Below are 72,089 nucleotides of genomic sequence, written 5' to 3' on the forward strand. Positions count from 1 at the left end.
ATCGACCATAGAATACAACGGATTGGCAAAGACAAACATGTTGACGCATCATAGTCTCTAACCTAATTTCCAGACCCTAAATCGAAAACAACTTCCACATAGGACTAAGATGGTCGCCTAATTCTTTCAAAGTGAGGATATTCTTCAGATGGAGTGGCTAGCCTAATTTACAGACTTAAATCCAAATGAGCCTGTCTCGGATGCTTTAAAGAGACGAAGTGGGACAGCACTGCAATTTTTTTTTTTTCACATTGTGATAATGGCGTGTTGTTTGCCGTTCTACCTGTTTTTTTCTAGAAAAAAAACACCATTTTTCCTTCGGGCGAGATTAACTCAGTCATGGTATAAAAAAAACCATAAAAGTTCCTCTCAGGAGTTCGCATCTTCATGGGCAGGATTCCAACTCAAACGTTTTTCACACAGTGCCGAAGGATACTGTTCATTAGCCATGAGGGTCCCTTTGGGATCACGGGATGAGTAAAATTCTTTCATTGACGTACGGTATAGCACGGGTTTGGCTTTACCTGATTATTCCTTATGGGGATGTCTAATGTGAGGAGTGTACTTAAAGATTTGGAAACACTGCAGTAAAAGGCTTCAAGTCATTGCTAGCAGTACTCGCACATTTTTGCATCATGTTTATGAAAACATGCACGGATATTGCAGGAAGGCAATGGGCACTTTCAACACTCTATGACACCCTTATTTATGGACACAGGTGTAATTATCATTAAGATTAAAATCTTCATTGCACTGCAATAGTACGACCCTTCATGACTAATAGCGAGGACTTTACATCAAAAGCTTAGTTAAGGCTAGAGCGCTCAATCGAAATCTTGAGTCTCTAGGCTTCTAGAGACTCAAGATTTCTAGGCTTCAACGTTTCGCTTAATTTGTCAAAATATTACATAAATTAGAGATAGACAATTAATAGATGAATTATTACGGTAATTAGACAACTATGTTAGTATTAAGTAAGTTCAAATTATAGAAATTTAGAAACAGGTAACAGAAGATAATGAACACTTACCAACTGGACTCCCGTGATATCACGGTGGTGTAAATCTTCTGTCCTACAATGTTAATCTTGCAATGACATCTTTTTTTATACTTCTCGTTATGTATAAATTGATAGAGATTTGCATCTAGATTTTGGATAATCTGAAGCATGCCGGTGGGAATGAAGCAGTCAGCTAGGTGGAGCCTATTACAGTTGCTGCGAGAGAGGGAGAGACTCTGTGCGTTTGAAGTGGGCTCCTCCAAAAGCAAATGTCCCAAAAATCAGAATAGCTGATGTTGCTAGGCTGTAATCAGTTTTATGGTGGTAGTCCGTCTACTTTCTTCAAATTTTGACTTCATAGTTGTGTCATTGATGGCTGCTGTAATGGGTGGTAGGTGGATATCATTTGTGAGGTTATATTTGCATGTAAGCCACCTTATCATCCAATATTCGTTGGACTGAATGCTGTGAGGGGTATATGCAGACGCTGAAGCCCGAATCTCTGAGCCACACAGACGAGACAGGGGGATGAATCGTCCTATAGACGTATTTAATGGAAGTTGCAGTCTTAATTATGAAGTAGATGAAGAGATCCAAGAATTCTGTAGAATTTAAGAACCATTTAGCATATGTTATAACCGTTTAGCATGTCATTCAGCAAAATGTAGACATTGCAGTGCAATAAACTTACCAAAAGTTTTGGGATGCTAAAGAAATTTCGTTAAGGAATATATTGAAGAGTTAGGGCGGTAGTACACGAGAATAAATGAAACTACAGAAGGTAGAGGGTGTCATTTAAAATTAACGTGCTATGCCGAACTGCACCCAGGGTTATTCAAGAGGTCCGGCAGTTATCAGTGAGCATATTCTATGCAGGGCGTCGCACCATCAGTTACACCGATAAGCTGTCGACGTGTACAATGGTGTTATACTTAGTTATTAATTCCTTGAAATGAAGAATCTCGATAGATGTTGATTTCTTCCGATGGAAGAACTTGGGTCTGGTACTTAAGTTGCTTTACTCACCATCTTTGCGATCATTTTTGTACATAGATGAAACGGATCATTAAAAGTCTAATCGGGATCAAAAATGAACCTCAGATCACTATTAGGGAAAAACTTGTGGAATAGGTGCTGCAGACTTTCTTTGATCAGCTGGTATTTTTGCGCTAGCTTCTGATGTATTATCCTGGTTATCTGGTCGTGTCTGTGAGTGCACTCCGCCTGGGTGATAACCATGCATCCTGCGATGATATGCTGGATTGTTTCTGGGAGCATCGTCGACATGTATCATTTGTCATTCAGGAGATCTTGGCAATGTTTCCTGTAGAGCGTTGAACACCTGGTCTTGGATGGTGAGCATGAATCATCGGTCTCAGGGAAGAGCTTCCTGTTCGTGAGCCATGCGTTGGAAGCCATCTTATATATGTAGCGTTGATGGAGGGCACTGTAGTATCTGCCATGAAATGTCTTCCCCGCCCACCTTTCTGTCTTTGTTTCTTCTGTTTGTGTGAGTGGGGTCTCTTCCTTATTAAGGTTGAATGTTGTGTACCGTTTGTCTATCATTCTTATGACTTGGTATGTTGGCTATTAGTCAGTGTGTTTTCCTGAAAGTAATCCATCAGGTTCTTAATCGCCTTCCTCTCTTGTTCAACGAGGTCAGTCAGTTCCCTTCCTCCTCCTTCTTTCCGGGCTATGGTCAATCTCTCGATGGCCGACTTCGGTTGGTGTTGGCGGCTCTTGGTCATCATTATCCTGATCTCATAATCTCTTCCAGTTCAGTGTTAGTGTAATCTATGATCCGAAGGAGTATGTTAATACTGAGACTACGTAAGTGACTGTGACCATGTTCCCGCCATTCAGCTTTGATTTTAGTAGGCTTCTCAATCCTGATGGTATTTCTCATTCAGGCGCGCCTTGGTCTCCTTGTGTTCTAACTGATGAACCTACATCATTCCTCAGGTATTTGTAGGTCTCTTCCTCTGCCATGGCTTCTTCACCTGTCTTCAATTGGTAGTTTCGGCCGACTGAATGTCTTTGATGCAATCCATGGGTCTTGCATTTGTCTATGACAAATTGCAACCTGACATCGTTGTTGAACTCTTCGGTGATCTGGAGTAGCTGTTAGAGGTGATTCTCGGTTGCGGCACAGAGTGTGATGTCATCCATGTTCATCAGGTGAGAGAGGAAGTAGAGATTCACCTGAAGACGTGAATGGTCGTATTCCGTGAAAGTGAATACGGTCTAAAGACCGTAGTATTTTTCAGAGCTAGGTATCTTCAGCTATGCGCACAGTTTGGGCTTTTAGTCTATCATAGAAAATTGCTAGCGAAAAAAAGGCAAAATAAGAAAAAAATATTTTGAGTATTTATGTTTGCGTTATGCTTTTTAGGGCGCGCGCTATCGCTCTCTCCTAATTTTTTTTCGGATAACAGTAATGCCGAAGAAAATCGAAGTTTTTTAAAGAAATTGATAACATGGTGCACAAACTTTGCACCATGTTACCAATTTTGTGGCACGTAAACAGCTAATCGTTATTTTGTGCCAGAAGTGCTGTGAAGATATCGTTCTGACTCCGTGAGTTTTCCCGTCTGTATGCTTGCTGCCTTCTTGTTGTTGGTAGTGGTTTGAGCTCCGTTCTAACTGGTCTAAACCACCAATTAATATTACGAATTGGTGTTTCATAAGAATTGGAAGAATTTTGACTCTGGGTGTCTGCCTACTCACAGTTCTTTGAGGATGTTGGTTACGTGCCTATTTGTTGAAATTGATAAGCATCTTTGGAGATAACGATTAAAGGAAGTCATTCTAATGATGTTTTTAATTTTCGAGTTAATGTTACATCCGGGTGGGTCTTTGTCCCTTAATAAATAGGCATATGTTGAATAGCTACGCCCTATTCTGAGTCGGCTGGAATGATTTCTTCGCGTATTTTGATGCACACTGAGATATGCTTTTCGTTAGGAACACTTACCTAATACTTGGGTTGTGCCACATTCAGCACACAGCGCGGAAGGGATACGTAGTGGCATAGACTCTACGAGGTACTGGAGGATGTGCACAAGCATAATAATCCGTGCAGTGCACAAGGCATTCCACAGTTGCAGGGCAGTGGAACGATACAAGCGCCGAACGACCCGTTTCACGCCCCACTCATATTCAATTAGGCTGAGATTGGTCTAGTATGGCAACTATGAGAGGACGGAAAACTTGCCGAAATGCTCGTCGAATCAGTACATCTCCGTTACAGCACTGTGACACGGAACATTGTCTTGAAAGATGTCTTAGTGGTCCGGGGTGATGGTAACCATAAATGGGTGCATCTGATTGGAAATAGTGGACAGGCACAAGCCCATAGGTGTCAAGAGCTCAAACCCTGTCATGCAGCGGAGTTCAGTTCTCATGTTGGGTATGATATAGTTGGGAAACTACTGTCCGGTGTGTCTCCTTCCGTAACAAATATAGGCGCATTTGCTTGTGACAGGCCATCAGCAGAGGTAGCTGGGTCGGCCATCCGCTGCGACAGCACCATAATGCTAGTGTCCGATGCATGGTCCACGTTCAAATGGGTGATGCCACATCGGTGTTGCTCTATACTCATATCTATTTCTCTGGAAAAGTACGCTTGTGAGATAAAGCTGTATTGAAACACTGGCCATGAAGGCGGCCATGTCTCCGACCTGTTCTTCGCGTGGAACACCGGTATACTTAGTGTTGTAGTGACAGGCTCTGCCTTTAAATAGAGACAATGCGTTACGTGATGGCAGTAATAGCCGCAGACGCCGTGCATAAGTCAATTGAGGGTGTTGTAATACACAGCTCTCTCAGGGTATATTTGCATGCACTTTGCAATTTTGGGTTTCACTTGATAGAGCTTATTTCTTTCTTGTTCGTGCCACTATGTTTTCCGTAGCGGCAGGGACAAGAGGTTTGTGCTAGTTTGATTGCATAAATTTTAAGTAGTATATTCAGCGGGAATTCGGTCCTGTAATGTGTTTTTTTAGGATCCAGGTGCTTTTTCGGTAAGCTGAGAGTGGAACAGAGAGTTTACTCCAGAACTGCTGGGTAAATTTGCACAATGAAGATTCCAAGGTGTAAATCCTTGTTTCAGCGTCCGATCGATTTTGCAAACTTTATAATTAGTAATTATTTGATTAATAACTCTAATTGGTACTGTAATGTCGGTTGCCGTCGGATGGATAAGCTGGGTACCTATATTGACGACTGCTCCAACAGTACCATAGTTGGGATGATGATGTTATTAGCATAATACACGAAGTATATACCTACGCGCACGAGGATCAATTATGTGGAAAAAAATATAAATACTCGTATATCCTCGTACTTATGTATTAGACAGCATAATCCTGTCTGATACAAAAATTTCAATATTTTATATGAGACAGTGTGAAATATCTTCGATCTTTTTCATTTACACGACCTCAATGGGCTATATATAATTTTAAAGTAATCTAAAGATTACAACACTATTAGGAATCAAATATTATATGAAGGGTGCAACTACAAATGTAAATTAGTTTGTGGTAATATGTATACCAATCACGGCGATCTTCATTTAACGGCAATACTAAATAAATTCGCTCATGACCATGAGCATGCCATGATCAATTACGCATTATAGAAACCATTCATGAATTTGTTTGTTCACGATATTGGCCTTGAGCTTTCCATCTACAAAGGTAAATCGCATATCACTTGAAAAGTCTCAACCAACAATCGAGTGTAGCATATTAGCCAGAATTTAATGAGTTAATCTTAAATGCGAAATTAAGTAATCGATGAGCTTTTGCATTTGACTACTTGACAGTAAATGGAAATTTACTGATTAAATGAACTATCCACTGAACATGTTTGATCTTTATGTTACAAATCTCTTCAATATAATTAAATATATTTGAAAATTTGCTTTACTCAAGGACATTTGAAAATGTGTGCTGGTAAATGTAAGGAGTTAATACTATCGTTAAATTTCAGTATTATTTAAAACAAAATCCATATGCAAGACAGTACTTGAAATCCTACCCATCAGTTAGGTCAACTTGGTTCATATAAACTCGTGTGAAAGATTACAGATTAGTGTGTCTTTGTGGCATAAGGTTTCCAAATAGATCAAATACATTACTAACATAAAAATAAACGAACAATCCAAAGGATTTTTGATAATTTCGCTTTAATCATCAGGGGATAGTATGTACAAAAGAATACAGAGTCCAACCATTCTGGCATATAATTTGTGCACAACATACAATCAGTACAACTCTTCCTTACTCTCATAACACAACGTTTCCATGGTGATATCTTTCATAACAGTACGTAACGAAAACACCGAATAATAGTACAAAGGCACCTACACATTGTGCATACGAGAAATATGGACACAAAAATGAGATTAATTGGGACACCAATTTATATTTTGAAATATATATTTTAATTTCTGTACTTCGTTTTCCAATGATAATATGTGTCCACACTCTCGTTTAAAAAATCAACTAATGGTCACAATGGATCATAACGAACATTTTCTAACTCAATATACATATCCTTGTTTCCATCGTTGTTTACAAACTGGACAAAGTTGGCAATCATCATCTTAGACGACGCACCATCGGATGCAGAATGTATGATCTCTGTTAAAACATAAATGCATAAGTCCAGCATGTTAGGCCAAATCAGGTTCGTTATCATGGCTAGCAATAACTAATGACATTTAGAGCAACTTAATAACAGCCATCCATCCCGTGCACCAGCTGGAAGAGTTGCTGAAATTGCAGACACCAACGAAATAGGACCAACAAAACACAGGCAGTGATAAGCACAATAGTAGCAGGTAAAAATCATAATACACAAAAAACAAACTTATCAAACAAATAAACAGCTTTCAGCAGGTGAAATGCTAATTTTATACATGGGTGCACATCACGTATGAATACCAAGACTAGATAATTAATTATTGTATCATGCATAAAACTACCATCCATCAAAACCTGGATAATTCATATTATTGGAGACAGTATGTGATTTTTTTTAATTATCACGTTCTTTAAAATTTATTCACAGCATTTAAGAAAGCACGAGGCATTTATTCTGCAGTCAGCTAACTTAACTGGTTTTTTACCAAACGCCTTAGAAAAAAAAATTTCTAATTATGTGACTTTTTTCAGTCTCTTGAGACTTCGTGGGAACAGATGAGGCTCTATTATATTTCTCAACAAAATCATGGAAAGCGACGATAAAAGACAGGCAATCAATGTAAAAGCATTTACATCCATGAAAAGCGTCCATATGCATTATAAGCTGCTTGAAGGTACACAATAAATGCTGCGCGATTAGCGCACAGTCTTTTTTTACATCCTTGCGTGGATAAAAAAATAAGCATTTATGACAAGAATAAAAATTGTTCGCAGTTAAACTGACTATTGGCATTTAAAATATGACCAGATTTCACATCCAGTTTCTCTTCAAAGCGCTCGAGTTCGCATCTGCCTATTTTGCTGGCAAGCTCAACGCGTTTGGAGGATCCCCTTTCAGCACCATCTTCTATTAGGAAACCACTCCTGTCGAAACCATTTTTATTCACAAATTCTTGATAACAGCCTAGAAAAATAGATATCGCCACCCATTCATGTCCAAACATTGGGAATAAGCTGATAAGCTCACACGAGTGCGAAACAGCGTTTGAATAGGACACTTGCACCGTTCATACAAATTGCGATTTACCATAACAAATAGGATGCACCAATATGGATAAGCTTCTCTTTAGCCCTCATTAACAAGGAACAAAGGACTTATGAAGTTCCACATCATCCTTTCAATGTAAATTGACCTTGTTTTTGCACTTCCAACACAGATATAATATTTGGATTACTGTAGAGAAGATCGCTGTGACAGTGTGTAGAAATAAGGTCCATCATCAAATGGGATTTTTCCACTGGCACAAACGATAGCACGTCCTTTCAGAAGGTTTTGGGCGTATTCAGCAGCGTCAAGTCGTTCGCGGGCAAGACCGACAGTAATTAACCAGTCAACCAATTCCTGACCACGGAAGACATTCTTGTACAATTTCTGTTTCCATCTGCAAAGGAGAGAGAATAGAAATAAGTTTTGGCATAGATCCAACACACACACGTACGTACACTCATATTCAAAATTTAAGCATCAAATACCAGACGTTTTATCGGCTAAAAATCTATACAAAAAGGACAAGAATTCATCTGTGAGCAATACAAAGTCCAAAACTCAAACTAATTTATTGTAATTTTTGTTCTTCCTTTAAATTTTGAAAACTAGCGTATAATCAGTACTAGAAATATGATTTTGATCACGTAACCTTTTAAAAATTAATAATAAAAAATACACTCAGAGTTTCGCTTGTTAAGATGTGAAATGAAATGTAACTGTCGTGTGCAAGAAACTAATCCAAGGATGTCAACGTATGACCCCATAAAGGTGAACTACGCAAATAATGCAAAATACTGTGCACGAATGGAGAATGCGTAACAATTGAATTTTATCAAGAACAGAATGCGTGCTACGTGCAGAAAAGCGAAAACACTAGAGAACAGACGTGTGGGCAGAGAAATATAAAAGAGGACTCAGCAATTTGAAATGGTCCAATGTGTGTATGCGTGTGTGTGTGAGAGAGAAAGAGAGAAGTATGGCATACTGTACACAGCATTCCTCTATTTATGACAAAACCAAGGAGAAACAGACATTACACGAATCACAAGAGTTGCTAAAGTATCCTCAACCTTCCAGACACAACACGTAATAGCACCACGAATTGCAAAGGACAATTCGTGGTGCTTTTACGTGTTCTTCAGTCAGGTTTCAATATCTGGAATAAACAAGGCACGACAGACAAGAGGCGACTGTAATAATTTAAAAACTGTATTTTTTTTTCGTTAAGGTTTTATAAACAGAAAGGAATGCGCTGCCAAGCACCCCGTTTATCGGGCATGAAGTCAAATGTTCGTTCAAGACACATGGCCGGTTTCTTTCTTTTAACAATTGTCTTCTCTGTGAAAGGTTTTAAAGCATGACTAGCCAACCTCAAACATATCTTTCTTCCTTTTGTCCTTCTGGTAAATTCCTATTTCTATTCAGCAACAACAAATGCGCCTAAAATGATTTATTTTGGGACAAAATTCCTCTTTACCGGTAAGCCGAGCAGCGAGACCTAATTTATTTCATTTCAAAATCAATACAAACGAGTTCAAAAGCATTGATCTTTTTAAGTGACATATCTAGGCGTCACGCATTATCGGAGGAAAAAGTAATTTTTAAAATATTTTTGGACCTACCTTTCAAATGCAAAAATATCACCTTTTTTTTTAAATAACTCATATAAATAATTTAATGTCCTTGCGTAAGCACAGTCATATAGGTTCAGAAAATCTCAAAAATTTCCAGACTAATCCTCAAAAACGTGTTACAATAATAACTGTCACCACAATCAAAGGATGGCGCCACACGAGCAAACCTAGACTGGTACGCATTACGAAAGTTTGTTGATTGGCCCTGATCTTTGAATTCAAATTCCAGGTGAAATAAAACTGTATATGGTAGAATGAATATCAAAGAACTTAAATTTTTATAAGTTAATTTAGGAATTCTTAAAAAACACGTTTAGGCGTCTGTTTTATATTACGCATCTAATAACAAAAACCTACTCAACCCCCCCCCCCTTCTCTCCCTAATTCGTTTCCCTTTAAAATGAATGTGGTGTAGATTTTAAAACAGATTACTTACATTTTGTCTTTCGGAAGCTCTCGGGCACAATTCTCAAAATGGTAAGTATAGAACTGATGACACAAATGTTTCGTTGCTTCGTCCAGTTCTTCGAGAGGAGGAAGATGAGCTGGGTTGGCCCGATTCCACATGCGAAGAATCCTTCAAAACAAAACATTCATCATGAAATAATTTTACTATCAACTAAGAGCAAATTAAATTATATTATATAAATAAATATTAAATTTAATCAGAATAGTTCATATAACAGAATGAAAAATTAAACAAACTGATTTAACTATACGCTGGCAATATTTTAAATATATTTACTGGGCGAAAATGAAATGTATTTCGGCCACTCCATTCTTAATATAAGGAATTCGGAAATTATGTTTAGTGCTGCCATCTAGTATTAAACTAGGAAAGTATAAAAATTTTAATGTAAATTATAACTGTTTTTGCATAACATTAGTAGAAAAAAAAAAAATAATAATAATAATAATATAGATAGATTAATTCACAGTTATTCTATTCTTTGATTGTTGAAATTAAAAGCTTACCATTTTGTTATAGGAATGACGACATATTTGATTTCTCCTCCAAATACAATAAGGGCAAATATTCCCTGAAAAAAATAGCCACGATTATTATTATGAATAATATAATATAATATAATATAATATAATATAATATAATATAATATAATATAGTATTTAGTAAAGGATGCTGCCCTCTTTTGGCAACCTTCATAAATAAAAATGATCATTATAATAAACTGGTAGATTTGTGGTTGGTTTAATACAATGCAAGATTTTTTGTTAATTTTTAATATTTTTTATAGAATTTTTATTTTTTACACATTTTAATTCTTTTGTAAAATACATTAGTTGTTATATTATGGTATATATGTTGGTTATTCGATTAGTATACTTGGTACGTTAAATCCTTGTTTTTTGTTTCTTAAAAAAAGGAAGTTTAAAAAAAGTGTTTTAGCTTTTGTTAGTTAACAATTCCAGAAAATTATTCCTTGTTGATGAAGCAATTTTTGTAAGCTATTATCAAATCACAACTGCAGAACATAGCACTGTATTGAGGATTATTTTTTTTTTATTATTTTGAGGAAGGAGAGGAAGGATCAGAGCGAATGGAGCACCCAGAAATTTTGTTTTGTGGGGGAATGTATGTCTCCACGTTCTACATTGATAGCTTTCACAATCATGAACATGGAGTTTAATTCAAACTGTCATCATCAGTAATTCAATCTTGTGACTGGTGAGTTCCTCCGATGAGCTGTCTCCACCTTTGTCTCTCCTTTGCCGTTTTTTTAGTTTCTAAAAATTTCTAAGTCCTGCTTCATCTAGCAACGTCCGGATGAAGGTATTTTTAAGGCTTCCTGAAGGACATTTTCCCTCCACGGTCCCCTCCATGGCATCCAGAAGCAAACCACCATGTCGAATCACGTGGCTCACCCATTTGAGTCTTGTTGATCTTATTCTACCTAGATCCTCTGTTCTTGGAGTCGTCTTAATATTTCCACATTTGACACTTTTTCAGTCCATTTAATTTTTTTCCGTCCTGCGCCAGCACCACACCTTGAAGGCTTTAAGTCTCTTTTTACCTCTCTTTGTAAGAATCCATGTCTCTGCTGCATATAATAGTGCCACTGACCACATATATGTCATTATTATCTTCTTTCTAATTTCCTGTGACATCATCTCCTGTGTAACCAACGACAGTTTATTCTTGAAAGATTGTCTGGCCACTGCAATTCAAAATACTGACAGTTCAAACAGGAAGGGGGAACAGAAAACGAAATTTTTAAAAAGACGACCAGATAAAGTACTTACAGCTTAAAATAAGTTATAGCATTAGATTGCACTGTACTTGGATATATTACCGACCCATTATATTATTATTATTTCTCCTTGATAGGAGGTTCCACACCGTAACGAGTGCTGCTACCAAGTGCAGAGGGTTGTTATGTCTTGTGTTACTGTTGGTCGAGGAACTCTCTGACTTCAGGTGTTGAGGACTGCGACTTTCTGGAGTTCCTTATAGGTGTTCGCTGGGAGATCTATTGCTGCTAGGCTGTTATGTAGAGTCTTTGGCACCGTACCGGTGGTTGACACGATGATCGGGATGGGAGTTATTTGTTGCATATGCCACATCTCTTTGATCTCCTGTCTTAAAATAAATAAATAAATTTTCTGTTTATACTCCAGGACGACCAAACGGTCAGAGGAGTTTACAAGATACACAGAATACAAGAAACAGCACCGTATTCAGCAGTCACGGTCTTGAACCCCGGTCACTCAAGGCACGTGTACTTATGCACCCGCGCGCCTGACCACTAGGCTACGGCGGTCTTGGTTCGTGTACTTCCTGATTTTTCCCCATGGATTTTCTGGAGGTTGCCGGTGTTGGGTCCCGCTATGTTAATCAGATAGGTAGCCTTTTCCTTCCTGTCGATGAGGGTTATGTCCAATCAGTTGTGCAGGATTGTCTTATTTGTTATTATGGCGCGTTCCCAGTACAGCTTGTGAGTTGGGGTCTCTAGTCAACTGGTATTTCCTCGCTAGCATCTGATGTATTATCTTTCTATACATTAAAATAAATTTTCTCCTGGTGATATTTATTCAGCCAATGGGAGAGGAGAGATGCAGGTTATGGTAATACGTAACAAATACGTAACAGAAACTTGTTTTACTGTGGTAAAACAAGCTTCTGTTTAAGCGTGGTCGCACGCTATGTTTATCTAACATGACCACGCGGTACCAGGCTTGATTTCCATATGTAACGTATTTATGTATTCATAGCTGAAGAAGAAACACACACAGTGTCGATTCTGTAAGTATTTTATTTTACTTTATCAAAAGAAGCGAGCGCAATTTTATAGATTTTAAAAGCTCTGAACTTAAATGCGTCCCGAAAAGAATTAAACAGTTACATAATATGAATTATAAGTATTCTCGATACTGTCCTTGAAAAACCCAAGACAAGTCACCAATACAAGAGGACTCCAGGATATAAACAACACGCAAACGTATCACGGGCATTATTACGGCTTCTCACCCCCCTCCTCCATCAGGGAAACCGCCATTGTGGGATCAACTGGCCTAAGATTCACCATCGCTTTTCAATGAAAATATAATCATCGACTTCAATTCATACACAGGTTCGAACTTTGAGTTTGACAAACCAATTTAATGTTGACCTTTTACTTTTGTTACAAAGCTGGAATATCACAGATAGTTAGGATTGACTTGTTAAGCTAACAACTCACTTCGGGTCATCTGACTTTTCTTAACGTTTTGCTTATTCCTAATCACTTTGCAGATGCCGATTTCCTGTAAATACCGCATCAATGCTGCAAAGTACAGCCTCATTATTTACCAAGAAACCTTAGGGGCTTTAAGAAAACTTTAATGCCTCGGAGAAGCATTTAGGCGTGGTCCGCCTTCGTTCTCATAGGCAGAGAGAGAGAGAGAGAGAGAGAGAGAGAGAGAGAGAGAGAGAGAGAGAGAGAGAGAGAGAGAGAGAGAGAGATAGGTAAGTAATAAAGGTCAGCTGTTTATACATCCAAATATTTATCATGATTCGCAGCTACAATGTGCCTTTCTACAGATTAAGTGGAAAATTTCCTTTGGACTACTGCAATGGATTTATCCACCGTCATGAGTTTGGACCCTTGTATAACAAACAGGCTCATTTTCCTCTTTGGCATCCCTCCTCTAAGGCAGTTAGTCGATCTCAGGTGGAGGGAGTAGAAGTTCCTCCCGTGAGTTATTCTGGGTTTTTCATACTTTACAACGCGCAGATCGACCCGTGAATACGCTTCTACAGACACATTACACACATGATAATATGGGTTACGCCAAAAGGTAGTTAAAATGATAAAAATAATTATTATTATGTCGATATTTTTACCTATTTGACGTTTTCGTTATATAAATAGCCACTTGTTTCAACAACAAGTGGCTATTTAATTGCTCTTGGTGAACTCATGAGAGTACAAGTATCTAAAATAAAACAAATTACTTTTTGGGAGAACTAGACCCCCTTAAGCCCCCTGTGAATGTATCTATGATCAATTTGTTTGCCCTTGGGTACGCCCAAGAGCAGAACTTATGACAAAATTACCCTAAAGAGGTAATTACTACGATCTGGTGAAAAAAAATTGTCTTTAAAAATGTAATGCACTTATTGCAACTGAAACCGAAATACGGAGCCTTATATAGGATTCTGGTGGTAGATATTTCAAACGTACCTGTCCGAAGTTAAGAGCTGCGTCTAGGAATTCCATTGCTACAAACAATCCTGAAGGAACATGAGCAAGTAGTTTCCAGACACACACTGTCAGTCCCTAAAAAAAAAAAAAAAAACAGAATGCATTACAGATAAATATAGATGTACTTTTAAAACTGATGAAATCCAGTTTGTGGCCAAAATAGTTTATAAACTTCTATAGTATACCCTTAAATATTTAAACTGACTTTAAATTTAACTCTGAAATCAGTGAAATTGTTAAATGTTACCGCGTGACACATGACGTCAAAATTAAACGATTTTAGTTCACATCTTTAAGTGCTTCTTTTATATTAGCATTTAAATGACTTCTAAACTGAGTTACATTCATTAAACGTGAGGTGGTTTCTCACGAGATTAACTAAATGCTACAGACTTATTCAACAAACGTACCACACTCATGGAGGTGCAAAGGAGAATCAGAAGGATAATATAACGGAGTTGTTTCCTGTGTTTTCCTTCTTCCAAGTCATCATTACCGCTTTCTCCAGCTTCTGAACACGGTACAGAATCAACATCGAGCGACCTGTTGCTTTGGGAAATATCAGAAACAGAACCTCCCAACAAATTCTTCATAGAAAAAGACGTTTCTGTTCTTTGAAGGTTTGGAAATTTCCAACTTGAATCTTTGGAAGGTTGTCTGAAATAAAAACCAATCGATTAATTAATCGGACATTTAAGTATCAATGTAGAAAATAAATATTTACATTATTGCTATTTACAAAATTTACAGAAAAAAATCAATGTCTGGTCGTGTTCAACTTCGTTATAACATGGGCTGAGAGAGCAACGCCAATGACCGTTTTCGACCAAATTAATAACGCAGATATTCATCTCTGTAATTCATGTAGAACGTAATATTTCAATTTTTTAAATGAGGCATAAAACATTATAAATATATAGAATACTTACATTTCTTTTGTTTCTGCGTCTGAATTTTGACTGGATATAGAAACAACTGTGGTACATGCGTCACTTGGTGTTGGGGTGTTGGGTACTGCAAAAGAATGAGGACTCTATTAGATATTTGCATTTATTAGTAGAATATACCATACATTTCGGGAAGTGGGAAGAGACAAAAAAATTGAGAGAGAGAGAGATGGGAAGACCTACCTGATGAACTGAGTTTGCTGATAGCCAGACTAGTGCTTTCAACCAACATGACCGGGGTGATATCTTCGATAGTTACTTCCGTCTTCATTTCCGGAACGATCCTCCCATTCGCTTGCCTTGACTGAGGTGATGGCTCTCTGCTGACAACAGACTCTGGTAAAGTCATGGATTTGGGAGAATCCCCATACCGATAGTAAAGAACCAAACAGACGAGGGTTACGGCCAGGCAGATGCTTAGAACAACAGACGCTACCTCTGCCTGATAATAAAAAGAAATAATTAAATGAATGAATCAATAATGTAAATTCTCTTTAATTCGAAACGCACTAATAAATTTTAAGATGTTAAATTTACTCAAACTCTACACACTTAACCGGTAAAAAAATGGAAACCACAATAACATATATAAGTAAAACAACCAAAGAAAACTGGGCAGAGAGTATTATCCACGACATTAGCCCAGTCAACAAGTGAAGCAAAGTTCTACTGAGGCTTGAATAAACTCTAATTTATTAAAATAGCCTCATTACAGGCTCTTGTAAAATCCTATACTGACTTATAACTAAGGCTCTTAACACCTTTAATTCGGTATTAGATTTCATTGGAAGAAGAAATAGAAGTCCGTATTCTAATCTGCCTTTCGTATTGTCACGGGCTATTACGACTTTTCCTTCCTCTCCAGATCATTCGAGAGGTTATAAGCTGCTTCTTAAATTTATTTCCGAGAGGTTTGACTGTTTTGAACAGCGTCAGGCAGTTAAGGCCAAGGAGGTATATCTTCTTCTTCATAGGATTTCGTCCGTTATTACAACGGTTCTCCTCAACCTAACATTGAAAAGTCATTCCTTTATTTATTTTTATTTTTTTCTTCTATCTTTCCGATCTCCGTCCACCAGTTCTCTTCTATTCATAGCTCCTCTCGCATCCTCTATCCTCATCCTTCTCCAAAGCTGCTCTAGGCAATCTGTCGTCCTCCATTCTCTTCACATGACCAAACCACTCCAATCTTTTCTCCTCTATTTTATCAATAGGAGGTATATAATTTCTATAAATTGGGCGTTTTTATGGCCGGTTTTAAAAAATCCTAGTCAATCGAACTCGCCCAAGATCGTCTAACTCGGCCACACTGTGAAAAAAGGCCAAAAATGTTCCTGTCCTAATTACAATTGAGGAGGCTGCAACTGCATCTATGAAGAGGTACATGACATCCTTTGTAATCATCCCGGATCTATCGATTATCTTTGCGGCATAGAGATGCATAAAAAGCTTTCTTTTAATCCTCGTGAAAACAACCTCTAAACGACGCTTTCTGTGGTAATAAGTTCCAATTCGGTACATTTACTGGCAGTAATGGCAATACCTCATTTTATAACTTGCTTACGACACTACAAATTAATAATACTGTTACTTTTTTCTTGGGAAAGAATGGTTGTATAATTCCTGTAATACAACCATTAAAATGTCATGTTATAAAATGACAATATATCATTTTATAAGTTGTTTACGACACTACAAATTAATAATACTGTCACTTTTTTCTTGGAAAGGAACGATTATATAATTCCTGTTATTAAATTTCAGCATATTTCCAATTATTTTACCAATTTCCAGTTCAATAATTCCTGTTACCCACTGTTTCCAAAAGTTTGGCAACTTTTGGAAACCTTGACCTTTCAGCGACTTACTGCTCTAACCACAACGATAAACTGTTGTGAGTCACATTTCTAAACACAGAAACTTGCTATTCAATACAGTATGTGCATTCAACTCAGGGACGTATTCAGGGGTGGGTAGAGGGGGCATATTCCCCCTTAACCATGCGTATGTGTTCCTAGGTCTATCTAAAAAAAAAAAAACACAAAAACCTGGTCGTCATGCCCCCTCCCCCTTACAATACCTGGATACGATAGTGATTCCAGTAAATGGCAATTTCCAATTCTTTCTACAAAAGTTTCTCAATTACAACAAAAGCTTCAGTTTGAATATTAGGCAATAGATGGCAGCACTTCAAATACTCTTCTCGAATTATTTTATTCCTCGGTTTCAATTATTCCAGCGCTGCACTTTTCGGGAATTAGTACTATCAATTAAAGTGCAGTGCAGACTTTATTCTGAAGCCTGATTTCAGACAGTGATTTCCTGATCCAGTATTTTTTGAATGGTTTATGTTGAGTTTCATATCAGATATTACGTCTTTTCTTATCTCAAGCATCTACTGGTTGCCAAAATATTACATTTGGTAAGGTTGATCTCCGTTATTTTTGTTTTTCAAAGGTGAATTCATTTATTTAGAGGAAGGAAAGGACAGAACACCGACCATATTAAAAAGTTTGGAACTGCACACAGGAACTTACACTTAAGTACTTAGAATACAGTATATATGAATTTCAGGGTCAAACTCACCTCGCTCTTTCCATAAATAAATATTGGAATCTCGCCAATAGTGTGGAAGTTAATCGAACCCATACCAGTACTGATCAGAAGGACAACCACGACCAACAGTGGCAACCTATAATTGAACGCAAATACACTTAAATACCACAGTACAGTCAACACTATCAACAATATATACAAAATAAGCACTCCAATATATCATCTGTACTATCATCAGTAAATAATCATTTATTTTTATTTAATTAATTCAAATTACAGCTCTCTAATTGCTACAAACGCATTGATACGAACTAAACAAGACCAAACGAGCAGAATGGCATCACCAACAACAGCTGTATTCTACTTCCAGTTAAGGTCTTGTAACTTATAAAAGAAAGTTATCGTTTATAAGTTAAAAAACAGTGACATTAATTATTATTAATTATAAGATATTTAGGACAATAAATGGCCGTATAGAGCAAATGCTTACCCAAAACCGGTTGCCACCGCTACGCAAAATAATATCAGAATCGATGCCGCTGGCCGTCGCTGGAACACTACCATTGCTATGGCAACTATGGCTGTCCATACCCTACAAGACAACTGTCCGAAAGTTATGAAGCCGATCTGAATATAAGGAGACCAAACGCCATCTGCTGTAACGGTTGCCCACACAAGTATCCCAATCGCTGATATCACCTACACAAGAAATAAGCAAATTTAAATTATATTAATTCGACTCGAGTCCATTTATGGAGATTTAATTAAGTGCTGGACATGAATAATGTTGAATATTTGATCGTTGCCAAAGTCAACGATCAAATTATCAACACTTAATTGCAATCAATTTTTGCTACTTACAAAATATAATATTAATTTCCATGACATTTGGTTATTGTAGTCCGTACATTGAATCATTTGACACAACACTTTCTATGAACGGGTCATCAACCCAGTCAGCGAATTATCAACAATTTAAGATGGATTCTCTCCAAGAAAAACCTGCTTATGGTAATTAAATTTTCCAGAGTAAATGCTTGACCTGATTTCGTTGGTTGCAATCAGCAGAAATTTGGTTTCATCCAAGATTAATGTTGGCCTTATCTACCGTTTCGGCATTTTGTCTTAAATTGCAAAATTAAAGCAATAAGTCATCCCTTGTGGTTTTTCCTTGCTTCACTCTGATGATAAGCACTCGACACAGTTAAGTCACGAAAAACAAACGAGCTAGGGGGATCGACGAGACCGCTAATTAAACTTAATCGGCATTAAAGGTTGTGACGAGAATAAAGAGATAAACGGGCAGTCCTCTGTGGTAAACGGTTGCTATGGTAACGATTGACAATCTGTAGGGGAGACTTTATTAATGGGTTGACTTCGGTTTTGAGGCCTTATTGAATGCTCTACAAATCGCATTATGCATGGACCGAAGAGCGAATTTAATTAGAAAATTGGATTTGGATGAGGAAATAGCATCGAGGTTTGATTTTGTAACAGAATTCTATTTCTGTTAGTCTCGTATGGCAGGCATAAATGAAAAATGGAGTAGACCGAATGCACGCACTGTAACCATTTCGAAAACAATTTTTGATGTATCGCTGGTTTTCAAAAAAAAAGTGGTTGTCCCTAAAACGCTTATTGATGTGCATGTGTTCGTGCGTTGTCACACGCAAAGTCTTAGAAATTTATCATTATTTGATTAGAAAAGAACAAGTCTTACCTGAGCCACCAAAAGGCAATAAGCGAATTTGTAGAGCGACTTCTTCCACTTCTTCCTGACGGTGAACACAATGAGTATGACGGCCTATAAGAACAGGACATATTTTAGAGACAGATCAGAGAAAACAAAAAATATCATAAATAAAATTTTAAATGGATTAGAATAATTACCGAAATTTCACTCTTATTTTAAATAATATTCTTATTATGAGTTTTTTCGGTTGTTTGTTTTACTATTTATACTGAGGAAATTAAGGCCAAGAAGCATCAGTGTATGTGTCTGTAAATTTTATGTATTCTATGGTCGATTTGCAATTCGACTGAAAATTATTCAACGCGATTCTAACCCATACGGAATGGAAGAATCATGACCACTAGTCGCAGGGGCACCTGCAGGGGCACTTCAGGTGGTAGATGACTTTCATCAACCGGTGAAATACCACCACTTTGCTTATTGGAGGCTTGAAGTGGTGAAACCCATGTTTAGTCTCTAGAGCAAAGTTTCCGGCATCCCCCTCTCCCCATACTTCTCCTTCAACCCATGCATGGTACTAAGTACTATAGGTTTTGATACCTTTCGTGTTTGGGGTTTTCATAAAAAAAAAATATGAGTTTTCTTGAACTGTCTAAAATCACAATTTCCTTTCTTTTCGTGCACCATTTGAATTTGCATAATTAACACACACACACACACACACACACACACACACACACACACACACACACACACACACACAATGAATGACAACTTTATTAGGTATACATAACCTTTTCATCAATTTGATTGCCCCCTTCAATAACAGCATAACGTATTCATACCATGCAGCATAAAGCAAGTGACAGATACGCAAGAACGCTATGCGTGCAATTCAGTGTGAGAATGGGCAAGACGAAAGGTTTAAGTGATTTTAAAATGGCACGGTATTCGGCGCCAAATAAAATTCCAAATAAAATATAGCGAATTGCGACCTTGCTGTCGATAACAGCGCGATGGTGCAAGAGGCCAACGTAGGCTGATAAGACTGGTACAGGGTAACAAAAGGACTACAGTCAGTCAAATATTATTATTACAACCCAAATAACAACCCAGTGCAACAGTGGTAACCAAAGAGGCGTTTCAGAAAGGCTAACCTTGTCACCGATGCGGTATTAGAGCCTATGATCGAATCGTGACCACTCCTGTCAGTAAACAAAACAAGAATATACGCTTATAATGGACTCAGAACACCACCATGGGCAATGGAAGATTATAAAAACGTTGCCTGGTCTAGCGAATCCCGGTTTCTGCTATTTCACGATGATGGTAGGACCAAAATATGGTCCTACCATCAATCTATGGACCCATCAAACCAGGTGTCAACAATGCAGGTTGGTGGTGTTGTTGGCGGTATAATGATGTCGGGAGTGCTTTCGTGGTGCCTATTGGATCCCATGAAATCAGCGGAACAAAATTTGAATGCTCAAGGTTATAAAAGAAATAATTTCAAACCAGGGGCGTCACTTCATAGCAGCAGCTTATCCATCCGTGAATGGTTTCTTCCAATCGGATAATGCACCATATCACAAGTTCAGAATTGTAAAGGAGCTGATTCCAAGAGCATGACAGTGAAGTCAGCCTACTGTGTGGTGGTGGCCTCTACCAGTTCCCAAATTCAGTTGGGCATCTGTAGAATAAGGCGAAATTTTGAGGAGCTCATTCTGTAGAATGAGCTCCTCAAAATAGAGATCCGCAACCCATCCAATTTGCAACATCTGGAAAGCCACAGAGTCAACATGGACCAGCACCTCTACAGCACGTTTTCAACATCTCGTTGAGTCCAGGCCATGTCGTCCTGTAGGGCTACAGGACGACGTATTCCCTATTGGGTAGGCGTACCTAATAAAGTGACCATTAAATAAATAGGATACGAGGTGTCCTCTGAGATTTACATGCGCAAATCATATACGCCGTACAGTCGTAGATCATCTTAGTGCAATTTAAGCCCTTTATGAGTTTACGAGATAATAATCCACTGAATTGTACGTCATTTACATCTATTTGGCTGCTGCGTTCGATATTCACAATTATTTAAATACAACAGTAAAATCATAAAAATCGCAAATTAAAACAATCATCCGATGGCTGATTTTCAGTTGAACCATCTAAAAAACAAAAAAAAAAAAAAAAAAAAAATTTAGATGGATGAGCCAGCCAAACATGGTTCGAAAACTCATGATCGGTTGAATCTAGCTTTAACCGCCGACCGCAAGATGTGACCGAGTATCGCTAAGGGTGTGTTTAGACATTTTTCTTTTAAATCTGCTTTAAGTGCTTTATCGTGGCCGCTAATCATATACCATTAGCGATAAACGGAAGATTAAAAAAATGCAGAAATAAATTAAAAGGAATTACTTCTCCTCTTCCTTAAGAAAAAACTGTGTTCATTGCCCCATTAACACGATCTTTATACTTCATTATTCAGATTCGATATACAAAACAGGATTGTGAAATTCAAAAAGCAATACTTACTGCCGACATTAATCCGATAATACTGATATAGAAGAGGGTGTGCTTCAGTTGAACAGCATACTCGCAGACTCCCAACACTTTTAACATCACCATCTTAGCGAGGATGTACATCACTGGACCAAACAATAAAGTGCAGATGACCATAGTGGAGGCCAGCTAAGGCGGAGAAAAAAATAATATAGGTACTTAAGAGATGAAACACTGATTTGCTGTGATGTTTTTAACAGACAGAATATTGGTGAAATGCTAAACTATGTCTTCCAACAAGGATGAATGCATCCACTAAAGTATTACTTAATTATCCACGAAGAACATAACTTTAAAAATTCAGTATCAGAAAAATTTCCCCACTCTAAGAATACAGGTTGATTTGTCTGAGCTTGCCTTTACCCTTACAAATAGGTAAGGGTAAAGGCAAGAAATTATCGGTAAAAGATCTTTAAATAATGTGAAGAAACAGCATACATAAGTACGTAGTATGATCTCCTCTAGCAGCTATGCAATGAGTTATATACCTTGGCATGGAGTCTAAAAGGATAAAGAATATGCCTTCATGTCCGGGGTAAACTGTTCCCTTAAAATGGCTATCGTTTGGGGAGGGTGAGGAACAGCTGTAGGTTGCCAACCCATCATATCCCAGACATACTCAAAAGCAGACAAATCAAGGGGAAGTAGCAGGGCAGGGAAGTATGTTGAAATTGCAGAGAAAGTGTTTCATATCGTTATCGGAATTGGGAGGGCATTGTCTTGTTGGAATAAAGGGCTATTTAACCTGTCGGAAAATGGCAAGTATAAGTATAGTTTCGAAATAAAGCCAACCTACAAGATTACTCAGACCATCATAAGGATGCGCACCCATTCAAGATTCCTGGTGTTCGATTTGTATGGGTCTAAATACAGGCAGGAACACCTTTCATTAGGGTGTCGCCAATACATATTCTATTCTCCTGTTATCGCTCCGCAAAACAGATTCAACACTAAAAATATTCGGCTTCCATTCTTCCCCAGCTGACTATTTTCGCTTTTCGGTAAGATACGGCGATGGAGAGTAAACGTAATGAAAACATATCGTTGCCAATCTACTAATGGTGCTTCTTGATACTCAATGCCATAAAATAAATTAACATCATCTTATACTATGAGAGAGGGAAATCTGTCAGCCGCAGCCTGGTGGCGAATTATCTGGTTTTAATGCTTTGACCTTTGCCTCGTGTCAGCGTGTTAATTCCCATCACCCACTTCAATGGAGTTCTGTATCCTGCTGATTTTTGACTACAACAGTCTGCCTAACAATCTGCATATACGATCACGGTGTACTCACATTCAAGTGTTCAGACAGTTTCGTTAATTCTTTTAGGGTGGACCAATTTATCTGACAGTGCGTGTAATTACAAACTTTGAATAGCAAACAAAACTCACCACTTCTGCCCTGAGTCCATAATCGGTAGCAAACAGCAACACAATTGGACCCGTAGGCACAGTTCCATAAAGGAAACCATAGTTGGCAAGATCTTCCACATCTTCAGCCCCAGCACACAGCATCTCCACAGTACCCCGTGTAATAAGGGGTGAAGCCAACCTAATCCAAAGAGAAGTCGATATATTATTTACTGTTGATAGTCACTCATGTCAAATTCGTGATAAATGACAAAAACCACAGTTAAAAGCAAGGAATATTATTAAAACAGGCATTAATTACATTACATGCAGAAGTTGGTGGGCGAGGAAACACTGATACTTACATCTTAACTGCAAGCAATATTCCTGGAAGAAGGAGACCTGATCCCCCTGTACTCGCACCTGCACCAACCACCGAAAAGCCAAGTAAGAACAGTACCGAAGCAGAGAAAGCTGATGACAGTACCTACGAAGGAATGAAGAAATAAAATGTAATTAATTATTATAATACATATTTTAGATTTAGAATTTAGTTATATATCTTTAATCCAGATTAATTTTTAATTTTAATTAATTAAAATAAATTTTAGTAAATTTATTTATGGCTGTAGAAAATTCAATAATACAATACATTTATTGTTTTTAATTAGTGTTCTTATATAGCGAGTTACGCGAAAAATTAATTAATCTCTGTTGATTCAACATAGCAACCGGTAGCCATTGCAAAACACGAAAGCGGGACATGGTCTGTAATGCAATGCTATTACTGGCTATGTTCCCTAATTAGAGTACACTATAAAAGTCGCTAAACTAGAAGCTATATTTAGTTGGATTTCGTAAAGAAAACAAGTTCGAAGCTCGTGCTCAGATAAAATTTGTTTCGTTCAATCACAGCCATGCAATTCGTTCAGCTCAAATTCCCTTATTAAATTTTGATGAGTTTCCCAGCAATTGAATACAAGACATAATGATAGGTGTTGATGAAGTGCATGCGTTATTCGCTTTCGACAGAGAAGCTGATGATGGTGACCTGATTGTGTCAGTGAAAGTGAATGGCGAGACTCCTCTGACCATTTACTTTCACTGACGCCCACAAAAATACAAATGCTGAATATTCATTGTTTTAAAATAACAGCTTCTATGGCCTAATTTTGGAGATGACAAACCTTGACCCTAAAGCAAGGTTAGTCCTATAATAGGCATTGAATCCAAGCAACCTTCAAAAGCTGGACATGCCGGCTGACCAACTGAAACCTTGTTGATTACCACTATTACAAGCAAATCACTAGATGCATATGAATACGCTGATGAACAAAACAAAGCTAGTTAACTATAAGGTGCACGACTATAGCTGTGCGGCCAGAGTGCAGGTGCGGATTTCCTCACGCAGTGTTTTCCAATTCCCACTGTAGGCTTAAACTCTTCTCACCGTATGTGAGAGTGCTGGACATACGGTCACGCAATAAATAAATCTTCTATTATATCAATATAAGCAGAAAATTTATTTATTTAAAGAGCTGAAGGTCAAATATTCAAAACTTCTTGAAATGCGTTGTGTACAGTAGTGGGCGAAAATACTGTCACATAATCTGTAAAATGTTTCGCATCAAATGCTTCAATATAATGAACATCGTATATTTCCATTGTAAAACATCATTTGGGAGGAAAACGTCTATACGAGTAAGAATTACTCACTGCACAGTGAATTTTCGTTCTTATCTTGTCTGTAAAACTGGAACAGCTTCCACCCAAAGAAATTGGGGACAGGTCACGATCAGTGACACGTCATCCCGCCGAACATAATGGTACGACCTAAAGGTAGTTCAGATAAGGCAACAACCTTCACACTTAGGAGTTTTCGAAGGAACTTGACAGCGAATTGAAAGAATGCCCTCTATTTCAAAAGAACTATGGACTTTATTTCTAAAATTTCGCAAATTTGTAATGATTTAAACGTATACTCACTTGTAATATTCCATATAAAATTGCTGGAAGTTGGCCTTTAAAAATAATATTTCCCAGAACGCCTAGTATTGTCATGAACACGTTAGGATTCTTGAGGATTCCCCAGACAACCGAAAACACAACTTTCCCTATTGTGCCGCATGAATTCTTCTTTGGTTCTGCTAGATGCTTAATGGCACGGACTTTTTCAGTCTCCATCAGCATAAACCCCAACGGATTGATGATGATCAGGGATGTTGGCGCAATAAGGTACATGTAACCGGGATACTGAGGATACTTGCTGCCGTACAGTGAAGAAACTGAAAGGAGTTGTTAGAGATTTTATGAGATCTCATGAAACTAACAAATCTAAATGATGCAATGACTCTAAAAAATTTGTTATTATTTACCCTTCATTAACATTTAATATACTTACCGATTGGATATGCTAGACCAAAATCATTTCCTTGGGTGCAAAATATGGCATACAGTCCAGCGTAAGCTAGATTGATAGGTCTTTGCACAGCTACAGTCATCACCACGACGATAATGAAGACTACGATTTTTCCTAAAAGAATTCCACTAATAAAAAGCCAGTTCACATTTTGAAAATTAATCGTGGCTAAATTCAGGAAGATTAAAGCAGGGAGTGACAGCATAGCTGTGAAGCTGTTGAGACCTTTGATCTCCGACCTCGATATCATGCGGAACCGTCCTGCCAAGTATCTAAAAAAGAGAGAAACAACAATTAGAATTTGGCAAACATTCTCCTTAATGTTGTTCATATCATTTATTACCACTATTTATAGATATTTTTATTAAACATAAAGGCTACTATCCGTTTCGGTAGCCAAGTGGTCAAGCGCGAGGGTACAGAAGTGCACGCGTTTTGAGTGACCGTGGCTCTCTATCTTTTGAACTCCTCTGACCTTATGTGTGGTCGTGTCGGAGTGTAAATAGAAAATTGTTATTAAAGATCTATTTAACTAAATGTGTAAAACCTTCGTTTTAAGCTTAATACAAAAATGACACTTAATGAATGCGGAAATTCTTCAAAAATATTCTATTTTGTCTTTTTATCTGGGTGGAATTAACATTTTACTCACCCACAAAGAATAATGACGAAACATATCACTAGGGTGGGTAGCAATCGATCGAAGTCAACATCTTCTTTCGCACTAAGTTCTGTTATATTAGCACCATGTGGAGTCACCTATAAAATATATGAGATTCAAATAAACCAAAGTTTATCATTAATTGTCATTAAACATAGAGAGAGAGAGAGAGAGAGAGAGAAAATGCAAAATTCACAAAATTTATAATCCCTTTTCCGTATTATTTGATAATGCTGTATTAAACGTATGCTATCTTTAGTAACTAGATGCACTGTTCAATAAATATTAGCATGAGAAATATACTGAAGTCGTTGATAGCCATCACGTGTTAATTCGGGTATTTGTCGTCCCTTAAGAGTCAACATCATCAATTCACAATGACATTCGTGAACATTCTTTTGATAAGGTTATATGAGTTAAGCCTTTTCAATGAGGCGCTCAAAGTGATCAAACTAATTTGGTAAATGCTGTCTGGAACTTTTAACAGTTTTTGCTCTTTCCAAAATCCTGGCGATACATTCAAAGAGCGAAAGGTTAGGAATTGTAAATTCGCTAAAAGTCCTTGAAGTTCTACTACTAGTCTGTCTTATCAAAGTCGAATGTTGGTTTGCAACACACGTGTTTGCATTAAATCCAGACGTCTGCCAGCACTTAACAACTGATGATTCCTGCACATGACACAAGCCATTAGCTATCATTTCTATTCAACTGTCGCTAAGTCAATCTTGATGGGTAACTTCAATCGTTGATCAGAGGGAGAGACTCACTCCGCAAGTTTCTGTCGAGCCTAACCCTGAATGTTTTAAAAATTTCGCAATCAGTGGCTATTACCGCCTCTGTTCAAGCAATCAGAAACTCCTTGGCAGTTGCTACTTATTTTCGTCCACTGGAAACTTGCTTCAAAACATTAAAATTTTGGTTTATCATTCATGACATATTATTCAACATCATACGATCAGGCGCTCAATAACTTTCAAAATTTGTTCAGTTGACCATTCAGCAAATTTTGGGACATTTTATGACTATAAATTCATTCTACATGTTTCGCAATGTGCACCCACAAAATCACTAAAGAACCGACAAAGTTGATCTCACTGCAAAAAAATAAGTGTACAATTTCATTTGCATAATTTATTCAAAAACGGGACAAAGTATGTGTTTATTATACAATCATTTCTGCCGGAATATATACTAGTGACCAAAAAATGTGTGTTTTGCTGTTTATATTACTGTAATCTGATCAGTCTTGTCTGGACATCAGAGATGGATGCAACCCAGTTGTACGGTCTATCTGCACTCTGCGTTTATTTAATTAATAAATCAAAAAGACACTGCTGTGGTGGGTTCATCCTAACTTGCCGACCAGGCTGACAAGTGTTTCTCATCAGTTTAGCGATCACAAAAAATACCCTGATAGGTTCTTTTTGTATTATCGTATGTCAGTGAAGAGCTTTCATGATTACTACACTCCTTCGATCTTCTATCGTACAGAGCTAGACGTTTTCCAAATTCTAATACATTTTTCAATGTCAATTTTAAAAACAAACAAAAAAAAGACAAAATCGCAACGAGTACTGGAGGAGAACTGCAGTGAGTCAAACACTCGCGTGTAGTCCACCTCGTGTATCTTGAAAATAAATATGCGCTTGCGCACATGTAACGCACCCAGTTGCGCTGTGCCCGCGGAAACACCAGGGGCAACACACAGCGGGCTGACTAGCCCGCGGTGTGAAATACGCTCGTTTAGTTTACCTTGATTCAACTGCTGAGCTGACACAGTAGTTGAATCAATAATAATTTAAATGAGCTCATCTAAAAGATCTCTTAAGGGATCTTTCATTGCTCGTCTGAAACGTTTGCACTGCTCGTCTGAAAGATCCCTAAGGGATCTTTCACAAGAGCAATATGAAACGAGCAATAATAATTTAGACTTACCCATATGGGCCATATATTATATACGGTCCATACTACTCATCCCATTTTTAATAATTTATGGAATTTTATAAATTCCATAAATTATTAAAAGTTAATGATTTTAATGCGATCTGGTTGGTACAAATTTATCTTTTGATGTAATTAAAGCGGAATTAATCACAAGAAACTTATTTTTATATATATAAAACGAATATAAGCATATCACTAGGACAATATATCAACATACGCAGACAAGCACGGACTTTAATTGTACTTTTAAATATCGAATGAACAGATTAATAAATTACAAGTAAACTTCGTTGTGCTCAGTCGATAAGAATAGCTGATTATGCTGCACAAAAGCAGCTTTCTTACCTGACACCACTGGACATTATCAATGGAAGGAGGAATTTGATATACGGAACTGACTTGGACCACATTTCCCGGCATGGTAGAGATTTCTTGATAACTCTGATATACAAATCACTGCAGAAAAATGAATATTATTATTATTATATATAAAAAGCAGCATGGTGCATAGTAATCAAATCATATTTCACAACTTGGAATTAACTATCGCATAACAGGACACTAAAGGTTGCCTTGTGTTCTAACTTAATTATACACACTCGTGAATAAGAAGTCTTACGAGATTTAAAAAAAAACGCTCACTTGGCCTGACAAAATGCAATAACCTCGAAAAAAAGAAATGAGGAAAAAAGTAAACAAAAATAGGTCAACTTAATCAGAGCTATAATAAGCACACTGAGGAACGACACCTGGCGGTAGATAGTATTTAAATTTATTTGAATTTTATGCCTTTAAAAGCTGGAAAACAAATATTTACGTTGATGTCTTGTGCCAAAGACATTCAGGACAACTATACGTGGAATCGATCTTTAGGAATCGATCAATCGAATATTTTTATTATACTAATTTCAACAGGAATATTGTTAGGATTATGGAAATACTGAACAAAAGGAAACGCAAACTGTTTCAAAACCAATTTCATCGTACTCAATTCAGCAAGTGCAATGTATTATGTTATAATTGTTTTGCAAAACTTCGAAAAAAAAGTCCATGAATCTTTGACACAGAAAATGAGAGAAAAGGTCAGCACTTTTTCAATTGTTACTATACAGTATTACTTTTAGAACAATTTTTTTTTTAAATGACAATGTGTAGCTTAATATATGTGGTTTGATTTTACATTAGACCAGCTTATTCAAAAGTTAACCCCGAACACTGGATAATCATCCTTATTTCTTTTGAAGCTCGGCAGTTCGTATCAGTCACCATTGCCCCTCCCGAAATTCAAACCAAATCCAATGTTGGAAATCACCATTCTAACCAAACCTGTGCTAATATAAAATGAGGACAGAGTGCCATGGAACATGAGTACTAGTTAACTGACTTGTAAAAGTCGGTCACGTTCAGTGAATCAGTAGATAGCTTGTAGTGGGATCACTACTGGCACACACAGTACGATCAGACAGTGTATCAGTGAATCATCTTTTTTTTTTCTTTATTTCTATCTGATCATTGGAGCATATGGTAAAATCAGATAGATAAAAAAAGTTTGTGTTTTTCCTGGTATGTCTTCAACCAATATAATGACATGCATTACAGAATTTCCCTCCTATGCCTCTTCCGTGCATCCAATATTCTCTCTCTGCCAGTCGGCAAAGTCGTCTATTGTCCTTCGAGGAAATAATGCAGCAGGGGTGGAGAGAACAGAGTACACCTTACAGAGCGTGACTTCCTTGTATATCTCGTTACAAGAAATTTTCTGAAGATGTTCAAAAGATCTACAGCGATCTTTAGAACAGAAGAAAGAGGATCAAATTGACATCGCTTCCATGAAAGTCAAATAAAGCTGTTGAGTTTAAAAAAAAATGTTAAGAATTTCATAGCTTACAATAACTACGATATTTGTTAGAGGGTTTAAAGATATCAGTGCTTACATTCTTGCAGCCGATAACCATTATCTGGCAGACGATCTCAGACGTTGAGTGTTAAAAACGAAAGATTTGCGTAAATTAAAAAGGAAACCGATTAGATCTTTAGACCCGTTCTTTATCAACCAACACATTAACTTTCTCCCACGCAACTATAGACTATCTGAAAATAACGTGCGCGGTGACTTTGGACTATTCTGTTTCACTTTAAGTGTTGCAATCCAAAAATGGACAGACGCCAGGACAGACACTGATATTTGAAGTGTCTCCTGGAGTGGGCTTACGAAGAAATATTAATAAGAACAAATATTCGTATGACGCAAAACGGCGATGACGCATCGCACTTTGTAGTATATTTTGCTTCTTAAATTCATGTATCCGACAACAGCCAGCATATTTAGAAATATTTCTAAGGAATTCATGAAATGTCAATTTGAATAATTCATAAATTATATCTGACAATTTCGGACTGTAGAGAAAAGTTCCGTACTGTCATTGCGCGGTACAAAATGATGCTAGCAAAAGAAGCCATATGAAAAGAGAGAAAATAAGGGACTCTAGAGTGTTAAACGCCATCAATAGATCTTAACACAGAACAGTGTTTCATATGCACATATATTTTCCTGTGCCAGTTAGTTTTTGTACGGCCGGCCGTGCTCCTGTGATAGAATGCATGTTTGGAGCTGCACATGATCCAATCCACAGGTCGCCAACAAAAATATGCACCTCACAGCACACTTAGCACTGTGATTGTTTGGCTGGTTGGTTACAGGCTTCTTGGAATAACCTGCTGCAATGGTCAGTTCTCATGACACTAACAGAAGCACTATGTGCATGTCGTCTGTATAAAACGGTGTGTGTGTTTTCATGGGCTGATAAAAAAACGGAAAACCTCAAGGGGGGGGGGGTTATTACCCATCTATGGATAAATTCAATGGAAAATTTGGTGAAAATCAAGCAGTTGCTCCTGACATTTCAGAGGTTTTTGATCGTGTTTGGCATAATAGTCTTGTAAGCGTCCATCATATGGTTGCCAACTGTTTTTTGTAATTGGGTATTCAGTTTTCTTGTTCTTTCTGGCCGCTCACTGCATGGTAGATAGCTCTCTGACCTCTAACCTCTCCACTAATGCTGGTGTTCCCCCAAGGTTCAGTTCTTTCTCCAACTCTTGCCCTCTTATATATTAATGACCTTCTTCCATTGACTGGAAATCCTATATATAGTTTTTTTTGAAAACAGCATATTGAATTCCACCTTCCAGTTCGAGAAAATTTGCCCTGCAAAAAAAGAGTTTCAACTTCGAGTATCCACTACCAATTCCTTAAATGCTGATCTCTGTGTAATTCTCCAGTGGGGAAAAGACAACTTAGTTTATTTCAATCCTTCTAAAGCTCAGTTCTGTCTTATATCTCACAAAAAGGATTCTTCTACTCCTATGGTTATCTTCGACGGCACTCAAATTTCTAGACAGGATCAGATATCTCTGTTAGGAATTACCCTGACTTCTAATCTCTCTCTCTTGGCATAAGCACATTACAAATATTGCTTCCTCTGCATCTAAAAAACTGGGTTTTCTCTTTCCTCTCGGCGTTACTTTTCTTCTAAACACCTGTTCACTGTGTGATAATCTCCAATCCGCCCTACAATAGAATATTGTTCCCACATCTGGGGCGGTGCCCCTAAAACCTCTCTTTTAGGCTTCTAGATTCCATTTAAAGGAGGGCAGTTAGGTTAATTAATAACCCATCTCTTACAAGATCTCTCCACGCTCTGTTTCATGGACATTCTCTTCCTACTGCATGCCTTTTCTATGGATATTTCCATAGGCACCGTTCTGAATTGTCCTTCTATAATTCTCCATCTCTCTTTCAAACGAGTCCGAGCACGTACCGCAACCAGTCAGTATTCTTTTACTGTCCAATTCCAAACTGACAAAACCAACTTTTGTTCTTCCTCATTAATCCATTCAACTTCCGTTTTGAGGAACAATTTCCCTTTACAAGTATTTCCTGAAAATAATCTACAGAAATTGAAGTCTAATATCAATAAGTATCTTCTTTCATCTTCTCAACCTTTAACCCACACACGGTGCTAAGTACTCTAGGTTCTAATACCTTTCGTGTTTGGAGTTCCAAAAAAAAAAGGGGGGGATCCTGTTCCCTCCACCTGACTTGTGATTGACTTGTTCAATCACAAGTGTGTTGAAATTCACATTATACCACGAAATACAGTAATATTCTTGTAGTCTTTCTAGTAAACTGCTGTGGCCGTATGTGGTCGTCCTAGAATAGACTATAAGCAGAAAATTTTTCTGATTAGAGTAACTTCTCTTTATTTTTTATAATCGCAAATGTCTTTGTCAATGTTCCCCACATAAATTAAAGAAAAACTATTTTTAAGCCAGATTTCACAGAAACCTGCTTGCTAAACTAACCTGTTTTACCTTGGTTTTCCATAATTTCTTACATCTCTAAACTTGTGTCAAGGAATTTAAGGTGTATTACTGACCACTTCTTGTTCAGCGAAATTCCAGGTGTGGGTGTCAACTTACTTCCTGAAAGCAGCATTTATCTAAATAATTTCTTTGGAGATATCAATCTAATTCCCAAGGAAAGTTAATCGTTTCTTCTCTATATTTACAAGCAAAATAGCTCCCCCGAGAATTATACAAAGGAGAGATGATCGTGAAAGTTAAAAATAACCAGAAGGTTAGGGCAGAAAACGGGTCACAGATTATAAACAGTGTCATACACCCATCCAGGCGACCTTCATGATACTAACAAAGAATCCTGTTTTGCTTCGTAGTTATCTGGGAATCTTTTAGGAAAATTAGGTGACTCTTTAAACCCGACCCCCTTTTTAGATATTCTTTTAGAGTTTTACCACCCCTTTAGAACCCTAAGAGATAGAAATATTCGTGACCAGAAAATGGAGTATTGTATTAGACTCAGTTCACTCCACCTTCACCTTTGGATGGGTGTATACTGAATCATCTCTGTGGCCTCGACGGATAATTGTCTTCATCTTCATATTCAAATAACTTGTGCGACTTAGGTACGTATAACCTTCGTTGAGGAGGTGAAGTCGTTTTTGAGAGAAGACGGAAGAGCAGACGAAACATTTGCCCATTCGATCGAGATTGCGATCGAGCACGTACCTTAAGAAGATATATCCAGCTCGTGAATATCAACACAACTCAAGCAGGACCGTCGCAATGCAATCTGCAAAAATAATTCAGATCTGTAATACAACTAGAGCGTAAATGACCTTCAGAAACCTTGAAGGTCACCTATGTTCGTACTTATACATATAGACATTCGGCCTCTCAAGTGATAATGTCCTGCATTGCGGAAAAGCATGCGATAACAGGTTAATGTATCCCTTATAGGTCGTGACCTGAACACAAATGAAGCATACAATATGAACTCATGTCGTTCTCTACAAACAACAGATCCCGTGTGATGCCTAAGCGTAGGCTAAACCTTTATATCACTAAACTACAGCCTTCACACACATTTAACGTCTTATCTCGCTATCTCGTTTCTTCAAATTACTTCTTCCAAGGAATTCTTCCATTACCTTAAAGAAACAATGAATTATATCAGACTCGGAATCTCGCTTGACTATTTAGTGGGATAAATAATAACTACCCAGTGTTGTCAGCAGGAAAGATAACGCATTAAGCTTGAAATATAAGAAACAGAACAGTTTTCGTTACACACACCTTACCGTCTTACGCTCTGGCCATCTTTGTGTCAAGGGCAGAGTTGATTGTGATGAAACTGGGGTAGCTTCTAAGATCTCTGAGAATGCTGTGTACGAATGTAGGTCAAAGGTAGAGAAAAAGATCAAGAAACAAAATGATAACAGATGGAAGGTATCCTATACAGCCAACTTCAGTGATTGCAAAGATATTGTGAAGAGATCCATTTCGAAAAACGGTATACACATGAGGCCTCTGCTGGGAGCACTTTGACGGCAAAAAGTGTTTTCAACCAAAAGTGTAACAGCAGACCTGTCCTATTTATGTTCGAGCAAAAAGGTCACGAGACATATCATAGTGTTGATAAGTAAGTATTTCCTCCCAAAGCCATGCAATGTGAAACTATTTTTCTTTTCCCCTTTTCTGCCCCTCTGAAATGTCGAAGCAGGTTCGCTACCCTTTTCTGACCTGAACCCACGTGTTAAACTTTCACAACCTACTTCGATATTTTAAAAGCCAAGGACTGAGAGGTTAGAGACATATTTCTAAATCAGTCTGTTTGATAAAAGATAAAAAGAGTGTCTTAATTGTTAAAAATTATCTTTCAATGTTACTGATCAATTTTGTCTACATTTCGTTGGGTCAAAGTACATGCATCAAATCGCAATATAAAAATGGAGATACCGAAAAAGTCTCAAAACACCAAAGGAAATTCTTTTAACTTGTTAAAAAACACATTTCAAAAAATTGCAGTATTTTTGAATATTTCTCTAAGTTTACTGACTATTCAGTTATAATTTGGATTAATGAATTTCAATTATGACGGATCATTACGATTATCAGAGATAGAGAATCCAATTCCTTGGGTTCATCTTTGTGGTCTTTTTCTAACATTTCCAAAACATAATTTCAAACACTTCTTTCTGTTGAGAGATAATTTAATTTTAAACTGCAGCTTCTGATGAACAGAACCGCATAAGCATGCACAGCAAATATCAAATAACATTACTGATTTAAATAAAGAGAAAATCATTGGGGAGACATGACTGAAGCGTAATTTAAGTAGAAGGTTCGACTATGAAAAGCTATATGTTATCGAAACTGGCTAGAAGGTGGTCTGTTTGTGATTCGCTATCTAATTATGTGTTAGATTAGTTCTTGGAAAACATAACAGAATCGCAGTTTCATTACAACGTTTCGCAGCATCATACTGACTCTGTACTTTCATCGACATTTGTATCAGATAAAATAAAATTTAGAATACCTTCACAGAGCAGCAGTATCTTCGTTCTGCACAAGAGGATATACTCGCTAAAGAAATACCAGACAATTACATCAAGAGGAAGTTTTATAAATGATTAGGATGACGTAAACATATTGTATAACATTTTATTCAATAGGGGTTTTGCAGTTCCTCCCCTCCCCTTGTGGAACCGCACCGGCTTAATATATCTTCCACTGTAATCCAATGGTTCGAGTTCAGGATGAAAATTTATTTTGTGAATAGCAAAAGATTACAAGTTCTGAACAAGAGACTAACGTGTTTATAGGTGTTCTCTAATGAAAGAAGGGCATCATTATCCAGTGGGTTAAAAAACAGGCAACGTACCCAAGGCCTATGAAAACGGTTTAGGCCTCAAAAGATCTCAGATGAGTCGAAAAAAATCACAACTCATATTAAATCAATCTTAATAATTTTTATCGAATAACTTTACAAAACTATTTTATTATAATAATACAGTTACAAATGTTCAAGACCTATGATCACATAAATGTTCTGCTTATACTCTGGTACGACCACATAGCTCAGAGAAGTTTACTACGAATCATTTTCACAATTAATATTACCATTAACAGTATTCAGCGGTCACAAGAACTCGAACCACAAATCACACGCGTGTACTACTGCGTCTCCCGCGTTGACCATTGCGACATTATATTATTGGACCTAAAGCTTTTAACAATGCAGATATTAGATCTATTAAACTGTAGATGTAATCATATGAGCCTGAGATTATGAGTGTACAGGGATTACTTATCACAGCATACCTGATTTTAAGCCAGCCCTGTGGGAAGAATACTCATATAACATTATTTCCAAGAATGTTTTTACTTTAAAACAGGTGTTTGTTTCCTTAACCTATCACCCTCATTTCAAACCTGTTTTTTGAGCGGCTTGTTATGAATGACCCAGCCGATCAAAAAGAAAGATAGATTTATTAGTTCCTTTAGTTTGGATTTTGACGTGAATTTCCTAGGGCAAAAAGCCTCAAGTTTTTTTTAGCACTGTTCTAGACACACGTGAAATGGAATGGAGGGGGTTCCTCAACCATTTAGTCTAGGGGCAGAGAGACATAGATCTGAACCGGAAGACGTTTCATAAACATTTTTTTAGTACTTCCGTATTCTCAAAGGAAACGTATATATACTCGCTTAATGTTAAACCAGAACGTAATATATATACTGATATGTGCTATTAATATACAGGGTGTCGCAAAAATATTGGTACAAACGTTTAGGGCAGGTAGGTAACATCTAAAGGAATGTGAATCGCATAGGAACCCATAATCGGAAACGTCACCGTAAGTCGGTACACGGCGTTGTTCATCAGTTCGCGAGAGGGAAAATTTCTGGTTTACTCATTCAAGCAGTAGTCGCCGCACGAAGAGCATGCATCGATATACGAACTGTGAGCTGGCAGACATGCACCTAGTGTATGGATTAGCAGAGGGCCCACACGGTGTGCGTCCCCCATGCGGCACAATATCGCTTCGCAATAAATGTGTGGGCAAGTATGGTCGGTAACTGCTTATTTGGCCCATACCTGTTACCATCCCGCATGAACTGCGCTAAATATCGGATCTTTTTTGAACAAGTTCTACCAGGGTTACTTGACGATGTTTCAGCAAATGTGAGACGCAACATTTGGTTTCAACATGACGGGGCGCCTGCCCATTATGGAAGGTGTGTTCGTGACCATTTAAACAGGCGTTTCGGGCGTCGATGGACTGGCTGTGGTGGACCCGTTGCCTGGCCCCCACGCTCACCTGATTTATCGAGCCCTGATTTCTTTCTGTGGGGGGGGGCCTCAAATCTATCGTGTATGAATCGCCTGTGGAGACGGAAATGGATCTTGTGGCGAGACTCGTCTGCGCTGCTGCTACTGTCAAAGAAACTCCAGGTGTGTTCGACCGTGTCCACCAATCCATGCCACGTCGGTGTCACGCATGCATCGCGTCTCATGGTGGAACCTTCGAGCATCTGTTGTAACATCATGAAATGCATCCATCTCGTACTCCATTGTTAATATTATGTCAAATAAATGTTTGCCACTAATTATTGTCTTGTGTCATTTCTGCTTCTTGTGCCTCTGCTACTAGTTTCCCGTGACGTTTCCGGTTATGGGTTCCTATGTGATTCACATACCTTTAGATGTTACCTACCTAATTTGTACCAATATTTTTGAGACACCCTGTATATACTTGTATGTGTGTGTGTACCAAGGTTGGCACCTGATCATTCGGTTCGTAAAGTTTCAAGTCACGAAGGCCACCTGACAGTCTACATCGTTTACTGCAAAAGATGATGGATTTCGTTTAATTTTATATAAAACTGGCGGGACCTTGCATGTCCATGAACTTATCACAGCTTACCCAACCTTGGTCCAGTATGACAGAAAGATCGACGACAGAAGAAACCGCTGGTTAGGACATCTACAAAGGGTACAAGGTCAAAGTGCGTTAGACCCCCATGTTTCGAAAAATAAAAAAAAGTCCGGTTTTGAAGTTGGCAAACAGGTCACACCTTTATTGAGTATAATTTAAGGGTTCGAAGAACGAAGAGCAACTAAATGTCAAGGGGAGAAATGGGGAAGACAGGAACTGTAATTATTCTGTGGGTGTCGGGTATCTCACGTCGGACTATTTGTGAATTTACAGCTGACCTTTGAAGAACGCGTTATTTAATAATAAATCGCTCGGTGCGTTACAGACATGTTGTAAACATGCGGTCATAGTACTTGTAATGCACTAAGGCCTTCCGGTTGTACGCTAGACCTTTAGTTTCATTAACCATTCCTAGAATTAATGCACATATTATATTGCAAAAGAACGAACAACTTGATGAAGTCGTGTTCACTCCCTAGTAATATAAAACCGCGCAGCCCTGATTTTCATTGCTAACTGGCACATATAGCGACCTAACGATTCTGTAATAGAAATCCGCGTTTAGCTACTAGTTAATCGGCGCTTTTAAATATAATTACATTAATTACGGCTTCACTTAATTGACTACCCGTTTTATTTGAAACAGCATTCTTGAACATGTTCTATCATTCAGTAGTATTTTGTCATTGCTTCCACCTGTCTTTTAAGAAATTAAAACAAACGAGTAAAAACTGAGGAGAAGAAAAGGCTTGACTACATAATTTCAAAGTTTGCACTGACCAAAATAGATGATGCAAACAGTTTCCTTTAGTGCTATTTGTGCCATATGTGTTAACGGTGAAAGCCATAAATATTATGAATAATGGCAAATTTACACCCTGGGAGTAGCTGGGAATTCAAAATGATATCACGTAGAGCATAGAGCAAAAGAACAGCACATAAACACCACATAGGAGAAACAATATTTTAATATGGAATTGTTCTCTCTAAATAACCATGTAAAGTTATTTCCTAATAATATTTTAATAACAATGGAAAAGATCTGAGGAAGAAGATACAAAACGCTCTTGAAACGTCAGTTGCTTCTCTTATATGGTATATATTGTGATGTTCTTTTAATAACGATGCATAGTATTTTATTTCGTATACTGGTTCCAGAACTCACTTGATATCATTGTGAGTTCGGTTTTATTAAACATTAAAAGCCATCAAACACTGCAATTTGGCCGGGACCTGTTTAAGGCAGCACCTTCATTACGTAACATATAACTCAGAGTACCAACCCGGCAGGATCGACAACCTCGAGATAGCCTGTGATGGATATTTATCCATGTATACTCCGCATTCAAGGGAGGAGATCAACGAACTCGTGAACTTAAACCTGCCTACGCGGATTAACACTGGCATTTCTTTGGGTGGCATAATATCTCGATTAAGAACTCACTGAATAGCGAGAGGAGACGATTAACCTAAGAAAAATTTCGTGGATAGCAATCAGCATCGAGTGTTGTACGATTAGGTCTACAACATTATGAAAGGAAGTGTTTAAAAACTTTGTTGGTGTTTCCGGTTGAATGGCGAGTCAACAATTATGAACATATTATTCGTAGACGTCTCTCCGGAGAAACATAATTAAGTATAATTCTGAGGTTTATTAAAGACTCGATAAGAAAAACACGAAGTCGGCAGCTGTTGATAGATAGGAGCCTCCCGGATATTTACTCATCGGCTGAACACCTCAAACGAATCCCTACTTCGAATCAAGAAAAAAGGTTACGAAACACGAATATAATTAAAAAGAAAAATGTCCAACGTTAGGGTTGGTTCTCTATAGCAATGAATAAGTACTACCACATTTAAAATAGACAGCATAAAAATTAATTCTTTGGTTTTCCTTTTAATAGCCTCCTTGAAAGGCTGGCCATAGTCATGGAGTAACGTATGTGGTTACTAATGCGCTTGTGCGCATTAGTTATGGTTTATAGGTGGCAGCTATAATTAAGATGCAAGTTTATAATCTAATACGGCTTCCCAGCCCCAGAGAGGGGCTGGGAGGCCGTATTAGATTATAAACAGAAATTTGAAATTATCTGTAGGCCTAACTATCGCATAAACTTTAAAATTTATGGGGTATTAGACCCAATGTTTTATTTATCGTTTTAACTGATGGAAAGAGTCAGCTGCATTGGAAAACTCTCCACTGTGATGTACAATCACATGTTTACTTCTGGAACCATTACAGCAGTACTTTTCAGCCATTTTTATGGCCACAGAACCCGGAGATCTTAGAGAACAGTAATACATATATATGTACAAAGTAAATAAAAAAAAATAAATATTAAAAACAAACAAAAAAAACACATGAAGGAACATTTTTAGAAGTCCTGAGATCAACTAGTAGAAACCCGGGGGTTTCGGGAGTTTCCACAGGCTGGATTCCGGAAACCAGTAGCCAGTAGTATAAATGAAAACGTTCAATGTTATTTTAACGATATCATAAATTTTCGTTAAATTTAATTGGTGAAAAGCTGTAGATATTACAGCAACTCTAAGTAGTTGCTGAACAGATGAGAAATTAATAATCTACATTTAAACGCTTCTTAAAAGGTTATGAGAGATATATGGACATTTCGCACGTTAATGAAGTTAAAGAATTTTAATGTTATTTGTCGCTATCGTTGATAAGTGAGCCGATCATAACTTCCACGAGAAAACAAGACCACCTTCTGTCGTCTAGAAAGCAGTGTTATTCCATCATGTTAAAGCATTTTCACTGTATTTGTTTGTCATCTATACCAGCTAATTTTATAATTAATGAGCAAACATGGTAATCACTAATTGTATAATTTTTCTTGTTCTTCTGAAAAATAAAGGACTACAGGCTTTGCGGACGTTCACGTCTCATCACATTACTAAACCAACAGCTTGTTGAGTTATCTCACGCAGCATGCACTTTCATTAAGAGACAATTTTTAATTAAAAAAAAGTTTCGAATTTTGAAGTTAATTATAAATATTTTAAAAAAATGCTCTATTTATACTCCGGCACAGCCACATAAGACTGAGGAGTTTACAACTAATCGTTTTGACAATGAATACATTCCTTATTGTATTTAGCAGTCGCGTAAGCTCGAACTGCGGTCAATTCATACATGTCGTACTGCACACCGGCACTGAATAATGGGCTAAGTCAGGCGTAACATAAGTTTACTTTTTTATTTTATTTTAATAAAATATAATAAAAATTTTTTGATAAATGGTAGGTGTACATAATTTGATCTTTAAAACCTAAAAGGAAGAAAAATACGTAATTCCAGTCCTTTCATTATTTTTTTGTTGAAAAATACATAGCTTCGGCACATGTAAACTGAATAGATCATATTCCTTTTATATTAAAATCAAATACAATAAGAAGATAATGTTCCACCTGGTAATTCACTTTCAGTTGAAATCCTGGTAATTCAACTTTCAGAATATCACTATTCGCTCAGACATCTTTAAAATTCTAAAAACGTTACTAAATTAGTAATAATGTCAAATTGGAAAAGGTAACTTACACTTAACAGTTAATCGTATTTTCAAACATCAATCCAAGGATTTATTTTGGTATGGTTTCAAATCGTACCAAAGGCGCAGTATTTTATAGTCGGCTAGCGTACACTTAGTCACAGGGATTGGCTAAAGGAGTCTTACTGAAAATCGCTCTGTTGGGACACCATTACAGGCAGTACGCTAAACGCAGAATTCCTTTTATAGGCGATTTTTCTGTCAACTCTGAACTGCGAAATAATTTCCACGATCAGCAAGTTTGCATTGCTGATGATCGGATATTCATTTGCCTGTGTACGCAACCAACGAATATTGATTAGGTCCTAACTGAATAAAAATGTTAAATTTATGTCTTTCTACACAGGATAAAGACAAGTACATCAGAGATGCAACAAGAAAATATAACTTACCGAAGCAGGCAAATGGTTTAAGCTCCACTTAGTCAATGTACCAAACTACACACTACACTGTAATCAATTACCGAGTGTACCGCAGCTCATCCGTAAGAACATCGCCATGTGACAGACGCGGTTACTCTAACATCGTTTCTACCGGTTGTAGGGTGTACGTATATTTGTCTTAGACAGGAAAAAAAGAAAAAACGTCAGCTTTATTTTGATTGGACGAAGAAAATTCACGTGGTTTCGCACACCCTCCATTACTCAGGCACCATCGATTCATTAACAAATGCCATCTTTTTTCTCCCCTCGCTTCCACGAGAATTATGTAACCCCTGGCTAAGTGCCATGCGCGTGTCTTATGAGGCGGAAGACACAAAAAGGCCTTATGAACTAGGTGCTAGACGCGTCGGGCTTTTCCGCTATGGAGGAACACAGAGGAGAAGCAAACTCATTAATCGTGACTAGAGATACTGCTTCTCTTTTTTTCTTTCGTCCTTTCCTTCCCAAGTGCTTACGTCCTTAACCTCCGATTCCGTCCGTTTCGTAGAAGTTCAGAAAAAGTTCTCCTACTTACCTGAAAGTGGCTCTTGGAACATTTGCGGAACGCGCAGGGAAATTAAGAACGTTATGCAAGGCGGTTTGTCCTAAATATATGAAGTTTCATACCTATTTTAGAAATACACTGTTAAAAATAGAACTGACACTTTCATAAGCTCTTGTTTTCTTAAATTGGATTTTGTATATCATTTGGCATCGCTCATCTTGGGAGTTATTTAAGAGACAATACATTGTTAAAGTGAGTTAAGGACGAAGCTCACTTTGTCCTCTCCAACTCCGTTGCTTGTAATAACCATCAAAAATAGGTAATGTTACTACATTAAAAATAAACAGCATCTTCTCATATGAAGACTATTTTATATATACATTTTTTTTTTTTAATTGAGAAAACAGCAGCATTCTGAGAGGAGCTAATAATTGAACACGTATAACGTAAAGTTGCGAATCTTATATGAGCAGTTGTAGATTCTATAAATGGGTGAATTCTGCACTAGTGTGGTGAACTGAGACTACTGAGCATATACAATATCGAACTGGATCGTCTATATCTGGTTCTGGATAGTGTATTAAAGGTACAATGCGCATGTTTGTACGAGTAACATTTATTTCAACAAGCGAAAAGACAAGTGTGTTTTCATTGAGAGTGAGGGATTGTTTTGTAGACCAACTGAAAATCTTCTTTGTGATAATAACATGAGATGACAACAATTTCAGCAGAAGTGGAAAGTTCAGCGCTGAAAGCCATTCTTTCCAACCAGTCACTAGATTCTTGAGAGCCTTATGTTGCCCACTTTCTATTAAGTTAGAATGAGTTATTGGGCGAAGTCCCAAAATTGACAAACCAACTCTAATACGGACACGACCAGTGTAATAGAAATGTTAAAATGATTTCACAGATCCAGGTTAATCCTATTATTTTTTGCATAATTAATAAAAAGGTAATGGTAGAATCCTTGATTAATGTAGACTTCGAAAGATTTTTAGAGCCTTCGCATTGTTGTTGATGTACATAAGTTTCATAGGGTAGGCGTAAATGACAGTACCACATTTAAAACGGTTATTGCAATGTCTGGACACCTCAGAATAAATGTAAACAAATGCAATGGAGTTTTTTTTTTTTTTTTTTTTTTAACAAGAGTAAAAAAGTCATAAAAGGAGTAATCATTCATATACACTTTAAAATCTCAATATATCAAATAGTTAATGAAATTCAATAACTAATTGTTATTTTTTCTAATAATGGTAATTCTCACATGTGGAGCAAATAATAACACAATCTTTCAAAAAAACAAACTTAGAAATCATCTCTACATTATTTAAGATGTTTAATTCCCTAGTTTTACTCCTGTGGAGTTTAAGCTCTTTTATACGAAAACAAATTGAACAGCTGATGTTAACAAACTTGGGAGAATTAAAACCCCGATGATTAAGTATGTATCAGTCGGGAGGGGGGGGGGGATAATTATCACAAGGTACATTAAAATGGCTATAAATAAATGAAAAAAAAATCCGTTTATACTCTGTATAGCCGGAGCTAGAGGGGTAGACAACTTCACTGCAACTGTCTGCTTAAACTTTTCTGACAACACAAAGCGTATGCTGCTCCGTCCGCTGATGTAATCCTTATGGACATAGCATTCAAGATGGCGGATCGACTCTGCGCGAAAATTGAGATTCGATCTGTATTTAATTTCTTGATGGCTGAATGAATAAAACCACCAATATTCGCGATTTATTGCGCAGCTTAATAGCTAGCTGAAAAAGGCTACTCACAGCGCAGTTTAAGTCATTAAAAAAGCGAGGTAGTTAATTATTTAAAAATGCAGTTAGTATGCAGCGCGTGACATTTCAGGGACGTTAGTAAATAATAATTCATGATTTATAACAAAAATGAGCAAAATACAACGACTTTTAAAACGAGAATATTTCGTTTCTGGACACCAGCACACAACCCATTCATTCAGCACATATTCCAGTCTGCCAGGAATATGTGCTGAACTGGAATCACAGTTCAGCGTGGTTTCGGTTCAGCTCGACAGTAAAAACCATAACTCTAAAATAACTCATTGGGACAACTTCACAACGAGGGCAATCCTAAAAAGGATACTGCAAGAAACAAACATTTTAATGTGACCTCTGAATTCGTGAAAATGGCCCAGAAAAATAAAAAAGGGGTTCAGAGCGAAACAAAGAACAACGTGAAGCGCATTCAAGGGTAGGTTTTCTAAAAACCTAAAGTTCCGTACAAAAAAAAAAAAAAAAACATGCAACTTTAAGGCCACAGTTTGGAAAAAGCCAACAAATATACTTGTATGGGATCATAATTAGGTTGGAAGAATGCTGCACGGTCATGGATACAAATTACGCACGCTTCATTAATTCTACAACGAGTGTACTTATTACAAATATTTGAACGTAAATGCGGTTATTTTCTAAACCTGAAAAAAATAAAAGAAAGCATCTCTCGAAAAAGGCTATATATATTAAATTACAATGTGCATTTCCATCTTGTTTAACATAAATTTTAAGGATTTTAAAGGTTCTGTGCCTTGACAAAACGCTTATTCAGAGTTGATACTACAGTCATATTTTAACTATACCAAAGTTGCTTGTGTGCAGAGATCTATTAAAAAGAAAATGTATGCCATAGAATACTAATGACTAGATATAAATTAAACAATTTTATCTGAACAGTGGAACTGTCACTCTGTCGCGAACATTGATCTACACTTGTCTGTTTATGTTGGTACAGTATTTGTGCTGCAGTTATCAATTTCTGATTAGTATTCCGGACTCCCTTTTAACTAGGAAATGCAACGCTAACACCAATGAATTAATTAAACGTAATCTTCTAAGTAAGACACGCACCTGTCTCACGGAATGAATATCACCTACCTGTTGTCTTTAACCGCTAAGTTATCACCATCAACAGTGACGTAGGGGAAATGTGTAAGCGACGTGTGCGTCAAAGGTAATCGGCTGTCGTCATCTTATGGAGCCTTCTTCCACACAGATATAACAGAAGACCGGTGAACTGTTCTCGGAAGCGGAAATGAGATGTGGCTCCAGCTATCACGTGCGTTATGCGTCTTAGCCGTTGAGCAAATGGGGAAATACCTGTTCATTTGGCAGGAGGTGACAGATAAAGTTTCACTGGTATGAACGGGAAAGGGAGATGCTGTAGTCATGGTTACTAAAATAGTGAATTCTATGGGCTCATGACTCATACGAGATATACAGGCTATCCATAATTTACGTTTACTCTGTTCAGAGTCCTCTGAAAATTGCATTAGCAGCTGTAGAGTATTGAAATTTCGCATCTGTATTCTTCAAGATATGAGGAAGTGAAATTGAAATTTTTTTTCGAAACTCCACCTTTCACGCCGTTCCCTCGAATTAGTTTATTACTTTTGTAATTCGACCTTTGGTAGCATCACTAAATCCCTTTTGTTCGTTGACCTCCTGCAATGCTTGAGGCCAAACTAGTTCACATAAAGGTGGTAAATAGCTTTTTTTTGTTGAACATGCTTTGAAATATGCAGATTTCAAATCTGAACAATTCCACCATTGAAAGTAATCCTTAAGAGTCCAGAGAGACCATTGAATGACCTGACATCATATCGCCCTATTGCTGTTTTGCCAATTTTGGGTACAGTATATGAGAGACTGATCATCCTAAGATTTAAGACAAGATATGAATCCTTGGGCTTGTCATCCTCAAAACAATATGGATTTAAAAATGGTAATTCTACTGTGTATGCAATTAGAAAATTAATTACAACTGTTCAGGAAGAGTCGCGGCGATATGTGCTTGGTTTTTTCGTGGGCTTCAGGGGTGCGTTCGATGCTCTGTGGTGGGGTAGTATCCTACGCAGGGCTAGAACTGCCCCTCTGTCCCGAAAATCTCTTTAACATCTTTAGGGATTACTTTTCTTTTCTGACCGCAGGGTGATGGTTCGGTCTCGTTGGGAAGAGGGTTTTTGTCTTGTGGAGCGCAGGATCCCCAGGGTATCTTTGGGCCTTATACACGGAATATGGTTTTGGATGAGTTTTTGGAGTGCGATATGGGTGACACTTGTGCCATCTCCTATGTCAGGTATTTGGGTTTGTTCCTGGAAGAGCGTTTGTTTTTCACATAACATGTCAAATATTTGAAACGGAAAATTAAATTACTGTATGCCAAACTTCGGAGGGTTACTGGCGTGAAATGGAGAACTAAGGGCCGGCCTTTAAGTTTATTATATGAAAGTGTTTTTGTCCCCATAATCACTTGTGCCTCCGGAGCTTGGTTTATGAAGGCTGAAAATTCAATAATAAAGAAGCATCTTCTTTCAGCCCAGAGATTCGCTCTTCTGGGTATTACCCGTGCTTATCGCACCGTATCTACGGATGCTCTTCAGGTTTTGTTTGGAAAATTGCTTGCCGACCTATTGGTCATTCGTGCTAGACTTATGTATTGCCTCAGGCGCGATATCCCTGCGGAGATGTTAGGTGTTCGGTTCTGCCCAGAAGGTAGGAATGGGCTAGTGAGGCAACGGATTGCAGCGGAGCGGAGAAGAATCTATGATGAGCTTGTAAATATATGGCAAAATCGTTGGAACGGCTCTGAGAAAGGTAGAGAAACGTTTTTATTCCTGCCCTCCGTCTCTACTGTGGATTATAGGATTAGACCCTGGTTGCAGTTCAGTTTGTATGCCTGTTTCCTACTGACGGGGCACGGCCTAATGTCTAAGCTAAATCAATTCAGACTGGTCCCTTCTGGGTTTTTGTTTTTGCGAGGAGATGGAGACTGGCATTCATGTCGTGCTTCACTGTTCATATGTTGATTTGCGAAGTAAGCTTGAGAGAGGGGTCTCCTAGATAGAGATAATTTACCAATTTTATTTGTAAATCGTTATAATTTTAAGCTTTTTTGTTGTTATGTGCAAAACGTTTTTAAGAGAAGATTCCGGTTACTGGACCAAGTAGAGAATAGTGTACATGAATGAGGTTCAGAAGGGAAATTGGTAGCACTTCTTGTACTGATGGACTTATTTTTGTTTTATATACAGTATGCTGAGATCGCGCAAACTAATTTTTAAATAGATTGACAAATGATTAAGTGAAATTAATATTGTGAATACTATTTAATGCTTTATGGAAATTTTAAATTTTGTAATTGTTTTTAGTGCATATGGGCTTATTGCCCTGGAGGCACAATAAATAAAACATGAAAAGAAAAATATATCTAAGAAAAATATTGAGAAATGGATATTTATAAAATACGTATTACAAAGTACTACAGCGTAAATGGCTTTACTAAAAATCATTCAAACATCCAGTACTCAAATCAATAAATTAACATCCCATTTCAGATCATTTTGTGCACTTTACTGAAGTGCTTCAATAAAGCACTTCCAGTCCTAACTCACTTTACCGAACTGTTAGTTTGATGATATCGTACTACTCACAAAAAAAAGAGCAATATTGTGGGAAAACGGCATTCATGGAACATACGTCGATGCACTTCTTGATGCAGACGAACTAAATACAATAAGTGGTCAAGGTCATCCTGAGGAACAATTACTACTAGACACAGGTCTTTGCAGTTTTCAGAATATAAATACGTTTTTATCAGGCCCTTATCTTGACTAAAGAAGACCTGGATATATGAATATGAGTTATGTTTACAGGACCCTGGCGAAACAAACAAATTGGGATATGAGGAATTCTATCTTTAGGGAATGCTGCCTACAGGCGTGATTACTCTCAAGACTCTAAATGCATAATTATTGCATTTAACATGACCTGAAATTATATCATACTAAGACGCCTGAAGACATCTGAAGTTAGTGTTTAGCAATTGTATCAAAAGATAAACGGTTGTATCTTACCTGGGTTGTACTGTCACGCCTCCTATCATGACAGACGATAGTCAAGGTCTGGAAATGTTTTCCTGGAACCTATGTTCAACCCAGCAACCACAGTCACAGAATGTTTGCTAGTTGAGAAATACAACACCTGAAAGTCTAAAAAAATGCACCAGAAAAAACGAAAACTTGGGATACTCTGACTCAGTCTCTGAAAACCTAAAATGTTATTTTAATCTTACAGTGGCGATCAATCTTTTATATCGAATGACCACAAGAGGTATTCCTAAGGTTTCACGGGAAGGGTAAGGAAAAGATTGGTTTAATGTCGTAAAACATTGGCTCACCCAACATCTCTATCTGGATTGTCATTTAGACATCAACTGATTATTATACTACTTCAATAAAAATAAAAGATTTTTATTGAAGTAGTATAATAACTTCACCGCAGTTATTATACTACTTAACCGCAGCTTATAAGAATTTTTTTAAAAAATATATTTAATTATATCAATAAAAGAATAACTTTTACTATTTAAAATTCTAGAAATTCTCTAGCACTTGCAGCTGTGTCACGTGTATATAAAAGTGTTGGAGGTGCATGATTATATCTGAATAGCCTGAAACTGACTGATGCCGGGAAGCTATACTTGTAGTTCCAAACTTTGCCTCTAGAATGTTTAATCTGACTTGCAACGGCCAGAAAACACGGAATGACCCTAGCCTGCGGATAGTATTTTGAACACCACTGATTTAGATTTAAAGATAATTCTGTTAAATTCCATTTATTATACATTTATTGTTTGCTAATTTTGCAGGTCTGATAAATCCATATCCATCATTGCATCATATCACATTGCACTTGATCGTAACCAAAGGTATAAACAAAAGAATCCCCACCAATAAGATTTATATTTAAACTCACAACTGAAAAGTAATTAATTCGCGCTTCTCTTGTTGTTGTTGTAGTAGGATTTTAGAAGCATCAGCGACTGTGGCCATATTGCTCCGTGTACTTTGTATATTGTCTGTAAATGGTGTGTGTTCTGTGCTCAATTTTCTGTTTACTGGACGAAAAACCACATTGTGATAAAAGGCCCATAAAAATTCCTCACGTCATCGACGGGAATGGAACTCAGGTCTTTTCCCAACCCCATGTGGGGAGGACGGCGATTCTACCAACTGTGCTACCCACGAGTGCGCGTTTCTCTTAGGAATGGCAGTAATTCTTAGAGCACCTTAATGTCAATACGGTTGCAAGTGTATTGCAATCTTATTGACCACGACCTTTTTTTTTTTTTTTTTTTGGAGAGTAAATTTTTCATTTTCAAGAAAACGAATCAAGTTTATTCGCGGAAAGGTTGTTTTGCATCTATATAAAAGCAAAACCAAAGAGCTTGTAAAAAAATCCTGAAATACAGATAGCACGAATATCACAGCTGCTAACTTTTGACTTTAGAAAAGATGAAGATAAGGTATAGGAGGTAGAACAAAAACAGGAAGTTTTTTGAGCAAAAGATCCAAAAAATAACAGGATTTTTTGAAAGAGAAAAGCAAGAATTTTCGAAAAAAGCAGAAGGAAAACAGGAGAAGATTTTTCGGAAAAAGGATTCTTAAATTCCATACTGCACTAGAAATTAAATTTTAACTGACAAAATAAACATTTTATGTTAAAATACAGCTCTACGATGTGAAACAATACTGCGTGCCTTAAAACATTGGCTCACCCAACATCTCTATCTGGATTGTCATTTAGACATCAACTGATTATTATACTACTTCAATAAAAATACCCTTGCAGACTTTGAAACTCTCCAGAAATGTTGAATAAAAGTTTTATTTATAACAATGGCATTGCTGTTCAGACTGCTGTCAAGAGATCTCAAATCATTTAAACCAGAAATAGATCTGAATTCATTCATTTTTTCACCTGATTAAATATTCTCTACCACTCACCATAGCTAAGAATTATGAACATGTCAAGAATAACTTAGAATAATTTATTTTTTATGCTTCCTTGTCAGTTTTGGGACGAAGGACCACTTAGTACATCAATTTTTTCTTCTCCTATAGTAATAGAATCTGGTGGGTTCTCACACTGAAATTAACAGAATTTATCTGCAAAATATCTATTTCTTTACCTTCAATAAGAAATCCTGAAACTTTTTTTTCTAAAATTGATTCACTTCATCATTTTGGTTCAAAAGCTTGTTCTCTGAATAGCACTGATGACGTGCTGTTTTCTCGAAATACGATTACATTTAAATTAACGTTAAATGATATTTAACTTTAATTTACAGAGGGAAGAAAGAGCGGGGTAAAATCGAGTCCAAATGACGATTTCTCTGATGTCAATCTAGAATATTAGAAGCTGTGGAGTATGCTCCCTCTTTCAGTAAACCATTCTGGATAGACTGCCATTCTGGATAATACAGAATGGCAGTCTATAGATTTGCCATTCTGGATACTACAATTGGCAAAAATATAGCCTTATAATATAATGCAAACGTTTTGTGCTTTATATCCCATTCAGCTCTTGAGAGCCTAATCACATTGGCAGTAAACTTCTTAATCTTTTCAGCTACGTTCTTTAAGTGGGGGATAAAAGAAAATTTATCATCAATTAAGAGACCAAGATATTTATTTTTAGAAACATAAGGAATTTGGACATTGTTGATATGAAGTTTAGGAGGTCTGTTATAATCCAGTTTATTACTGAAGATCGTCATTTTAGTTTTCGTCTCAGAAATTTATTCTACACGATTCCAGCAAATCATTGAGGATTTCTTTCCCATGTGTTTCTAGCAAAAGTATTGACCTGCCTGGTATGCATAGCACTAAATCGTCGGCATATGCTATTTTATTGCAAATTTGACTTTCTTTTAGTAACCATTGGTCTAAAACAGAATTCCAGAGGAGAGGCCCAAGGACTGAGCCTTGTGGGCATCCTCTGGAAATGAATTTTGAAAATACCAAATGTTGTGGGATGACTTTTATCTGCCTATTTGAAAAATAAAATCTAATAACCTGATATAGTAAATCATCACATTCTGCCTCTCGAAGTGACCTGATGGGCGCTCTCCCACCAGAGTGTATCGAAAGCGCCCTCAAAGTCGATAAAAACAACCATCATGTATTTCTTGTCTGTAGTTTTACACAGATTCACCAAATTCCTGATGGCATCTTCAGTGGAGGAGCCTTTCTTAAAGCCGAATTGTGAATTAGAAACCATATTACTTGTAGCCAAAACCTTCTGCATCCAAGCGATAATAATCTCTCATAAAGCTTTGCAAGATTTCCTAGAAGGGATATAGGGCGATATGCCTTGGGATCCGTTGCCAATGGCCCTCCTCTAAAACAGAATTCCAAAGGAGGGGCTCTTCTGGACTGAGTAAAATTCTTCAAGCAGTGGCGAGAAAACGTCAAAAAGAACTCTATATTCCAAATACAATTCTCTCTTTTAAAGTTCTCTTCGGACTGAAAAATTTATAAGAAACAGTTTGTTAGGTCCCAGTGACATCCATGTCATATTGTGAGGTAATTTTTATGAGTCATAAGGATCATGAAGAAATTTACGAATTCAATATTCACCCTTTTGTAGTTGCTATTGGTCTGAAATTCATTTTAGAGGACGATAATACCACACTCAGAGGACTCAGCAGGTCGATCAACACTCGGAGAATAAGGCTGTAACACGTTTGAATTGGCCAGAACAGTTCCTCAATCTTAATATCGTAGATTACGCGACAGATTTTTAAGGAAAGGAATTATAGCTATTATTTGCCCCCCATACATTGCAGATATCTTCATGAACTTAGAGTTCCCCTTACTCACATTGGCATTATTTTCCTGTTATGTGCTCTCGCAACTAGTTCTTTCACACCACCTGGGAAAATCCCGGTCCAATCCAATCGAGGAAATTTTAGGAGTTTTTAACATACAATAAGTCTCGAGTGAATATTGGATGATTTTTAATCCATGAAAACGAAGGTTTTTCATTTCGCATAAGAAGGAAATTTATCATTTGACTGTAATCGATAGTGGCTACATTCACTACTGCTCAACGCTGTGTGGGAAAGGCGCGAGTTCGATTTCTGCCGAAAGAGGGGAAACTCCTATGGACTTCTTTGACACAGCAGCCAAGTTGTTCAAATGAGAGCTTTTTTTTTCAGGACATTAAGATTCTTCATCCGACCAACAGACTGTAAAATACATGCAATTAATGGATACGGCATACTTGACATCGCATGGCCTTTGCTGTTCTACAGCTTATTCTGAAACACCACGTTTGCATCTGATTATTTTATCCTGGGCTTAAAAAGTAGTTCCAATAACAACCTAATTACCGAGAGTGACGCAGCATTTGCATTTTCGCCCTATTCATTTCATTTCAGCATAGCCTGCTCAGTGGAAGTCGCAAACAACACATTGCTGGCCTTCCTCCTCACGAGGTTGCATCTAGGCCGCTACATTTTTAACAAACTGTTTGGAAGTGTTCAAGGAAAGGCATTATTACTTATTTACCACAAGTTCTTTGCTTGCGTAACTAATTGCTCTCGGGTTTTCTCATGAAGTCTACTGTTATCACGCCGAAATATTACACTCACAATGTTTTCGTATTCATCGTCACATTCAAATAAATTTCATTTTAAATAACTATCAAATTTATCAGTGGAGACCATAAATAGTTTGTATAATTAGTACTATAATCTCTTTAAACGGACTTTCTAGATTCAGCCGACTTCGCTTTCAAACATCGTTACGTTGGGTGCAAAAGTACAACATTTATTAGCAATTAATCTCTTTTTCTTTTCTTTTTTTTTTTTTTGCAACTAGTTGCTTAATCCTTCATCATCAGCAAGCAAAACTCTGATTAATTAAAGAACAGTTTTAATTACATTAATGATTGCAATGGTGTCCCAGTTCTTCTCATAAGACCAGGAAGTATTTCCATTCACAGTACTAGAGAACTGTATGTTTCAAAATAACACTATCCACTAGCGACTCATGGGTTGCGTACTGGATGGGTGTTATTGCTCTCTTAAACCGTGCGCAAAAAAGGCCTGGATTTAACTCCCATGAGAAATACTTCCTGTCGGGATGAAAGATATTTTGGTGGACTTCTTTCACACCGTGACCGAGTTAGTTGGTCTGCGCGAGGGTTATGCGGTTTTTTGTTTTGCAATCTCAGGCTTTTCGCCCTACTAAAAAAAGTAAACCGAACAGAGAAGACAGGCAAAAACTAAAAACAACTCGATCCGTTCCGCTGGAACAAGAAAATATAACGTAGCAAAGACGTATTGTTCATCTTAAATGTATTGCAGCATTCACTGGATTAGACTGTACATAGTGAAAAGGTTTAGAGCAGAATGAAGAAGAAAAAAACTGTTGAGGATAAAACTCAGCCCCCCCCCCACTATGAAGGAGAGCAAATAACAACCAATCACCATCATAGTATCCAATTAATACAAACATCAAATGCTAAAAACAGAATATATGAGGTATATTCTGTATTGGATTAATTAAAGAAATGCGAATGGCTTTATAAAGTCGTATATTGAAGTCGATTGAAAATAAATTCGCGAGAATTGAGTTGATAAATTCTTTGGATAAACCATTACATTTAAAATTTTATAAAACTGGGACATTTATACGTCCCGAAACAAAAAAAAAATCGGAACACAAGAACAAAACATTGAAAACCGCTACGAAAAATTCCAAAACACCACTTGGTCATCCTATTTTAACTTATGTGGTCGTACCGGAGTATAAAAAGAATTACTTTTTAAAATACAACATTGAAATGAAAAGGACTAAGAGCCGAAGGCGCCTCCGTAGCCAGGTGGGAAGGAGCAGCAGTGCGTAGCACACGCTTCTTGATTAGACCGGGGTTCGAGCCCGTCACCACCAAATACGGAGGATGCGGAAAGGTCAGGGAATGACCACCGCATATCCCGGAGCAATATGGCCTTAGTTGCTAATGCTCCTAAAAACCAAATAAACAACAACAACAACAAGAGCCGAAGATGACATTGGGTTATAACTATAAACATGCGCTAAATCAATGTACCTACAGAGAAGCAGCTCCCTGAAATTTGAAAATATTTTTCTGGTCATCGTAAAGCATATGGTCAAATTTCAAATTTGCACTATCTGCTTATGTCCGAAACATAATTATCAAATTAAAATGCAACTTCGAAAATGAATTACTACTAATTTACTATAACACATTTACACTTTCATCGCAGTAAATTTCAGTGTGCCTCTTCCAAGATTTCCACAACCAAAAAGACTCCCACTCCCCCGGTAAACCTCGTCCTTATGCTGTATCCACAACGGAAATTAATAGTTATATATACTTTTTTCGTACCACGCAAGTGGCACTTAGAAAGCCTGTAATCCATTTTAATTTTGGCCATTCACTATTGGATTGTTTCATGATTATCTGAGCTCAATACCAGATACTGATTCCCCATCCGAAGTCCATAGCCCTAGATTTTTCGGCCAGCAAGCTGTAATTTATTACTGCTCCTCGTTTGTAATTTATCTGTAATTTACTTTGACTATACTGGTCTTGAAGCTGCTGGGGTTCCCAAAAGGAGAAAGAGAGAAAACTCTCAATGCAAGACAAGATCTTTCAACAATAAGTAGTTGCTACGTTTCGCCAAGAAAGTGTCCCGACGGGTCTACAACTTGAATAAGCTCCAACCAAACGGATAATATATTATCCGTTTTCATAAATAAAAGGAAATAAAAAAGATTTAGTTATGTTGGGGGTTGGGTTTTTTTTTTTTTTTTTTTAGGAGCATTAGCAACTAAAGCCATATTGCTCCGGGATATGCGGTGGTCATTCCCTGGCCTTTCCGCATTCGGTGGCTACGGGCTCGAACCCCAGTCTAATCAAGAAGCGTGTGCTACGCACTGCTGCTCCTTCCCACCTGGCTACGGAGGCACCACAGATTTAGTTATTGATCTAAGACTCCTTGGAAGAATTGAGCTTGATAAACAGTACTGATGCAGTTAATAAGCTTCTCATGAAATGAATTTTAGGTCCCCACAAATTTCACATTTTTATTCTTAAAATATGCATTTTTCTCCTATTTTAAACGCTGTTTAAAATAGGAGAAAAATCTAGGATTTAGCATACCTACTTTGTAAAGCCAATTGCCAAAGTTAAGGATCCGAACTTTCCTTAGAACTACAGGCCTATTTCCATTGGATATGAGTTCTGAAACAACTTAAAGTTTTTTTCAAATCTACCATTAGTCCTAACATTTAAGCAGTACTTTAACAAACAAGAAATATCAGTTGTTGATTCAAATATCTTTTTATATGAATAATTACACACATATTCTAGTGCGAGTCTTCCCACATGGAATACCTCAGGTTGAAGTTTTACTTCATTTTCATTCATTTTCATTCTGTAACTACACAGACAACCCATCAAATAGAGAAAATACGAATGTATTTAAATAAGCTACCTTACCAAATCAGTCATGTCATTTGGAAATCTTAAAGAACGGAGTTAATTCAAACATTCTGTCTAATCAGTCAGGCGATTGCTCGGGGTTCTTTAAGTGTCACCAAACCTAGGACAAACGACACGTAGAGAGCAGAACCCTACTTCCCTCTACATGTAGTCTAGTGCGGTATATTCCAGCAATGCCTATATTGATGTTCAAAGAAAGTGCATCACCCCTTAAAATTGTAATTGTCGTCCGAATAACGTAAGTAAATGGCAATATTTCTTACGGATTGCATCAGATAAGATTGACACGCGTAGGTGATGACGTAATATTGCATTAGCTGTTACTTCCAGCTATATAAGCACGCTCTGCAAGAGTTGCAGTCATTCCTTGATTGTGCCAGGATGGTGAATTACGTGCAGTTGACGCTATGAAGAAAGGGTGCTATTGTTGCTTTACGTGAGGAAGGATGTTCTTCCCGTCATATTGCTTATAGATTGTCTTGTGGTCTGCGTGTGTAGCACAGTGGTATCGTCACCGTCCCCTCCACATCGGGTGGAAAAGGCCCGGGTTCGAAACCCGCCGATGACGCGGGTTTCGTACTTTAATGGGCTTTTTTTCAGTCCGTGGCTGAGTTAGTCGGTCTCAGGCGTAGATAGCAAGGTTTTTCTCCAAGAATCTGGGGTTTTTCGTCCAGAAAAACAGACAAATCGACCATAAAACACACGCAATTAACAGACATATGACACATAGCACGGCAGATTAATTTAATTATTCGGGTGGCCTAAAAATATTAGTTTTTTTTAGAGTGTCTTGTAATCAGTCGACTATGAGTAGATTTCTTTCCAAACTCAAGGATACTGGTTCTGCTGATAGGAAAAAGGAACCGGACGCAAACGAGTCTCTACACCAAAACAGGACCGCGTTTTGAAGAGCTTATGCCTTAAAAACCGTAAAGCTTCTTCTAATTCTGAGCAGAAAAGAGAATGGGAAGGACATACAGGAGTGGTAGCAAGTGCAGTAAGTCAGAAGATGTCTCTTCAAAAATGGACTTGTAGCCCGTCGTCCTAAGAAGAAGCCCCTCCTCACACAAAAAATGAAAAAAGCCCGATTAATTTGGTGTAAGGAGCATGTCAAATGGACCCCCCCCCCCCCCAGCAGTGGAAGTCTTATTTTCTCGGATTAGAAGAAATTCAACCTGCATGGCTCTGATGGGAGACAAACGATTCACCGTAGACGTGGTGAAAGATACCATCCACACTGTATGGTGTCTACAGTGCAATTCCCTACCAGCCAAATGATATGGCGGTGCATTTCGTATCGCGGAATAGGTCACATGCAGTTTATAAAAGGTTCCGTAAATGCCAATGGATACCTGGCTATACTGGAAGGAAGATTGCCGCCAACAATTAGAGACCATTTCAACCTGCCAAGTAACCGCATCTTTCAGCTTCATTTCTGCATTAGAAGTTCGACAGTAATGTGTTTACATTTGTTACAGGTGAAAAAATGGTTGGAAGAACGGTCCATTACAACTCTTAGTTGGCCAGGAAACAGCCCAGACCTAAATCCTATAGAGCTATATAGTTGCACACCGTCGAGGCATCGTGTGGAATTTGCAGTTGCCAGAAAGAAACCAAACACCCTTCTTGAACTTCAGGAAGCCATAATTCGTGTTTGGAACCACGAACTATCAATTGATTATCTTCAGAAATTGATCTTGCCAATGCCTCGACGGTGTGCTGCTGTCATCAAGGCCAGAGGCGGTTCAGCTAATATTAGTTTGCACCTGGTGAAAATTTCATTTTGTTTCCATGTAAAATGATAAACTGAAGCAAACTGAGGGCTTCTGATAAAATTTCAGCCATAATTGTCGTGTTTACCAAACCTGTTTTATAAAGGTTGCGAATGCTCATTTTGGAATATTTTGAGAGCATCTGTCAAATATTACTTAGCTTTGCCTTAACTATTAATAAATATCTTTGTTTATATTTCTATTTGTGATGCTAGTCATTAGTGTAATATACCATCGCGAAAAAGGGTTAGAAAGGTGAAATTCCTAGGTCATGCACTTTCTTTGAACACCACCACCACCAGTGTAGTTTGTTTCCTCTAGCATTTATGTTATTATTACCTGAGTGACACGAGTCTCTAACAGCAAGAGCGGGTGATTATTTTCTCTTAGTGCGTGCCAGGGAAGCTATGATTATTTCTTCCATCTCAGGATGGTATGGGTTTCATGATTTCCTGCAAGCTTATCCTTATCTGATTTTTTAGTATTTTGATGTACACATTAAAAACATGTCGTACTATCTTATATAATCTGGAATTATAGATTATCTCAAAAGGGGAAAGAGTGGCTACTTTGCGTATTGTAGCTCACCAGGACAATTACAGTTGGAGTCCTGTCTGGTTTTTCAGCTGTTCTTAGGCCTTTTGTGACAGGCCGGAGTGACATACAAGTCAGTGGTGGATCCCAACTAGAAATGAGCAATATCTCGAAAACGATTCACTTAAGGACCCATGTTTACTAGGCTTTTTTGCATATTGTAGTCTATACAGTTCACCATCACTTTTGAAACACCCTGTATATGAAGTCCTATGTCTATCCGGTCATTCTCTATGGCGCCGAAGTCCGAACATCAACTGGTGCGTTGCATCTTAGACGAATTTTCGCGGGAGAATTCTGGCTGTTGAAGTGAGTTATTTGATCATCCAGGTGGCATCGATTCTTAACGTCAGACGTCTTCCGGTCATTATTCATGAGAGAAGGCTTGTCTTTGCTATTAAAATGATGGTCGGGATCATTCTGAACCCGACTTCTGGGCTCCCTGCAGCTGGAAGATTCCAGTCCCAAGCCTTAAGGCCAACCCATTCATTCAGGCCGCCCCAAACCGGTTAAAGTTATCTGATCAGTTCCGAACCATACAAATTTTTTGTACAAATGCTGCAGTACATACACCCCCTGGACGTAAATGAATTTATGTGAATTCATTAATTTTTGCTCTGACCTTTAACCATATGGTTGTCTCATTTTAAATAAAACTGTGTTATAATATTTACTTTAGTTTTTATCATCATTATCCATTGTGTTATCATCTTTTCATGTAAACTCCTGGCTTGCAGCTATGAATGGGTGTTATGTATGGCGATGTACCTTATGTATACAATAAAGAGTTCTTCTTCAGAGTTAACTTTGTACAACTCGTACAACTCTCAAATCAGCTCTACCAAGAAATATTGCTCCTGCTGCAGCTCGGAGAGATTTCTCCAGTTAAAGTGTTAGTCAAGTTGTCTTTACCAGAGAGAGAGTTCCATGAAAATTAATCTTCTGAATTGTTATCTGTATTTCCACTGTTTTCTTTTAAATTAATCCGAAAAAGTGCATCCTCCGGCCAACTCCGACCCCGTCCGCAACACACTACAGGTTTCACGCAACCTGTCGTGTATGGAATCACCATAAATAAAATGCTTAGTGTTCAAATGTTTCAATTCGAATTTCAATGTAAGTTAGCAGTACTAGCCATAAAACAATCCACATTGACAGCTTTCCCGTCGTACTATTTCTAAATGCATGCTGAATGTAGATTCGTCCTTATAATTCCGCAAACATACCCGGATATAAAATTTAGGACACAGTCTAAGTATAAAGGAGTAAAAGAATGAAGGAGAACTATTAAATGTCTCTGTTTGCACAAAGTATCTCGAAAACAAGCCACTCCAAAACCAGGTTATGAAGTAAACGAGCGAGAGTTGCATGTCGCCCACGTGACGAGCAGCATTCCCTCCTACTGCAAAATGAATTGATCCCTGCACGATTCCAGTAACCTAAAACTCACGACACCCTGCAGAGCTCAAGAATGCCAGAAATTTAATATCGCACTTTATTAAGGAGAACTGTCTGGTGGAGCGTGCTTCCAAATAGCTCCCATGACTTGCTGATTAGCTTCTTATGTCAAAGAAAGAACGGGCGGGAGGGAGGGAGATATTTAGCAACGGCGTCTTTCGTTGTGGACAAACGCGATATTGCCCGAATGCGTGAAATTTAATTAAGCGTATATTAAGCGATTTTGATAAAATACACCCACTGAGTGGTTGCTATGGAAACTGGATGCGACAGAGATTTATTTTGAATCTTGATGATGATACAAAGGGTACTAGGAAAGTTTTGCAATATGACGCAACAATGAATCACAGGAAGCTGCTTGTTGCTGCATGTTTAGACATGTTCATACGTGCATAGTAGCCGCCACGCCAAGTCGATGGGCTCAGTTATTCATTAGTAGTGAGAGTGTAAAGTGCTTGCGATGGCATCGTGGTCACGAAATGAGATAAGGACAGTTTTGCGGTATAATTTCGTGCGTGGTTTAACCATAGACCAGTGCTTAGAAGAAATGACTCTTGCACTAGATGATGATTGTCCACATCGTACAACGATATTCAGGTGGTATAGAGAATTCCAAAGGGGAAATTTCACTCTGGAGGATTCTGAGAGGCCGGGAAGGCCACGAACGTCAGTTACCGAGGAAAACGTTACTACTGTGAGGAAAATGCTTGACGAAAACAGGCGAGTGACCTACCAACAGATAGAGGATACTTTGGGCCTAAATGCACCAGCAATTCGTTCGATTCTGCAAGATCATTTGCACGTGAAGAAACTTTGTTCTCTCTGGGTGCCGCATCATCTGACTGAAGAGCAGATGACACGACGTGTGACTTGGTGCCGGGAGATGTTAAAAAAGTTTGATAAGGGACAATCTCGGTATGTGAACAACATCGTGACAGGTGACGAGACTTGGCTGTACTATTACGATCTGCCGACCAAGGCTCAAAACAAAGTTTGGGTCTTTGATGATGACGACACACCCGTAATTGTCAGAAAATCCCGATCTGTAAAGAAGAAAATGATAGCTGTATTTTTCAAATCGAGTGGAATTGTGGAACGTGTCGTTTTGGACACGCAGAAGACAGTCACAGCTAAGTGGTATACTGAACAATGCCTGCCTAAAGTCATTGGATCTATGAAGAACCTGCGGCCAAAGTCAAGAATGGACACCTGGTACCTCCATCACGATAATGCTGCAGCTCACAGCGCCAAAGCCTGCACCGAATATTTGACCACGACAGGACTGAAACTTCTCGAGCACCCTCCTTACAGTTCAGACCTTGCTCCCTGCGACTTTGCACTGTTCCCGCATGTGAAAATGAAGCTAAAAGGGAGGCGGTTTTCCAGTGATGAGGACCTTCTACGGGCTTGGGACAACGAGTGTGCTTCACTCCCTAGTGAAACTTGGCAGAACTGGTTTAAAGATTGGTTTCGGAGGATGGAGAGGTGTATTGAATGTAGAGGAAATTACTTTGAAAATATTAAATAAACAAAACTGTATTGCAAAACTTTCCTAGTACCCTTTGTATGTGACAAAATGTAATCACCGATTTTATTTTATTTCTCTGTATCCCCTGTATCACTGTATGTTGTTGCCCGAATGTGGCCATTCGGGCAACAACCTGTTTGTAAACCAATTGTGCATTTCATTAGTAGAAATGGTCACAAGATTTTTATTTTTCCTCCAATGAGAAACTATTTCAAATCCATTCACAATTCTACACAAACTCTTTAATTTAGAATCATCTATTAATAGAAGAATAAAATTAAAATATTAATAAAGGACATGTCTGTCAAATATTAAATATTTGTTTTCGTTAGAAATTGGAAATGTTGAAATTTTGAGAAGGTAGAGGATGCTCGGAAAGGAATAGCAAATATGAACTTCCAGTATGTCAGAAAGTTTGTAGAACATTGAATTTCCTCCAGAGGGAGTAAGGATCTTGGCGTAATTTATTTAGGTTTAAATAAAGCTTTTGACAACGTACCGTATTAGAATTTGATTAATGAGCAAAGAATGTGTTCAGTATAATAGCCTCGGTATTTAATCTATTTTATTCAACTATCCCTTTTTAATGCAGATTATAAATACGAGTAATCAGACTGAATAATTATTCATTCAAACAAACGTAAATTATGCAATGATAACATTAATACACTGCGAGCCCAAAATATTATGAAGCCTACTCCATTTGCATTGATACAGAGAAAATACAATTAGGGAATCATACGTCATAGTGACATATCAACCTTGATTCCTCAAATGTCAGCAGTCAACAACCAAAACTCGACGTGAAGATGAACAAAATGCGTGATACTGCTGATGTGAGTGAAACTTGGGTTATTGAAGACTACATCTATAAATGAACATGTCAAGTCGAATTCAAGCTGGATCTCAGGCACGCGGATGATTTACAAAATATTTTGATTGGATTCTAATAATGAAATAGGCTTGCATCAAGAACATAAACTGAAAATTTAAAACTGTGCATGATAAAATATTGACACCCAACATTAGTAAATTGCGTATTTTCAGTAAATAACTATTATTCTTCTTATCGACGGCATTCGAACCCGACTTTTCCAAAGGGAAGGGGAGTCTGTGATATATGCACACAGACGCAGAGGTCACTTATGTTTGATCAGCATGAATATGGGCAACAGTCGCGAAATGAATTCAAAACCAACCGTAAATCTTGCGAATAAAATCATTTAAAATATATCGCTGATAAAACAATAAACAATCGAATTCAGACAAAAAATCTCGAACCCTTGAAAGGAAACGAATCCCTTTTGCAGCGTACAAATATCTGTTATTCAAGGGCCAAACTGACCTCTCAAATTGTGAGGTACAGACAGCTAGCTATCACCAAAACAGCCTGTTAAATGAATCAATCGAATAAGTTGATTTAAAAGACAGAATTAAAAATTAAGAAATTCTTCTATTTCATTCTTTTTAGTGTTTGCTGTGTTTTCGGGAAAATTCTGTTTTACCTTCTATACTAATTGATACAGACATTTTAAAAATTCAAACGGACCCCGATACCTTAAATTTTCTGTATGCGTGTGTTTCATAGCAATTCTATTCTGCGACCCAGATATTATAAGCGCTATCATAATTGGGAATTTATTACTTTTTCAATAAAAAATAAAGGTGGGTTGTTCTTTTCCTTTTACAAATTATCTAATCTTACAGATATTTCCTAAAAATATTCATTTTGGGTTCACGTCAAAGACGAGTCCTCAAAAGGAAGCACAGGAAATCACGAGTAATCAAAGTGAACAAGGTTCATTACGTAACTCTCTCTCTCACTTAAGTCATGAAATTTATGTAAATTTTTTTCACAGAACTAAAATTCATTTTTATTCTTTAAATATTGATGAACACAATTTTATTATTTTAAATAAGATTTTCTTTTTCTGTCCTTATTATTATTTTCTTATTAAAAATAATTTAATGAGTGTTCAACAGACTTGAAAAGCATTAAAATTATGAAGTGGCATGACACAAACTTTGAAGCGTTTGAAAATACATCAAAAACAGATTGATAATAATAATAAGAAGAAATAGAAGTATCCAGATATATTATGACTTGCAAAAAAAAAAAAAAAAAAGTCAGAAAACATTAAAATCATGATATACAGTACTTAGCAGAGATCATACGACATCTGCAACAGAACTCGAGGTCTAAGCAGAAGTTTTTCTATTGGCCAATGGCATAACGTAATATAATTTTATAATCGCTTGTGGGCGGAAACAGAAATTAGGTGGTGCGGATAAACAATAATTTGAGTGTGGCTTAGAGATAACATCGATTATGAACTCTAATAATGTTTAATATTAATAAAACGTATATTATTTTCGTAGGGAAAAAAGGGGGAGGAAATAACCCAAACAAATGCAACCAATTAAATTTGTCAACCACTCTTTAGCCCAAAGAAACAAAGGTATTCAAAAGCAGATCGTGGTAAAAACAAATTGATGTCGGCAATTGCTGACAGTGAAGGTGAAAAGGTGAGACCAGAACAGGCTGGCAACAAAAACAGAAAGGATAGAGGGACAATGTCTACGTAAGTCAGAGAAGGGGAAAAAGAAATGACGATGTAGAGATGACCTTGAGAACAGCACGATCTGAAAATCGCTCTTTTCAAAACGGATCTGGAGAAGCGCGTAATATGGTTTGAGGGTACAATTACCCTCCACATGCAATTCTGTGAAGTTTCATGGTCAACAGAGGCTTCAGACCAAGGAATTTCAGATCAACAAAAACTATACAAACGAACAAAGTTTTGTAATGTAGTTAATTATTTTTGTGTAATTATATTTATATATTTTGTGGGGAATATATTTTTCTAACGGGGTACATAAAAACTGGCATTTGAGCAAAATATTCCACATAAGTTATCCGCAGCGAGACGTATATTGTAATTATTTTCAGTTGGTGCCATTTCACCATAAAGGCAAAACAAATTATTCACGTATGGGTAAAAATGGAAAGTCACTAGGTGTAATAACAATATCTTTCTTTGGAGAAATAATTTCTGCTTCAAAAAAAGGGCAAAAAAAAATTCTGACGTCAGGAAAAACACGCAATTAACTCTTTGCATTTACTGTAATAATTCTTCCTTATCAGTACCACCAGGACTTGCTGAATGGGTTAATAATATGCATTTTGTACTTCTGGTTTCTGCAATCCATGCATGTTCCAATCGTTTTCAATGATATACTGGATGTCAGCCTTGGAGTGTTACTACAAATTTAATTTTAAACACTACCATACAGACGGGTCTTCAGATGCGATGTCTGAGTTTTGGTCTACTGATGTATGCCTTTTGTCAGCTATATACCTTTGTGATGACCGTCTGTCTTTTTTTTTCCCCCCTGTAACGCTTTATTCTTGAAGGCGCGTTCTTAAATACTGCAGTCTTGTTTAGAGAGGGTGGTGTCTCCTGAAATGCTGTGCCAGTCGCCTTTTTGAAGGTGACCGGCACAGATATACACCACCAGAAACACTATACATGCCTAAGTAATCTGTGTACTGGTTACAGAGAGTACTATTTATGGTTGAAATAGCCGAGTTGTCAGCGCATGACTGCAGTAGCACATACGTTTGAGGTGACCACGGTTCGGGCTCACGTGACCGCTAAGTATGATAAAATTCTTGTTGAAGTTATTAAATGCAAATTCCCCTACCTAATTTGGTCATGCCGGTGTATAAACAGAATATTTATTTAGTTATCACACCGATAGCAGAGTGACTGCAATTACTTTAATACGAATTTTGTAAAAGTACACAACAATTCTTAGAATTTTAAGTTTGGTCCATCATAAGATTGAGATAGACAGAAACTAGTATATCTAGAACACTCAATAATTCTCTAGTTGATCCTGTTTCTGTCGGAAATAGGGTGAGCTCTATAAGGACGTACCACATAGGATTTTTGACGTCCATTCTATATTAAACTGGAAATAAATTTCATAGATCAAACTCATGCGTGTATACATTAACCACTTCCGAACATGAAGACGTTCGCTTTCATAGAAAACACTTCACTTAAATGAATCAGCAGTTTGTTAATGCGTTAGACAAGTACCCTTTATCCTAGAACCGGAAGTGACGATTACAGTACTTCCTAAGGCTATAAGTTGCCATGACGACGAACGCAGGGTATGAAAAAGTGAGAGAATTTTCTCTAAATCGTGCACCCTGGTTTCTATTTATTATTATTATTTTTTTCTTTTCTAGGAAGAATTAATAAAAATATATATTTTTTCACCTTATAAGGCAGCGAATAGCAGTAATCGGATGCCATCCATGATTCCACTTTGTTTTCCGAATCTTCACAAAGAATAGAAAATGAGCCAGGCGACCAGGTATTGCTGAAAACTTAAAAAAACTTTCTCTCTCAGTTAATCCTGAAAAACCTACTCGCCACAACATTTAGGTCATTAAGACCTTGCTTAGTAAATAGGTAAAGGTGGGTTGTTCCTTTCCTTTTGCAAATTATGCAAACTTCAGTATTTCCTAGAAATATCCGTATTTTGAGTTCATATCCGGGGCGGATATTCTAAACGCAATCACAATGTAGGAGCAACCAAAGTGCTGAAGTTTCAATATGAAACTATCTTCCACTTATGAAATTTTAACCATTTCGTTTCACGTAACTAAAATTCCTTTTTATTTTCTTTCAGAGGTCATGAGCACGCCTCTTATTTAAAAACGAAAAATCATCACTGGGCTGGCTCACATATATGTTCACTTCTTTCTAATTTACTTTTTTTTCAGACCTTACTATGCATTTTAATGACGTATCGTTTCAGTGAAGCTTCTCGTAGGATATGCTTTATTTTTTTGGAATTAACTGTTTGTCGGAGCAAGAATCCTAGATAAAGACATGTCAAAAAATTCCATCACTTTTAGATATCCATCTATTTCTGATCAGATTCAACACTGAAGTCTTTCGTCATTAGACCCAACTGGTGCACGGTTCGTTTCTTCTTCCGTTATATTCTTTAAGATGCAATTCATTTAAAATAAGCAAATAGAGAAAAGTTTTAAAAATAAATATACGAGCATCGTGTATCAAATTTATTTTTAAACATTCCTATATTATGACAGTACCGGAAGTTGATTTTATTTGGCATTAGAGATGGTTGTATACTGTAGATGTATTTTTTTAAGATAGGTGAAAAAGTTCACCCAGGTTTACATTATTTCCCATGATAAGTAAAAGTGACAAGGGTTCTTGGAGTTGTGAAAGAGAACGAAAGTTAATCTTTCTGATACGCAAAAAAATGTGCACATTCCAAAAGAATGTAAAAAAATTGGCTGTAATTTGACATGAACAGTGTGTACACAGGGGTGAATCTTCTCCCATGAGTAGAATCACGAGTATGCCCTATTCTTATTCTTGCCAATACTACCTCTTCTTGTTTATTTTGCTGAAGGCTTGATCTCCTTAGTTCTGGTTCATGAATTATTTATAAGAGTTTGTTGTTTACTTGCAACTGTACAGAGTCCTGTACTGCACTGCACTGCACTGCACTGCACAGCTGAATATGCCTCAGAAAGGCACTATATGACACTCAAAATATGCAAGTTCTGCACAACTGGTTGTAGTAGTAGTGGCATGTGATGCAAGAAAGCAAATGTATGAGCTTATGCAGCATCAGCCAAAAAAAAAAAAAAATCACACCATTCCCTCCAAATGCCTGTCCAGTTCCTCCTTAAATTTATTCAACCTATCAACTTCCACAACGACAGATGGAAGTTTGTTCCAGTAATTAACCACCCGCTGGCTAAAGGCAAATTTCCGCACATCTATTCTACATCTGTCCTTTCTTAATTTGAATTTATGCCCCCTTAGGTTCGTAATCTGAACAAGTGGAAGGATCCCATCAGAATTCAGCGTGCTGAACCCATTCAAGGCCTTATACACCTCAATCAGATCACCGCGCAGGTGCCTAGTCTCCAGCCACTGCAATTTGCAGAACTTAAGCCTCTCTTGATAAGAGGATCCCTTCATTCCCCTCACCAATCTTGTTGCCCTTCTCTGTACACGCTCAAGTAAATCTACATCCTTCCTAAAATGAGGCCTCCAGACCTGTACGCAGTACTCAAGGCGTGGCCTGACCATTGCCTTATACATCATCATATAAACAACGGAACCTCGACGTGCCACCAAGGCAAATATGCCTATATGCACAGAAGTCTTAAAAATTTTGTACTTTAACCTTAAAAAAATTTTTGGTGTTATCATCACAAAATAAAACTATGTCCAAATTATACGTTAAACCATTCCATTGTTTAAATGACTTACAAATTCTCGGTCATTAGCCTGTCATCGCATGAAGATAGTTTAGTATCTCATGCGACTCCAGTTGCCGCCCCTTCCTCGAGGAGGAAGACCTCTACTCGTTCAGAAAGGTTAAGACTAAAATTTTAAAACCATATTATACAATATTTTGGCTGTCTAACTTAGAACTCAAATCTCACACTAGGTCTCTTCCCAACACATAGAACATCCACACACTAAACCCACATCCGTCCAGTCCATGACAATAGTCACAGCACCTCAAAAACAGTGCACCCAGGTATATTATCAACTAGTAGTATTGCCAAAATAGCATCTACTCATAATCAGTACGCTTTCTGTTTAAGTCCATTGCATTACTATACTCTGGGCACACATGATCTACTGCGGCATGGTCACTTATTATTTTCTTGCGCTTGCAATTTACGCAACAAGGGACTTTGTCTTTATTCGGACAATCTTTATAAGAATGCCCATTTGTTGCACAATGGCCACAAAATACTTCATTCCTACAGAATTTAGCAATGTGGCCATAAGCCATGCATTTGTAACATTGAGTTACTGTGACAATGTCACGGACCCGACAGGCGGACCAATGCAAAAACACTCTACCCATACTTATTAACTGTTTATGAACAGCACTGGAAACACCATTGCCTTATACAGAGGGATAATCACCTCCTTTTCCCTGCTAGCAAAATTCCTATATATCATTGACAAAACCCCATGACCTGCCCTGGCAGCTTGTCTGCATTGCTCAGAAAACTTCATATCTGCCTGCACAATTACTCCCAGGTCTTTTTCATTTTCTTTGTTTGGATGCTTAATCACGCGCTCATTACCTGGAATAACAAGGACCCAGGAAAATAGGGGCCAACAAAACCTGACCAAATATAAATTTTTCACAGAGGGCCGAATTTGCTTTATTTATTACTGGATATGAGGATGAGAATTTATTCTCTAATGCAAAGATTGCATTCGCAGAATCTCTGTACATTATGCTCCGAGTGTTGAGCTGGATGTTGATATTGTCCAGGGCTAAATTGACTGCTTAGAGTTCCGCCATATAACTACTGCCATATATTGCATTCCACGAAAGATGTATATATAAATGGTATAAATGGGGAAGACAGCAACAGCACCCACTGCAGCATCAGTTTTCGAACCGTCAGTGTATTTTAGACATGACTGTTGCGAGCGTGTTATTCATGAATGCTAAATGTTATGGTTTTTTTCTCGAGTTTGCTTTTCCCACTTTTTAAAATTAGTATCACAGACAACAAGGTTCATCAACCAGGATGGATCAAGTGAGTCAATCTCCTGAAGCACACTATCAAAATTGATATTTCAACTGCAAGTCAGTTCTTGCAGTCTAATGACAGTGGGCCTATTTTCAGGTTTACTGTCGTATGTTGTTTTCTAAAAGACATTTAAATGAATTATGGTAGATGTCGGCGAAACTCCAAGGACTATAGTTATTGAATAATGTCAAACTTCCATATAGTATCAAAAACGCCCCTTTTCGATATCGAGGTTTACGATTACGAAATGTTAATTTCTGATGGAACATTACAAATATTGGTCTCTCTATTGATCATAAAGTCTAAGAAAGATGTGTTTTATGATTAAAGAGGCCTGTGCGCTTTGGATTCATTATTATCAAAATTACTGTAGCTCAGAGCGAGAACGGATACAAAATAGATTGTGACAAGTTTAATAATAGGAAATATACATATATTAGATTAGATACATACAAACAAAAAGCTTTCGGTTGTTTTGTCAACCTTCCTCAGTTAAACTGACAGTTAAGAATGGAGCATGAGGGCGTGTACTGCCAATCTGGTACGTGAAGTGCGTGATTAATTGTTGGATGTTGAAGCCTGTGGCTGTGATGCATGCGGACGCTGCCAGCGTTTGTCAATAGTCAGGATTGCTGTTTCGATGATAGGGTGGATTCGACATCCACTGCTCCTGTTGACTGAGGTATTGGAGCATTTGATGTTCAACGACTCCAATCAGGCGCGTCGTCGATAGTGACGGGACCTATTCGCAATCACGACATCGCGGTGTGGGTCAATGTGTGGTGGGTTGTCCAAACGTGTTCGGCAATAGCTGAGTGCTCCACATCCGCTAAGCGGATTTCCCTTTCGTGTTCGGAAAGGCGTTTTTCGAGCAGTCTTCCAGTTTACCGTACTTAGACACCCTTGTCCGGTGCGAGGGCACGCGCTTGAAGACAACTGTCCATCGTAAACCAATGTGCGCTGGCCAATTCACCAACTTCCGGTCAGCACACGCGCGTAGCGAGGTTCGTGCAGTGGCAAAAAGATGGCTATCCCATCAATACCCTTGACAGGTGTGACCTACAGACACATGACCATGTAGCGACTAAAAGAAACATCCAAGGTAATGGCTCAGCCGCGAGCGCCTTTATCCCATACTACCCAAACCTATCACAACAGGTTTGTAGAGTCTTAAAATCACATGGGATAAAATGTGTACAAACTCCCAGGCAGAAAATTACAGTCCCTCATCTCTAAAGTAAAACACCGGTCCCCACCTTACTACAAAGCGGATTGGTCTATCGCATCTCTTGCTGTGACTGCTACATCGAGGAAACTGGGAGACGACTCGAAAAACGCCTTTCCGAACACGAAAGGGCAATCCGCTTAGCGGATGTGAAGCACTCAGCTATTGCCGAATACGTTTGGACAACCCACCACGACATTGACCCACACTGCGATGTCGTGATTGCGAATAGGTCCCGCCACTATCGACGACGCGCCTGGTTGGAGTCGTTGAACATCAAATGCTCCAATACCTCAGTCAACAGGAGCAGTGGATGTCGAGTCCACCCTATCATCGAAACAGCAATCCTGACTATTGACAAACGCTGGCAACGTCCGCATGCATCACAGCCACAGGCTTCAACATCCAATAATTAATCACGCACTTCACGTACAAGATTGGCAGTACACACCCTCATGCTCCATTCTTAACTGTCAGTTTAACTGAGGAAGGTTGACAAAACAACCGAAAGCTTTTTGTTTGTATGTATCTAATCTAATATATGTATATTTCCTATTATTAAACTTGTCACAATCTATTTTGTATCCGTTTTCGCTCTGAGCTACAGTAATTTTGATAATAAAGATGTGTTTTGTCAGGATCCAAACTGATTATTGTTCAATATTTTTTTGTTCCACGAATCCATGTAAGTCATCTACATATCATTCTTTCTAGTGTTTCCTGAGGTAGCTAGGGAAGGATACTGGCTGGTAATTTTTTGGGAGTGACTGATCCTTTCCTGGTTTTGGAAAAGCTAAGATAACAGATTAATTCCACACGTTGGAGAGATGTAGATTCTAGAAAGATCCAATTATAGAAATCTAACAGTGAATTCATGGCTCTACTGTTTAGATATTTTATCATTAAGTAGTATATTCCATCAGGTCCAGCAGCACTGTTGGATGATCTGTTTACAGCTTCACAGAATTCAGTTGGATTGTTTATAATCAAGAGAATGGGAGGTTTTAGAATTTATCTTATATCTTTCTGCTAAAGTTTTGATTTGGAAGAAGCTGTCATAGGTAGATGCTGTGGACGCTTGAGAAAAAGTTTCTGCAAGAACATTGGCTATTCTTTAGAAGAGGATATTTCTTGTCCACTGCAGCCTCTTATAAAACTGGAGAGTTATCCCATAACAATTTAAAAAAATATTCACCCGACCTGCAGTGGAACAAAGGTATTCAGCCCTTCATCTAGACTCTAAATGTTGGGCAGCGTAGCATAGGAAGAATTTTATCTTCCCAAACCTCTACCCATCACCGATATTATAACACTACTGGATTCAATAACCATTCGCATTTGGAGCCATCACAAAAAATAAAAATTATTATATTTTCAATCAAATATTCAGGTAATCAGATAAATTCATTAAAACATTTTTCTTTTTGTGTACTTGTTTTCTTCGGAAATTAATAACAGAATAAGTGCCTTCTTATTTTAATTTCGGCTCCACTATCTTTGTTCTTTCAAATTTTGTTGTCTCAGAAGACAACAAACAGTGCCAACTATAGTGTATTTTCCGTAATTTACGGTCTATAAATGACAGACGTTCTCCATTAAAATTTTTATCCATTTTCATTTGGCAGGAAATACTTTTGTTAAGTGAAACTTTTGGCATTCAAGCAATGATAACAATGCCTTCGTATGAGGAAATCACTATTACGAGAACATTTATTTCCATCATCTCATCTCTTGAGGCCAGTCATAACATGTGTGGTATTATAATGTCATATTAATTTCGGTAATGAAATAAAAAAACTATTGCTCATTGCGATACCTGATGTCCTTGACTTTTAATAATATTCTTATATACTGTTTTACTGCTATTAATCCGACCAGTTATTAGACACGCTGATGATTCTGGTGACACTTTAACGAGAGATCATTTCATATGAAGGACATAATCACATTCAACCATTTCTCTAGGCTATTATAACACAACAATAAAGAAATAAGCTAGTGCTGCATCACACATTATTCTTAAGTTCATGGAAAAAAGGAATATTCACCAGAATTATCTGACTAGAATACTTCAAAATCTTCAATGGAAATGGTCGCATTTAAAAGACCTGGTTCGAAAAGCTCTGGGAACTGAACATAGCACTTTTAAAAATAAAACATTAAAAAACTAAGTTTAACTGACGCGAGCAACTTCCATACCTTATACAAATATATAATTATAAAGAAGAAAAGTGAATGGATTGAAGTAAGAAAGGATTAAAGTTTGCTCTCCCTTTAGAATTCATAACGCTACTTGATCATTTGTTTGTATTCAGTTGAATAAGTGCTCAAGCACTGCAATATCAATGTCAACCATGGTCAGGAGAAATTCATCAGGCAGTTAAAGGTCATTCACCAGCTCCCCACTTTTCTCTCACTCCGTATGCCTTTCGTCCACATAATCCGTAGTAGACTGCTGAAAGTAATCATATTTGTTCGTAGACCAAAGGATTTTTGATGAGAAAGGGTGGGGGGTGCAGTTTGAGCGTCACGCAGAGAATGACCTTGATCCACCTGAAGATTTTCTCCTCACTTTA

At 37.6% G+C, this 72,089-nt stretch overlaps 1 protein-coding gene across 1 annotated transcript; it reads right to left on the reverse strand.

The window, feature by feature from the left end:
- Nucleotides 1-6,461: 6,461 nt before the first annotated feature.
- On the reverse strand, nucleotides 6,462-41,544 carry LOC150079354 (lysosomal cholesterol signaling protein-like). Its single transcript, XM_090383746.1, has 18 exons — nucleotides 41,423-41,544; nucleotides 28,514-28,624; nucleotides 26,216-26,322; nucleotides 25,546-25,835; nucleotides 25,131-25,429; nucleotides 23,510-23,631; nucleotides 23,187-23,346; nucleotides 21,768-21,923; nucleotides 19,260-19,343; nucleotides 18,030-18,238; nucleotides 17,570-17,675; nucleotides 15,167-15,425; nucleotides 14,966-15,050; nucleotides 14,447-14,693; nucleotides 14,016-14,111; nucleotides 10,309-10,373; nucleotides 9,770-9,910; nucleotides 6,462-8,093 (listed from the first exon to the last, which is right to left on the reverse strand). Exons 2-18 carry the CDS (start codon nucleotides 28,586-28,588, stop codon nucleotides 7,883-7,885), a joined length of 2,712 nt encoding a protein of 903 aa, XP_090239872.1. The 5' UTR covers nucleotides 28,589-28,624; nucleotides 41,423-41,544; the 3' UTR covers nucleotides 6,462-7,882.
- Between the last annotated feature and the right edge of the window lie 30,545 nt (nucleotides 41,545-72,089).

Source organism: Mastigoproctus giganteus, chromosome 10, assembly GCF_048544385.1.
Source record: "Mastigoproctus giganteus isolate SK-2022 chromosome 10, ASM4854438v1, whole genome shotgun sequence".
In the NCBI taxonomy this organism is placed as follows: domain Eukaryota; kingdom Metazoa; phylum Arthropoda; class Arachnida; order Uropygi; family Thelyphonidae; genus Mastigoproctus; species Mastigoproctus giganteus.

Bases quoted from the DNA above. Each gene is read 5' to 3' on its own strand.
- LOC150079354 (XM_090383746.1), bottom strand. From the start codon at position 28,588: ATGCCGGGAAATGTGGTCCAAGTCAGTTCCGTATATCAAATTCCTCCT. The intron at 23,347-23,509 runs GTAAGTATCAGT...TCTTTGGATTAG, and splicing joins ATATTGCTTGCAGTTAAGAT to GTTGGCTTCACCCCTTATTA. The intron at 15,051-15,166 runs GTAGGTCTTCCC...ATTCTTTTGCAG, and splicing joins CAGCAAACTCAGTTCATCAG to TACCCAACACCCCAACACCA.